This window comes from Benincasa hispida, chromosome 4, assembly GCF_009727055.1.
Source record: "Benincasa hispida cultivar B227 chromosome 4, ASM972705v1, whole genome shotgun sequence".
Lineage (NCBI taxonomy): Eukaryota > Viridiplantae > Streptophyta > Magnoliopsida > Cucurbitales > Cucurbitaceae > Benincasa > Benincasa hispida.
The window spans coordinates 510,703-582,791 of NC_052352.1; the positions used below are offsets into that span (position 1 = coordinate 510,703).

The 72,089-nt window shown below is 35.4% G+C and overlaps 2 protein-coding genes and 1 pseudogene across 2 annotated transcripts; 1 reads left to right on the forward strand and 2 right to left on the reverse strand.

Annotated features, from left to right (window-relative positions):
• The first annotated feature begins 22,695 nt into the window (after positions 1 to 22,695).
• Positions 22,696 to 24,550, forward strand: LOC120075686 (annotated as a pseudogene).
• A 219-nt stretch (positions 24,551 to 24,769) lies between these two features.
• Positions 24,770 to 28,116, reverse strand: LOC120075685 (hydroxyproline O-arabinosyltransferase 1-like). Its single transcript, XM_039029289.1, has 8 exons — positions 27,430 to 28,116; positions 27,013 to 27,080; positions 26,713 to 26,914; positions 26,510 to 26,607; positions 26,330 to 26,399; positions 25,470 to 25,541; positions 25,254 to 25,367; positions 24,770 to 25,019 (listed from the first exon to the last, which is right to left on the reverse strand). The coding sequence occupies exons 1-8, from the start codon at positions 27,829 to 27,831 to the stop codon at positions 24,960 to 24,962; spliced, it is 1,086 nt and encodes a 361-aa protein (XP_038885217.1). The 5' UTR covers positions 27,832 to 28,116; the 3' UTR covers positions 24,770 to 24,959.
• Positions 28,117 to 37,483: 9,367 nt separating this feature from the next.
• Positions 37,484 to 48,639, reverse strand: LOC120075449 (keratin, type II cytoskeletal 2 epidermal-like). The gene is made up of 5 exons (XM_039028848.1): positions 48,511 to 48,639; positions 45,848 to 45,949; positions 45,492 to 45,719; positions 45,372 to 45,410; positions 37,484 to 37,978 (listed from the first exon to the last, which is right to left on the reverse strand). The coding sequence occupies exons 1-5, from the start codon at positions 48,637 to 48,639 to the stop codon at positions 37,484 to 37,486; spliced, it is 993 nt and encodes a 330-aa protein (XP_038884776.1).
• Between the last annotated feature and the right edge of the window lie 23,450 nt (positions 48,640 to 72,089).

The window sequence follows — 72,089 nt, forward strand, 5'->3', positions numbered from 1 at the left end:
GTATTCATTTTCGTTGAATTAATTTGACCCAATTTGATATTATTATTTGGATCAATGTCCAACTAAGTCCAAAAATAGATTAAATTTGACCCAAATGTCAAATCAGACTCAAGGTCAGACCCATAGATCAACTAAGCCTAAGCCCACCTGTGAACTCTATAAATAAATAGAGAAGCACTCCTCATTTGGAGAGGTCAACATTCCAGAGAGCTTAGAGGGAATTCTCTGCAATCAGAAGATTCTTTGACTTCTAAAGCTGACCACGTTTGAAGACTGAAGTCTTTTGAAGATACAAGCTGAAGCTGACCATGCTTGAAGACTGAAGTCTTTTGAAGATACAAGCATTTTGAAGACTGAAGTCCTTTGTATCTTCAAGCATTCTAATCACACTTGAAGACTGAAGTCCTTTGAAGATACGAGCATTTGTATCTTCAAGCATTCTAATCACGCTTGAAGACTGAAGTCCTTTGAAGATACAAACATTTTGAAGGCTAAAGTTCTTTGAAGATATAAGCATTCTAAACATGCTTGAAGACTGAAGTCCTTTGAAGATACAAACATTCTTCTAAGACTCGAAGCTCAAGAATATCCACACGCTTTGCTTTTATACATCAAGCGTATGCATTCAACCGAGAGAGAATCAGAGAATCAAGCACTAGAGATCGAACCACATCGCATCAAATCAACATCAACGCCAACTCAAGTTCAACTCCACAAAACAAGTTTCTCCGGAAGCCTCGTGCGAACACTAATCCTCCAAGAAGATCAACAAGCCCGAAGGTCGATCATCCAAGAAGATCAACAAGCCCAAAGGTCGATCGTCCAAGAAAATCAACAAGCCTAAGGGCCAATCGTCCTAGAAGTTCATCAAGCCCAAAAGTTGATTATCCAAGAAGATCAACAAGCCCAGAGGCCGATCATAAAAAAAATCAACAAGCCCAAAGGCCGATCATCCAAGAAGATCAACAAACCCAAGGACGATCATCCAAGAAGATCATCAAGCCCAAAGGCCGTTCATCCAAGAAGATCAACAAGTCCAATGGCCGATCACCCAAGAGGATCAATAGGTCCAAAGGTCGATCATTCAAGAAGATCAATCAACTTAAAGATTATAGTTTATTTTGAAAGCATCAAAATACTATGTATCAGAGATTGTACTCACTTTCCACAAAAATAATACAAATACAAAGTTCAAGTTCCACGAAATAAATTTCTCTTGAAATCTCGTGCGAACAAATTGGCACGCTCAGTGGACATCTTTACCTCTATCTCTCTCATCATCTAAGTCAATAAATCTACAAATGGCACCAAAGAAAGTTGCTTCCAAAGCTACCATCGCAAGTAACACTTACATAAGCTCTGTCATCACGGAGGAAATCTGGGACCAACTGATGGAATCTCCTAAAGGCGGGATCGTCATAAGAGAAAATCCCTTGTTCGACAACTATGCTTCTGCTACTGATCTATCAGAGAAAGAATTACATTTTGATGTAGTGTCTGTCATGGTGACTGATGTCACAACTGAGTCGAACATGGTAGAGATGGAGATAAAGATAAATCTCCTAATGAATGCTGTAGAAGATCGAGATCATGAAATCGTTGCTTTAAGAGATGAAATACAGGCTCGAGAAATTACTAAGTCGAGTCAATCTCCAGCTACAAAAGCCAATGACAAAGGAAAGACTGTCTTACAGGAAGACCAGCCGCAACATTCTACCTCTGTCGCCGCCTTATCAATTCAACAGCTGTAGGATATGATTACAAACTCCATAAGGGCTCAGTACGGAGGACCATCACAGTCTTCCTTTATGTACTCCAAGCTATACATCAAGAGAATTGACAACCTGAGAATGCCAGTTGCGTATCAACTTTCCAGCAGTTCGATGGAAAGGACAATCCAAAACAACATGTTGCACACTTGATTGAAACCTGCGAAAATGCAAGAACCAGAGGAGACCAGTTAGTCAAGCAGTTCGTCCGTACCTTGAAAGGAAATAGATTCGATTGGTATACTGGTTTAGAGCCAAAAGTGATTGACAGTTGGGAACAACTAGAAATGGAGTTTCTGATCCGCTTCTACAGTACAAGGCACATTGTTAGCATGATGAAACTGACGAATACCAAACAGTGGAAGGGAGAGACAGTCATCGATTACATCAACCAATGGAGAACATTGGGTATGTATTGCAAAGATAGACTCACTAAATTATCTGCAGTGGAGATGTACACTCAAGGCATGTACTGAGAGCTTCTCTACATCCTACAAGTGATAAAACCTCGTACGTTTGAGAAGTTGGCAACATGCGCTCATGATATGGAGCTGAGCATCGCCAACAGGGAAACTAAAGATTTCCTAGTCCCTGAAGGGAAAAAAAATAAAAAAAATACAAGAATGAAGTCAAGGGCATTAAAAAGATCGTGGATAGTGCCACAAAAGAATCTATGGTTGTTCATGTGACCCTACTGAAATTTTCCTCTAGAGGGAAACAAACAAAATTTGAAAGAAGGCACAATGAGGGCGAGAAGTGTCATCCAACTCTTAAAGAAAGATAGGAGAAGGTTTATCCATTTCTGACTCTGATGTGGTAGATATATTGGAGAAACTGCTAGAGAAGCAACTTATTCAGTTGCCAGAATGCAAGCGGCCGGAACAAATAGAAAAAGTAGATGATCCTAACTACTGCAAGTATCATCGGGTCGTTAGTCACCCAGTTGAAAGGTGCTTCGTAGTCACCTAGTTGAAAGGTGCTTCGTGCTGAAGGAACGAATTCTAAAGTTGGCTCGTGAAAAGAAGATTGAGCTAGATTTGGATGAAGTAGCTTAGACAAATCACGCTATAGTAGCAACGACTTCAAGTGTTTTAACACTATATGTGTCCCACGCTCAAAGACAAAGCCTGATCCAGTTCGAAGCCTTCGAGCCAATAGTTGTTTGGTTCTAGCAAGAGATTCAAACAACAAATTCAAAAAAAAAAAAGATGAGCTCATTGAAGATGACAACAAATGGTGGATAGTTGTGGCTCGTCGAAAAAGAAGATAGCCAAACTCCACCCAAAAAGAACTGTGTTCCTATCGAAACTATAGAAGAAGGAACAAGACTCATAAAAAGAAAGGCAAAAAGATGATATGGAAGCCTAAGCCTGCTAAGAAAGAAGACAAGGATTTCCCTCAATTCCGACGGCCGACAACATTGGTAGAATTTCTCCCAAGAAGCTTTCTCAATAATTATCAAAAGAAAGTATCAAAAGTTATTGCATGTCACACTGTCGGCATAATGGAAGTTGACAACAATCATATAACTGCTGAAGAAGTCAATGACTCAGAAGAAATGAAGCAAAGAACTTCTGTCTTTGATCGTATTAAGCCTGTTGGATTTTATGTCCTAAAACTAATAGTTTGTAAATTAATAAACACATTCTGTTTTTTTTTTTTTGATAAAGTTGTTATTGAAATTTTAATCTTGAATTCAATAAACTAAGGTCCTGAGGTTATTTAATATAGTTTGAACTTTATGTAGTGACATAAATGTGGATCAAGTTCAAATATATAGCCAAAATGGTCTATAGTATATGAATAAGATTGAGCGTCTTATTCTGGAGACACTATGGATGTAGCCCACTTTGTAGTTAGTACAAACGATGTGATCCTGAAAGATATGTGAGTGAGGGCATCTTATGCAATGAGTTTGCATAAGACTAAACCATTAAATAGCCACTTTTTACATTCTAAATGTCGTTTTATGTATAAAACTGACTATTTCATTAATTGATGACCTAGGTAACTTAATCTTAATCTTGAGTTAATTATAAACTCCTGTTCACTCGGAATTATCCTTAGATCTGCATAGGTAAGAGCAGCTCATCATCGCTGGCCCAATAAGCTTCCCATTTCAGGAGTAAGATCGGGTGGATAGCTGGGAACATAGGATGCAAGACAAAATTCACTCCTACCCATTATAGGGATAGTAGATAGGTTGTTCCCTTTAGTACTGAATCCAGGTCTTGAATAAGGGGCCCCACCCTCTCCTTGGCCCGAGAGGGGTTCGGTTTATAGGTTGGACCTTAAACCAATTGTTCATTAGATGATCAATGGAACTTAAGGAACAAGATGTAGTCTTGGGGGTAAAACGGTTTTTATGACCCAGCCGAGATTACGAACAACCTGTGAAGGATTAACTTACTAATCATGGTTATATCAAATGGACACAAATATATCTATAGTGAGGGGAGTGCAACTACGGGACTATAGTAGAATGACTCGTTAATTAACGAATGTTAATTAGCTCTGTCTAAAGAGTTTAGCTAGCTAATCTCGGATCGTTGGAGCTCATGATCTATAGGTCCATTAGGTTCCCCTACTAGCTCATATGGAATAAACTTAGAATAATATGATAGAATGATTCGAATTGTTCAAATTAGGTGAAGAGAGAGAAACCGACAAGTATATATGATTATATGGTCGAGTTTTTCATTTAGAGATACAACTTTAATAATGTAATGTATTAAATATCAAGAATAGAATACGTCATATTTGGAAGCTCGAAAATAATGGAAATGGTCAAAGATGTAAAAAGTCAAAGAGTTGACTTTTTGACTTTGAAAAGTCAAACTTGACCGACCTTATATTCAAATGTGATTTGAATTTCGAGAAAATGAATGCGAATTCATACTCGGAGGTCAAATTAAGTCAACAACGAAAAATCATAAAAAGTCAAATGTTGACTTTTTGGTCAAAGTCAAACTTTGACCAAATGACTATTTTGCCCTTTGACTAAAGTTAGTGTGAAAATCAAACTTTTGTTGGATAATTCCACTAACAAATAGTGGGTTAGGTGTTGGCTTATAGTGGAGACATTAAGCCACTAAGATAGTGGATTATGGTGTTGGATTTTTATGGATTTGGTTCATGCAATTGTTGCATGACTTTTTTTTTTTTTTTTTTTTTATTTTTATTTATAAATTTGGCTTTTCAATTTAGTTAAAAGACTTTTTCCCATTTTGCAAAAATGGTTTTTAAATTTGGGTCTGAAAAAAAACTATTTTCTTTGAGAAAAATTCATAACCCAACCCAAAGATCCATCTTATTTTCCATCTCTTTTCTCTCTCTCGTTTTCTTCATCCACTGGGTCCCACAATCCGGTTCTGAGTCCAGAGGATAGTAGATCAACTCTAGTGGTGGTCCCGAAGAGTTCGGGTCGAGATTCAGCGAGGAGAAGCGGTTTTTGGGAGCTTCAAATGTAAGTTAATCATTGTTTTTTCCCCCCTTCAAATTGCATGTTTTTCCTATAAGTTAAAAGCAATTAGAGTGTAATTAGGTCCTAATTCTGCTGCGTATGTCTCGTGTTCCATCATGTGGTATCAGAGCATGCTAGAATTACGCTCAATTACTTTCGTGGGTGTTTTTTTCCTTTCTATTTAAGTGTTGAATGAAATGTGAACTAAAGTGGATTTATTATAATTTTGGCATTGTTTATCTTTAAATTTCTTGTGAAAATTTGTAATTGCCGCATGTTTATGAGCATTAATGTGTGAAAAGGGTCTGTAAATTTGATGGAGTCAATAGAGTTGAAATTAGGTTGTAATTTCTTGATTTCGGGAGAGAGGACATCATAAAAGGTTGAAGAATTCTACTCACAGACCCGGCCGCAACCCGGATCCGACCCGGTTCAGAGTAGCCCGCACGCGCCAGTTATCGATGAAGCGTCCGACTCGTTTTCGCGACCTGACCTGGTTCTGTCGCCCATTCCGTCCGACCCGGTTCGTAGCTGGCTCGCGACCCACGCTTTTCGTTCAATCAAATCCCCCCGCGTTTCGTTGACTACGCCAGCAAGCGTTGACCAGTCGGTCCAGATGGTCTAGACCGGTCTGTTTGACCTGGTTGAGCCGGTTTGACCGGTTCAACTTGGTTTTTGGAGTTTTTGAGCCGGTTCGAGAGTTTTTTGGTTGATCAAGATGGTTCAAAATGTTTGAAGCCGATTTCTGGAAGCTGGTTCCTGAATTTTGTAATAAATTAGTTATTTGTTTGTTTTTAATGTCAAAATCGATCCACTTTAGTGTTGTTTACCTATTATGCATGTGATGTATAATGTTGTTTGATTATGTGTGCATATAGTATGCTATATAGTTTTAAAACCCCATCATAGGAAAAACATGTGACATGCATTTGTTATATCTTATAAGTGTTATACAATATATACTATGCATGCTTAGTTTTAATATAAGTGTTATATTAAAGCATGTTTGATTGAAGGAAGCATGTTGTAGATGAATGCTCCAGGGTTATAATTGTTATAATTTATTTTATAATTGTTATAAAATAACCTAGACTTCTAAAATCCATAACAAAGATAAGATGCATGCTCATTTAGGGTTAACCATCGAGCAATCCCAATTTTCATAGAAAATAGGTCGATATCTGTAAAACCGAAGTTACAAGAAAACTCATCCGGCAAGATCTTGGCAAAAAGTCAGATAAGATGACTAAGGTTGAAGGTTTTTAAGTTGTTGATTCACAGAACACCTATTACCTGGAGATCGAGCCAGCGTCTGAGTTAGGTTAAAACGGTTTTATGAGTATGCGTGAGTGGTGTGAGGTAATAAAATTTGTTTATCACCTAGACATCGTAGGCTAAAAATCCAATATAAAAGTTATACTTGGATGAATCACCTAGACTTAGGATATGTTTAGTTAGTCGAAATGTATCGGTAAGTATTTTATACCCTAACCGTCTAGAACACTTCAGCTGGAGAGAAGTAATGTACTTTTAGCTCTAGCGTCCCTAAGAGTTCACACCGTGAGATTCATGCTTGGCTTTGGGCCGCTCTGTGAGCGGACTCCATTCAGAGAGTGTTTGCATGAGTCAATACCAAGGTGAATAGAGGAAGTTGTTCATAGTAAGTGGGAGAAGGAAGTGTGTCAACACATCCTACGGTCTCTTCCATTAGGTCGCACCGTGAGATTCCTATAATGCGCCTGCATGTCTGCCCTGGAGCGACCTTACCAATCGGAGGGCTGTATTATAGGATTCGGAACTCCGCGAACTCTAGAAATTGATAGGGTCTCTCAGATCCGTTTTCATTCCTGTCTTTCCAACTTTGGGAGCATAATGATTTCGATCTTTGAGGTTTGAAAATGGAGGGTCATACTTACGAGAATTACTAAGTGTTAGTAAATTCTTGACCAAAGTAGCGATAACTGAGTTATTATAGGAATAAGAGTTATTCTGGTGATAGTATCTAGTCAAGATAGTCTTAGTTCAACGGAGGAATAGTATCACCCCTCGGTGAAGGTTATTCTAAATCGTTGAAATATCGTTGCAAAATATAATAATGAAGGGTACATTATTAGTTTTTTTGCTAAACTTGATTGGATTTACAAGATTAATGTTTTTTTACTAAAAAGGATATGTTTTTCTTTTCAGCATGACTAGCTCTTTAGATCAACTCTTAGCTTCCGAGAAACTAAATGGTGATAATTACTCAACATGGAAAACAAATATGAATTCAAAACTAATAATAGATGACATGAGATTTGTCTTAACTGAGGAATGTCCTCAGGCCCCTGCCTCGAAAGAAGCACAAGGTAAATATGATTTACTAGTTGCTGAGACATGTTTAGTGGAGGATGATATCTCAACCTGGATATTGGATTCGGGAGCCACTAAACATATTTGCTTCTCTTTTCAGGAAACTAGTTCCTGAAAAAAGCTTGAAGAAGGCGAGATCACCCTCAAGGTTGGAACAGGAGAGGTTGTCTCGGTCGAAGCAGTGGGAGACTTGAAGTTGTTTTTCAACGATAGATATATCATACTTAAAGATGTTTTATATGCATGTCTTATGAAGAGGAATTTAAATAACGTTCCCTCTAAAAGTGTTTCAGAAACACCTTATGAGCCATGGAAAGGGCGTAAAGGCAGTTTACGTTACTTTAAGATTTGGGGATGCCTGACACACGTGTTGGTACAAAATCCTAAAAAATTGGAACGTCGTTCAAAACTATGCTTATTTGTAGGTTATCCAAGAGAAATAAAAGGTGGTCTATTTTATGTTCCTCAAGAGAATAAGGTATTTGTATCGACAAATGCCACATTCTTAGAGAAAGACCACATAAGAAGTCATTAACCTCGCAGTAGACTAGTATTGAATGAAATTTCCAAAAACGCTACAGATAGAGCTAGTTCATCTACTATAGTAGTAGATAAAACTAGTACATCTGGTCAGTCACATCCTTCTCAAGAGTTGAGAATGTCTCGACGTATTGGGAGGGTTGTTCATCAGCCTGACTGTTACTTGGGTTTAACAGATACACAAGTTGTCATACCTGATGATGGCATAGAGGATCCATCAACCTATAAACAGGCGATAAAAGATGTGGACTGTGATCAGTGGGTCAAAGCTATGGACCTCGAAATAGAGTTTATGTACTTCAATTCTGTTTGGAAACTTGTAGATCAACCAAATGATGTAAAATCAATCAGTTGTAAGTGGATCTACAAGAGACAATAAGACCAAGTCAGTAAAGTACAAACTTTTAAGGCTCGACTTGTGGTAAAGAGTTATACCCAGAGAGAGGGAGTGGACTATGAAGAAACTTTCTCTCCCGTTGCCATGCTTAAGTCGATTAGAACACTCTTATCTATTTCCATCTTTTATGACTATGAAATTTGGTAGATGGATGTCAAGACAGCCTTTCTAAATGGCGATCTTGAGAAGAGTATCTATATAGCTCAACTAGAGTGGTTTATTGCACAGGGCCAAGAACAAAAGATTTTAAGCTTCAAAAATCCATTTATGGGTTGAAACAAGCTTTTAGATCTTGGAATATAAGATTTGATACTGCGATCAAAACTTATGGCTTTGTACAGAATGTTGACGAGCCTTGTGTTTACAAGAAGATCGTCAATTCTACTATAGCGTTCTTAGTTTTATATGTTGACGATATTCTACTCATTAGGAATGAAGTAGGTTACCTAACTGACGTCAAGAAATGGCTAGCAATGTAGTTCCAAATGAAATATTTGGGAAATGCGCAGTATGTTCTCAAGATTCAGATTATTCGGAACCGCAAGAACAGAACACTAGCCATGTCTCAAGTAACCTATATAGACAAAATGTTGTGTAGGTATAAGATGCAGAATTCCAAAAGAGGTTTGTTACCTTACAGATATGGAATTTATTTGTCAAAGGATCAATGTCCTAAGACACCTCAAGAGGTTGAGGATATGAGACGCATTCCCTTTGCTTCTGCAGTAGGGAGCCTGATGTATGCAATATTATGTACTAGACCTGACATATGCTATGCGGTAGGGATAGTCAGTAGGTATCAGTCCAATCCTGGATATGATCATTGGACTGTCGTTAAAAATATCCTCAAGTATATTAGGAGAACAAGGAACTACATGCTCGTGTATGGTACTAAGGATTTGATCCTTACCGGATACACTGAATCTGATTTTCAAACCGATAAAGATGCTAGAAAGTCTACATCTGGATCAATGTTCACTCTTAACGGAGTAGTAGTAGTAGTGTGGACTCCATAATGGAAGCTGAATACGTAGCTGCTTGTGAAGCAGCAAAGGAAGCAGTATGGTTGAGTAAATTCTTGACAGATTGGGAAGTCGTTCCAAATATGCATCTGCCTATCACCCTATATTGTGATAATAGTGGTGTAGTTGCAAATTCAAGAGAACCAAGAAGCCACAAGTGCGACAAGCATATTGAGCGCAAATACCATCTGTTCCGGGAGATTGTACATCGTGGAGACGTTATAGTAACCCAGATATCTTCTGAGCAAAACATTGCCGATCCTTTTACAAAGGCCCTCACAGCTAAAGTGTTTAAAGGTAACCTACAGAGTCTAGGTCTACGAAGTTTGTAAACTAGGACAAGTGGGAGAACTTTTGGGTATATGCCCTAGTTTATTATATTCATATGTTTATTGTACTCATATGTTTCTCACTTAAATTCAACATTGTGATACTCCACTAGGAGTTTTAGTCCAAGTGGGAGTTTTTTGGATTTTATGTCCTAAAATTCGTAGTTTGTAAATTAATAAACATATTCTATTTTGTTGTTCGATAAAGTTGTTATTGAAATTGTAATCTTGAATCCAATAAACTAAGGTCCTGAGGCTATTTAATGTAGTTTGAACTTTATGTAGTGACATAAATGTGAATCAAGTTCAAATATATAACCAAAATTGTCTATAGTATATGAATAAGGTTGGGCGCCTTATTTTGGGGACACTATGGATGCGACCCACTTTGTAGTTAGTACAAACGATGTGATCCTGAATCGTTCATATAGAGATATGTGAGTGGGGGCATCCTATACAATGAGTTTGCATAAGACTGAACCATGAAATAATCACTTTTTACGTTCTAAATGTTGTTTTATGTATAAAACTGACTATTTCGTTAATTGATGACCTAGGTAACTTAATCTTAATCCTGAACTAATTATGAACTCCTGTTCACTCGGAATTATCCTTAAATCTGCATAGGTGAGAGCAGCTCATCATGCTGGCTCAATAAGCCTCCCATTTCAGGGGTAAGATCAGGTGGATAGCTAGGAACATAGGGTGCAAGACGGAATTCACTCCTACCCGTTATAAGGATAGTAGATAGACTGTTCCCTTTAGTACTGAATTCGGGTCTTGAACAAGGGGCCCCACCCTTTCTTTTGCCCAGAGAGATTCGGTTTATAGGTTAGACCTTAAACCAATTGTTCATTAGAGGATCAGTGGAACTTAAGGAACAAGATGTAGCCTTGGGGGTAAAACGATTTTTATAACCCAGCCAAGATTACAAACAACCTGTGAAGGGTTAACTTACTAATCATGGTTATATCAAATGGACACAAATATATCTATAGTGAGGGGAGTGCAACTACGAGACTATAGTGGAATGATCCGTTAGTTAAGAATGTTGATTAGCTCCGCCTAAAGAGTTTAGCTAGCTAATCTCGGATCTTTGGGGCCATGATCTATAGGTCCATTAGGTTCCCCTACTAGCTCATATGGAATAAGCTTAGAACAGTATGATAGAATGATTTGAATTGTTCGAATTAGGTGAAGAGAGAGAAACCGACAAGTATATGTGATATAGTGGTCAGGTTTTTTAGTTTAGAGATACAACTTTAATATTTAAATGTGATTTAAATATCAAGAATATGAATACGTTCATATCTGGAAGCTCGAAAATAATGGAAATGGTCAAAGATGTAAAAAGTCAAAGAGTTGACTTTTTGACTTTGAAAAGTCAATTTTGACCGACCTTATATTCAAATGTGATTTGAATTTTGAGAAAATAAATGCAGATTCATGCTCGGGAGGTCAAAATTAGTCAACAAGAAAAAATCATAAAAAATCAAAATGTTGACTTTTTGATCAAAGTTTGACTTTGACCAAATGACTATTTTGCCCTTTGACTAAAGTAGTAGGAAAATCCAAACTTTTGTTGGATAATTTCACTAACAAAATAGTGGGCTAGGTGTTGGCTTATAGTGGAAACATTAAGCCCACTAAGATAGTGGATTATAGGTGTTGGGTTTTTATGGATTTGGTTCATGCAATTGTTGCATGGTTTTTTTCTATAAATTGGGCTTTTCAAATTTAGTTAAAAGACTTTTGCCCATTTTTGCAAAAATGGTTTTTCAAATTTGGGCTGAAAAAAAAAAACTATTTTCTTTGAGAAAAATTCATAACCCAACCCAAAGATCCATCTTATTTTCCATCTTTTTTCTCTCTCTCGTTTTCTTCATCCACCGGGTCCCACAATCCGGTTCTGAGTCTAGAGGATAATAAATCAACTCTAATGGTGGTCCTAAAGAGTTCGAGTCGAGATTCAGCAAGGAGAAGCGGTTTTCGGGAGCTTCAAAGGTAAGTTAATTACTGTTTATTTTTCCCCTTCAAATTGCATGTTTTTCTTTTAAGTTAAAAACAATTATATTGTAATTAGGTCCTAATTCCATTGCGTATGTCTAGTGTTCCATCATGTAGTATCAGAGCATGCTAGAATTACGCTCAATTGCTTTTGGTGGGTGTTTTTTTCCTTTCTATTCAAGTGTTGAATGAAATGTGAACTAAAGTGGATTTATTATGATTTTGGCATTGTTTTTCTTTAAATTTCTTGTGGAAATTTGTAATTGCTTACATGTTTATGAGCATTAATGTGTGAAAAAGAGTCTATAAATTTGTTGGAGTCAATAGAATTGAAATTAGGCTATAATTTCTTGATTCCGGTTGAGAGGACAGTATTAAAGGTTGAAGAATTCTGCTCCCAGCCCCGACCGCAGCCCGGATCCGACTCGATTCGGAGTAGCCCGCACGTGCCAGTTGTCGATGAAGCGTCCGACCTGTTTTGCGACCCGATTCGGTTCTGCCGCCCGCTTTGCCCGATCCGGTTCGTAACTGGATCGCACATTCGTCTGATGCTCGCGACCCGCACGTTCCGTGGATCCGACCCGCCGCCTGCTCCGCGACCCGTGCTTTCCGTTCGAGCCAACCCGCCTGCATTTCGTTGACTGCGTCAGCGAGCGTTGACCAGCCGGTCCAGATGGTCTGGACCGATCCGTTTGACCTGGTTGAGCCGGTTTGACCGGTTCAACTTGGTTTTTGGAGTTTTTGGGTCGATTCGAGAGTTTTTTGGCCGGTTCAAGATGGTTCAAAAGTGTTTGAAGCCGATTCCGGGAAGCTGGTTGCTGAATTTTGTAATAAATTAGTTATTTGTTTGTTTTTAATGTCAAAATCGGTCCACTTTAGTGTTGTTTATCTATTATGCATGTGATGTATAATGTTGTTTGATTATGTATGAATATAGTATGCCATATAGTTTAAAACCCCACCATAGGAAAAGCATGTGACATGCATTTGTTATATCTTATAAGTGTTATAAAAATTATACTATGCATGCTTAGTTTTAATATAAGTGTTAAATTAAAGCATGTTTGATTGAAGGAAGCATGTTGTAGATGAATGCTCCAGGGTTATAATTGTTATAATTTATTTTATAATTGTTATAAAATAACTAGACTTTTAAAAATCTATAACAAAGATAAGTTGCATGCTCATTTAGGGTTAAACCATCGAACAATCCCAATTTTCATAGAAAATAGGTCGATATCTTATAAAACCGAAGTTATAAAAAAACTCACCCGGCAAAATCTTGGCAAAAAGTCAGAATAGAGGATTAAGGTTGAAGGTTTTTAAGTTGACGGTTCACAGAACACCTACGTCCCTTCACGCATAAAAAGGAAATTTACTGTTGACATAAGTACAAAAGGTTCCTTGATAGTGAAGCTAAAACTCATCATATTGACGAATCCTACAAGATGAAGAAATGATCAAATCCATGATGAAATAAGAGCTTCTGAAGTTCAAATGGAAGAAGCTCCTCATCGCAAGAGCCTAAAACTGCAGGATGCTCATGACCGCCATGAGCTTAAAATGTGAACGACCCCCTCCCAATATAAAGGATAGGTAGACAACTTAGAGAAATTTAAGTTCAGTTGCACATAAAAAAAAAACATTCTTTTTTAACTACGTTATGACTTGATTCCTATCATTATGAAGGGTACGTAGGTAGCTTGAAAGAAACTTCAAGTTCAGTCTAGTTAAAAAAATAAAACTTGAACTACATCATGATTTGATCCCTTTCTTTAAGGGTACGAAGACAAACTTAAAGAAATTTGAGTTCAGTTCATCAGAAAGGGTACCACAACCACCTAAGTATGATACTACAAGATTGATGTTGATCCTCCCCGTTAAAGAATGACACTCCAAATGCTCATCCCTATTGGGGGCAACACAACAGATTGAAGATGTTTATCCCAAGTAAAGAGCTAGCACAGTAAATAAAAGGTATGCACTTGGAATACGCTTCGCTTCCTCTTCAAAATCAAACTTGGATGCTCTTCCATCTTCATGTTCGGAGGCATCATTGATGCTCTTCAATCTTCAAGTTCAGAGGCTTCATCGATGCTCCTCCATCTTCAAGTTTAGTGATTTCATCGATGCTTCATCTTCATACTCAAGTTTGGAGGTTTTTCAATGCCATCTTCATGCTCAAAGTCGCGAAGATTCATTGATGCTTCATCAAACTCAAGTGAAAAGGATTCGCCGATGCTTCAAGCTCAAATGCAGAGGATTCATCGATTCTTCAATCTCAAGTGCAGAGGATTCACCGATGCTTTGTCAAACGCGAAGGTCTCGTCAATGCTTCTCCATCTTCAAGTTCAGAGGCTTCATCAATGCTGCTCCATCTTCAAGTTCAAGACCGGCGTGCATGGCCCCACTTCCATCTTCAAGTTCAAGATCGATGTGCATGGCTCTGCTTCCATCTTCAAGTTTAAGATTGGTGTGCATGGCTGCACTTCCATCTTCAAGTTCAAGATCGGTGTGCATGACTCCGCTCCATCTTAAAGTTCAAGGTCGGTGTGCATGGCTCCGCTCCATCTTCAAGTTCAAGATCGGTGTGCATGGCTCCGCTTCATCTTCAAGTTCATGGTCGATGTGCATGGCTCAGTTCCATCTTTAATGTCTCCATCTACAAAATCATGACACGGCTTTGCTTCATCTTCAAAGTCTGGCGTGGTTCGCTTCATCTTCAAAGTCGTGGCGTGGCTTCACTTCATCTCCAAACTGATGGTGCAGCTTCGCTTCATCTCTAAAATCATGAGGCGACTTCACTTCATCTCCAAAGTCTGACGTGGTTCGCTTCATTTTCAAAGTCGTGGTATGGATTCGCTTCATCTTCAAATTGATGGTGCGACTTCGCTTCATCTCCAAAGTCGTGGTGCAGCTTCGCTTTATCTCTAAAATATTGGCGCAACTTCGCTTTATCTTCAAAGTCTGGCGTGGTTCACTTCATCTCCAAAGTTGTGGTGTGTCTTTGCTTCATCTCCAAACTGATGCCGCGACTTTTCTTTATCTCCAAAGTCATGGTGCAGTTTTGTTTCCTCTCTAAAATGTTGGTACAACTTCACCCCTTCTCCAAAATATTGGTGCAGCTTCGCTACATCTCCAAAAATATTGGTATGGTTCCACCTCATATTCGAGATCAAGTTTGGTCTGCCTAGCTCTACCTCATATGCGAGGACAATTCTGGTCCGTCCGGCTCCACCTCATATGCAAGGACAATTCTGGTCCGTCCGACTCCTCCTTATATGCGAGATCGACTCCGGCCAACTTGACTCCGCTCAAAAGGTTGATGGCATATTCTCCCCATCTTCAAAGTTTGATAGCATATCCACCTCATCTTCAATACTCGATGACATTTTTGCCTTATATTCAAATTTTGATCAAGGAGTAACATAATAGGGTAAACCTTTCTGAGGTCATTCCTAGGTTGATCGAATGAGGGAGTTGTAAGTCTTTCCGAGGCCCCCCTTCATGACGATCAAAATGTACATAACCAAGGTAGACCTTTTCGAGATCATCTCTATGGTGATCGAATGAGGGAGTTGTAAGCCTTTGTGAGCCCTCCCTCCCTCCATGAAAATCAAGATACACGAAAGGCGCTACAAGGTAGACCTTTCCGGGATCATCCCCAGGGTGATCGAATGAGGGAGTTGTAAGCCTTTACGGGGCCCCTCCCATAAAGATCAGGATGCACAAACGATGCTACATGGTAGACCTTTCCAGGATCCTCCCTAGAATGATCGAATGGGAGAGTTGTAAGTTTTTGCGGGCCCCTCCTATGACGATCAGGATGTACGAACGGCGTTACAAGGCAGACCCTTTCGGGATCCTCCCTAGGGTGATCGAATGGGAGAGTCGTAAGCCTTTGCAGGGCCCCTTCCATGACGATCAGGATACACGAATGGCGCTACAAGGTAGACCTTTCCAGGATCCTCCCTAGGGTGATCGAATGGGAAAGTTATAAGCCTTTGCAGGGCCCCTCCCATGACGATCAGGATGTAGAACGACGCTACATGACAGACCTTTTCGAGATCCTCCCTAGGGTGATCGAATGGGAGAGTTGTAAGCCTTTGTGAGGCCCCTCCCATGATGATCATGATGCATGAACGACGCTACAAAGTAGACCTTTCCAGGATCCTCTCTAGGGTGAACGAATGGGAGAGTTGTAAGCCTTTGCGGGGCCCCTCTATGACGATCAGGATGCATGAACGACGCTAAAGGTAGACCTTTTCAGGACCGCCCCTAAGGTGATCAAAGAGGGGATTGTAAGCCTTTGCGGGCATGACGATTAGGAAGCACGAACACGAGGATGAACAGGGATACAATAGACAGACCATGCCAGGGTCATCCTTATATGCACCAAAAAGTCGGTCACGCTGCCAGACATTTCTACAATAAAAAACATAGAGAAAAAAATAGAGAAACCCACCCTTTAAACTACTGACGGGTCAGTGAGATTAAAAAAATTGTTTAACTCCTACAAAAAAAAAATAGTAAGGGGCAAGTTAGTAAAAAAGAATAAAAGAGAAAAAGAGAAAAAAACAAGAAAATAAAAAAATCTTTTGAAAAAAAGAAGAAATAAAAAAAAAACGTATGAAAAACAAAAGAAAAGTGTTAAAAAAAGGCAAACAAAAAAGAAAAAAAAGGAAGAGAAAAGAAAAAAAGAAAAAAATTTAAAAAAAAGGAAGAAAACATTGAAAGAAGAAGAGGAAAAGGAGAGAAAGGAAAGATTAGAAGAAGAGGTGGAGATGAGGATAATGGAGGGGCTTGGGGTCTTATTTATATAGGTTACTTAGGTTGCATAACAAATTAGGAAATTCAAATTAAATAAAGTTTTGATTTAAAATATTATATTCTTATTAGATTTCCTAATTTGATTATATCCTAATTTCAAATTAAAAAAAAATAAATTAAACAAATTCCCTATCTAATATGATTTGATTAGATTTTGTACTCAAATTTATTTTTAACTAAGATTTGGACATATTACAAATTTTATTCAAAATCAAATTTAAATTGTGGATAAAATCACAAATTAAATAAAATCTCAAATTAAAGATTGGTCATATTCCAAATTTTATCCCAAATCTAAATAATAGACTTTTATCCCAAAACCAAATTATTAAATATAAAATCTCAAATTAAAATTTGGACATATTCCAAATTTTATCCCAAATCTAAATCTAGACTTTTATCTCAAGTCAAATTATTAAGGATAATTTCAAATTAAAATTTGAGCATCTTCCAAATTTAGTTTCTTTATCTCTATTTCCAAATTGTTAGTTGAAAAATCTAAAATTCATCCCAAATTAAAATTTGGTCCTATTCCAAATTCAAGTATGAGTTTTTATCTTCAATCAAAATAAATTGCGGATAAGAAAAAAGATCTCAATTGATCTTTTATTAAAATTTGGGCATATCCCAAAATTTATCTTAAATCCAAATCAAATTGGGTTAAAATCTCAAATTAAAATTTGGCCATTTTCCAAATTTTATTCCAAAATCAAGTTGTTTTTTTTTTTGTTTTTTTTTTTTATCTTCAATTGAAATAAATTGTAGATAAGAAAAAAATCTCAATTAATCCTTTATTAAAATCTGGAAAAATGGTTTTTCCTAAAACCAAATTTTTAAGTTTTCATCTCCAAATTAAATTAAATTGGGATGAAACTTGAATTTTTATTTTAAATTCAAAATTTCTAAAAGTCAAATTAGATGGGGACAAAGCTCTAAATTTTTCCGTAAATTTGGCCATATTCTAAATTTTATTTCATATTCAAGTTAAACTTATGTACTAAATTCATAGTTTGACTGACACCTCAATTGAGGTCAAATTTAAGAATAAATATATTTGAATTTTGATTCTAACTTTATATTTTTCGAGATTCATCCACCCATATTGTGCATAAATCTCGGGACATTTGTTGAATGAGAAATTTTGGACAAATCACAAGTTGGCATGTCATTTACTAAATTAATTACGAAATTTCAAATCATTAAAGTTGGGCTCAATTAGGAGTTGACATATATCCGAATTGAGGTTAGACAAATTTCAATGACGTCACGTGGTTTTATCATTGAATTAGATAAGATTAATTTGACCAATTTGATATTATTTTTGTGTAAAAGTCCAACTAAGCCAAAAAAAATAGAAGGGATTTGATCCAAATGTCAAATCAAATCCGATTAATTGAGTCCAAAGGCCAAACCCATGGACCAATCAAGCCAAGTCCAACTAATTGGGCCCAAAAACCAGGCTCATGGATCAACCAAGACCAAGCCCACTTGTGAACTCTATAAATAGAGAACCTCAACAATTCTGCATTCCAGAGAGCTTAGAGCTTAGAGGGAATTCTCTACAATTAGAAGATTTTTTAACTCTTGAAGCTGACCACACTTGAAGACCGAATCTTTTGAAGATACAAACATTCTGAAAGCTGAAGTCCTTTGAAGATACAAGCATTTTGAAGATACAAGCATTCTAAACACGCTTTGAAGATACAAACATTCTTCTAAGACTCAAAGCTCAAGAATATCCACACGCCTCGCTTCTATACATAAAGCGTACGCATTCAACCGAGAGAGAATAAGAGGATCAAACACCAGAGATTGAACCACATTGCATCAAATCAACATTAACATCAACACCAACTCAAGTTCAGATCAACAAGCCCAAAGACTGATCGTCCAAGAAGATCAACAAGCCCAAAGGCCAAGATCAACAAGCCCAAAGGCTGATCGTCCAAGAAGATCAACAAGCCTAAAGACCGATCATCCTAAAATATCATCAAGCCCAAAAGGGATCAACAAGCACAAGGACGATCATCCAAGAAGATCAACAAGCGCAAGGACAATCATCCAAGAAGATCAACAAGCCCAAGGACGATCATTAAAGATCAACAAGCGCAAGGACAATCATCCAAGAAGATCAACAAGCCCAAGGACGATCATTAAGCCCAAAGGCCACCGATCGTTCAAGAAGATCAACAGGCCCAAAGGCCGATCGTTCAAGAAGATCAACCAGCTTAAAGATTATAGTTTATTTTGAAAGCATCAACAGAGATTGTACTCACTTTCCACGAAATTAATACAAATACAAAATTTAAGGTGATAAAATGACGAACAACTTAAATTTGAAAAGAAAAACTCTCGATTCAAATTAGTAAATCTAGACTGGAAACATAAAATATGTACCAAATGCAATATAAGTATGTTGGCAAACGTACTTAGACTTCTCCAACTCAAGATCGTAGAATGACGAAGAACTTGAGTTTGCCAAACATACTCAAACTCAAGATGGTAGAATGACAAACAACTTGAGTTTGCGAAGAAAACTTCCGAATCAAATTCATAAATGCAACATAAATAACTTCCAAATCAAATCAGTAGATACTAGAAACTAAGTGCAACATAAATATGTTGACAGATGTACTCAAACTTCCCCTCATGCTTCAAGCTCTGATACCAGTTTGTTACGAAATCGAAAATTGAAGAATACAAAAGAACGTAAAAAGAAATAGAGAAGATCGATATACTGATTTACGTGGTTCATTAACAATGTGCTAGCTACGACTACAGACAGAGAGAGAATAATATTATTAGCGAAAATGTTATACAAAATACATAGTCTGCTAAATAATTCCTATAGGGTTAGACAGTTTATATAGTGCACTTCTCTAAACCTGAAAATAATTAAATAATTAAATATATCAAATATCAATTCTAATTAGGTGTAGGATTCAAGGCATTCCAATAAATCTCCATTTTGACTTGAAATTTGATTAGGATTCAAGGCATTCCAACAAATCTCCACCTTGACTTGAAATCTCTTAAACCAATTCGGATTAGAATTCAAGGCATTCCAACCAGATCAATAATATACTTCATATCAAACATGAAAATATCTATGAATATATTGATATGTTCATAAATTGAAAGGTATATCCGTGGATATCTCTAACATCTCATATAAATTCTTGTAGGTCATAAAAAAATGACATTCATTTAATCCAATATGAATATGACTACTAATAACAATATTTATAACTGCATTTTAGAGTAAAAATAATTTATTTATTAATCTAAATAAATTTTATAAATTTCCTGACTATATTGATTTTGGTAAAATTGAAATCTTATTTTAATCCTTGCTTCATACTAGATATATCAATACATAGCATATTAATGGTGTCATTGACTTATTGGTAAGATAGACGATAATAAAGATCGACTTGGAAGCTACTTACAATGTTATAACTAATACATTTAATATGAAGTACAATTTTATAAGTAATATAATTCATATGTTAGAGATTTTTTTTAGTTTTCTTTTATATCAATTTTATAAGCAATATATTTAGGAGCTGTTTGGGGCACTGAGCTGAGATAAGAGCTCTAGAGTTCATATGTGTGTTAAGTTTATATATTTGTGAAGTTCATATGTATGTGTATGGGGTGTAAAGTTATTTGGTTTGAGTTCATATGTCTATGTTTGGAGTGCAAAGTTGAGTTCATATATTTGAGGTATCTAGTGCAATTTCTTAAACTCTAAATAATATGTTTTTATGATTACTATTTTTGTTTTGAACAAATTTTATTCAATAATTTTATCCATTTTTGTTTGAATAAAATATGGATTGCAATTTTTTCTTTTTTTTTTTTTGTTGTTGTTGCTATGTATTTTTATTCCGTCATCATCTTTTTTAAATGAATATCCCCTATCATCTTAGCAGCCAATGGAATGTCACCACATTTTTTCAATCATTCACTTTCAATTTCTTCAAATTTAGAGGATTACCAGAGAACAAATCTCCATTTTTCACTAATTCTCGCTAGAAAATATTCCAGGAATAAAATCTTCATTCTATGTTTTTTTTCTTTTTAATATGTTACATACTTTTCAACTATATATATATATTTTGTCTAAATATTCTTAACACTTTTTTTTATATATGAATTCAATTAAATAAAAATATATTTTACAATTTTTTTGTATAAATATTACACTTAATGTAGACAAAATACTATTATTTATATATTAAATGACTCTACAACATATTTTAATAGTCATCAATCTTATAATAGTTGGAAGTGGTTGTCAAAGTTGATTATCGAAGATGATTTTCGCCGGAGTTTATAGTCGGAGGTGGTTGTCGGAGCTTGAAGGTGGTATTGGAGTTGGTAGTCAAAGTTTGTCGTCAGAGGTGGTTTTCGGAGTCTAGAGTTGGTCTCACGAAGGTGGTTATTGGAGTTGATCATCGAAGATAATTTTCATCAGAGTTTGTAGTTGGAGGTGGTTATTGGAGCTTGAAATTGTTCGCATGAAGGTGGTATTAGAGTTGGTTGCCTGAGTTTGTCGTGTTGCCTGAGTTTATCGTCGGGGGTGTTTATCGAAGAGTTGGTCGTCGAAGTTGCTCGCTCGAAGGTGATTTTCGTTGGAGTTTGTAGTGGGAGGTGGTTGTCGAAGCCTACGAAAGTGGTTGTCGGAGTTTGTCATCGGAGTTTATTGTCGAAGCCTGAAATTGATCATCGGAGTTGGTCGTGTGAAAGTGGTCGTCGAAGTTGGGTCACCAAAGTTGACATTAGAGGTGGTTTTCGGAGTTGGTCGCACGAAGGTTGTGGGGAGACCAAAGTTGGTCATCGAAGTTGTCATCGGAGGTGGTTGTTGGAGCCCGAAGTTGATTGTCGGTGTTGTCAACGGAGGTGGTTGTCGGAGTCCAGAGTTGGTCGTCGGAGTTGTCATTAGAGGTAGATGTCGAAGCACAAAGTTGTTCGTTGAAGTTTTCATCAGAGGTGGATGTTGGAGTCCAGAGTTGTTTGCCGGAGTTTTCAATGGAGGTGATTATCAGAGCTCGATGTTAGTTCCTGGGATGTGATAGTGATAGTCGCCGACAGTGGCCGATGGATGGAGCCATCGATAAAATTGGAAGAACGAAAAATTGGGTGAATTGGGGTGAACCAACTCAACTCCACCAACATTTAAAGTCGGTGGGCCAAACTTGGTATATTATATCAACTCAACTGATCTCAAGGTGAGCCAAACACCCCTTAGTATGAAGTATATTATTGGGACAATTAACTTTAATAAAAAAAAATTAAAAAATTAGGCATGTGTTCCTAGATTTTGCTTTTTTGCAATCATGTTAAAAAAACTTCAATCTGAAAATTTAATTGTTATATGATGTCTATGAGATTGTTTTGTGATTACTATCTGATTTCTATATGATTACTATGTGAATGCTACATCTGTAATTACAAAAATGTTGAAGTCATTATGGTTTTGTTTATCATACAATTTTCCTATATTACTCATATATTGATTGTGACGGTGTACTTTATATTCGTTTAAACTTTTTCATGCTTTCAATTTAAATTTATATTTTTTTCTGCTCTAAACTTAGTTTAAGTCTATGAAAAATTCATGCAATTTTAAAAAACAATATGCTAGTATTTAAGAATGGTTTCACAATAAACTAATCCATTCGAAAAATTAGAAGATAAAAGAAATTTGATTGTATGATAAAAGATACCAGATAATAGATATTTAAAAATAATCTTATTCAAAAGATAAAATTTAGAATAGAAAACATATTTTACGAAGACCATAACCTTTAAAATAAATGCACTTGACATTTTTTTTAAAATAATAATAATAATTATTTTTAAATAGTGATTTATTAAATTTTTTTAACAAATAAAAAATAATCTAAAGAAAATCAAATTCTGTAAATGATTTTCAAAACCAAATAACACAGCTTGTCATAAGGGTATCCAAAATGTGCTGATAACAATGTATGAGAATAATAAAATTTCAAACTAATTTTAATAGATTTAATTCAACTAAAAAAGGGCCTAATTTTTAGGAAGAGGATGAGAAATACGTATGACATAAAGAATTAGAATAAAAGATTTAGCGTAGAACACGCAGATTTGAAATTTCTGTTGCGAGTAATGGGCGAACTGTCATGGTCTTTGCTCATTTGAATCAGTTTACACTTCCTTTTCTTTTAATCACATCCCACCACCATTTTCATCCCCACTAAACTCAAAACTCCATCAATTTCTCTTCTTCCCTTCAGCCATGATATACAAAGTAGCACAGCCCTCACAGTACCTAGCCATAACCGGCACTGGAATCGACATCAAACTTGCAAAAAAAGCATGGCTTCTTCCTGGCCAGTCCTGCACCGTCTTCGATCTCTCTCCGGTCAACTACACCTTCGAGCGCCGAGAAGCTCCCTTTTGTTCTCCCTGCTGTCTTCACCATTGGTCCACGTTCCAAAGATATGGAGACTGGAGAGCCTCTTGAAATATGCGAAGCTGATTTCTCCTCATGACAAGCTCTCCAACCATGTCAATGAACTTGTACAAGGTGTCATTGAAGGAGAGACCAGAGTGCTTGCGGCTTCCATGACCATGGAGGACATTTTCAAAGGCACAAAAGAGTTTAAACAGGAGGTGTTTGGAAAGGTGCAGTTGGAACTTGACCAATTTGGTCTTCTGATTTATAATGCTAATGTCAAACAGTTGGTGGATGTGAGTGGTCATGAATACTTCTCCTACTTGGGGCAGAAGACGCAGCATGAGGCTGCCAATCAGGCCAAAGTGGATGTCGCTGACGCCAAGATGAAGGGAGCGAGTGGGGCGAAAGCCAGTGAAGGGCAGACGCTTCAAAATGCTGCTAAAATCGATGCTGAGACGAAGATCATATCGACCCAGAGACAGGGGGAGGGGATGAAGGAGGAGATAAAAGGTGAGGACAGAGGTGAAGGTGTTTGAGAACGCAAGGGAAGCGGAAGTGGTGGAGGCCAATGCAGAGCTGGCGAAGAAGAAATCATTATGGGCTAAGGGATCACAGATGGCGGAAGTGGAAGCAGCAAAAGCAGTCTCACTGAGAGAGGCAGAGTTACAGGAGGAGGTGGAGAAGATGAATGCATTGACCATGACTGAGAAGCTGAAGGCTGAATTGTTGAGCAAAAGCCAGCGTTGAGTACGAAACTAAGGTGAGTCCTAACTCCTAAACATGAAATCTAACTACTGAAATTCAAATGTGAATGAAAATTGATCAACAAGAACAGCCTGGTTTGGCATCAAAAGGTACAAGAGGCAAACTGAGAATTGTACGACAAACAAAAGAAGGCAGAAGCTGAGCTGTTCCAGAAACAGAAACAAGCGGAGGCACAAAAGGCATTGGCTGACGCTGAATTTTACGCTTGCCAACAAACTGCTGACGGGGACTTATATGCGAAGAAGAAAGAGGTGGAGGGACTGATGGCACTGGCACAGGCCCAAGCACTGTATCTGTGCTCCTTGCTAGATGCATTGGGTGGCAACTACATTGCTCTCAGAGATTACCTAATGATCAATGGATGGATGTTTCAAGAAATTGCCAACATTAATGCCAGTGGTATTCAGGGGCTTCAAACAAAGATTAGCTTGTGGACGAATGGGAGCGAAGGACAGGGTTTGGAAGGAGGAGCTGGTAATATGGCTATGAAAGAGGTGTCTGGCATTTATAAAATGTTGCCTCCATTGTTTCAAACAGTTCATGAGCAAACTGGAATGCTTCCTCCGCCATGGATGGAATCCATGCCTGACGCCAAACGGAATTGAAAGCATAAGGAGGATAATGGTTTTGATCTTTTCGTCTCTATAATTTTTCTTTTCTATACCACGACTTGGCTGTTCCCTAGTTATCAGGATTTTTAATGAACCTTAATTTCTGCTTAGATATTCTACATATTTCAATTCCATAAAGTGCTTGATTAATGAGTTTCGCCATTGAATTTGGAACAAATATTCAACATTCATGATGTATTGACATAGGTATTAGCTTTCTAATATTCATGATGAGATGATTGAAGAGAATGCTAGATATTTATTTTTGCCCTAAAACCAAACAATGTTTCACATTTAATACATTTGCCTATGCCTTTGCCAATCTGATACAAGATAATCAATACATATTCAAAAACGTATTTATATTGTGTGAGAATTGAATTAAGTACCGGATCTCCATGCTTTTCAACCACGCGTAACAGAACTTTCTTAAGATCCCCAGTTAGGAATGTTTGCTGTGGCTTCATTTACCATTTTCACAAGTGTCACCTGCAAATGCATTTATGGATATGTTGTCTCAGTTATCACAAAAATTTTAGTCCGTATGAAATTTGTCAAATTCATTATGAACTACTAGATCATAATTCGTTTTCTGTACCAAGTTAATCATAGTAACTGTATATCTGACAAGCAAAGGACAAAGAACATTCCACATGCACATGACAAAAAACATTCCACATCATGAACATGCAATAGTTATATGACACAAGTTAGGACACATACCACGCTTTCGGGGACGCCAGGTGGTGGCAGGGAAAGGTTTCTGGGAGGAACGACATTATCATATGATCTTTTATCAAACCTCCATTCTCCCATCTTACCGTAAGTCAGTTCTCCCTGTATTCCAGAGATATAACAAGTAGCCATAGACAAAGGTAAGCCATGCTGTAGAATACATGAGAGGGACTGATATACACATAACCAACATTTGCTTGTTACCTTCATATTGTAGTCACATCCGTAAGTATAATGGATTATGAACTTCTTGCCGACTTCTGTATCCCATGGGGGCTGTGAAGTGCAAACGTCCAATAAGTTAATTAATAGAGAAAATCAGAATATCAATAGCTATGGAAAACAAACGGTCAAGTCCTCAAATTTCATAAGTTCATGTGTTTCCTACGTCACATCCTACCATGCCTATGAAATTAGATGAAATCTCATGTGGTTTGGTAAAAAGTAAACATAAGATAACAAGTTTTTCACAAGGATTTCAAATTGTGTACCGAATTCAAGCTGATAATGTTTTCATAAATGGCCGTCTCTGTTGCTCTATTAATACCAGTGAAGTTTTTCAAAAATAGCCGGATACACTTTATCTTTTTGGACTTGCATTCATTTAAAAGTATTTAATCTTATTTTGCTATTCAGTTGTTTGGCCGTAGTATAGAGTGTTAAAATGATAGCCACCCCATCAATAATCTATGAGAGAATGAAAAATTTTATGGTGCTCCCAAATGGAAGTCATTGATTAAGGGATGCAATATTTTATGATGTGATTGAGAATTAGAACAAAACCAAGAACAAGTCGAGAGTCCTATACTGCATTGGTTTATCTTGAAGATTTCACTTAAATTATTGTTGTATTTTGTATTTTTTTTCCAAATATATATATTCAAAAAGATTATAACTAGAACGAGATCATGAATGTCATCTATCACTGGCTTGGTGTTGTATTTCCAGAATGAAAAACAATCTGAAGATATCAAACAGCAATGAGAATGTATGCAAGTGCTATGTTGTATATAGAAAGATAATCTGACCAAAAAGATAAAGAAATAGAGATTTTCTCTTAAAACCTGAATCATGAAGTCCTTATACAGGATGTTGCTAACGCCATGTAGAGCGGAAGCAACAGCATAAGCATACCTACAGTTACAATATAAGGAGAAGACGAATTGAAAATGAAAGAAAAGAAGTCAAAAGACCATACGAAGTGAAAAAAAGGATTAAAATGAACCTCAAAGAAGAAAGCTTACATTTCAAGAACCCAACCAAAAGCCTTATCTGTCTCAGGATCCTTCTTCATTGCCAAAGAAACATTCATCCAAGTGGGAGCAATTTTCTTGAGAGACTCCTAGCAAAATTTATTCGAAAGAGAAGAGAAACGTAAGAATAAAACAGAATGGAGAGAGATGAGAAGAATCCCGATGTTATCACTTAGAAGCATGGTGCTGCATACCCTTCCAACAATAACAGGTGAATTCCCTATCGGATCAATGTTAGTGATCGGACCCTTGTCCTCAGGGAAGAACTTCCGAAGTTGACTCTCATACCTCTTGGGTTCGATGTAAAAGAATGGAAATGCAGCCCCAAGCCCATCCTTAGACAAATTTGGTATAGGCTTGACAATAATATGATCCGGCTCTGACATTAGTATATAACTGCAAAACATAATTTCAGATAAACATATTCAGGCTAGACTCAAAGTAAAACACTGTTGATCCCTTAATCAATTAGAACAGAAAAAAGTTCCTCCTACTCTTCCTTGATGTCCGCTTGTTGAAGCCATTGCACAAATGCCCAGGGTCTGTTGAGGACTATGTAGCCCTGTAACAGTTCCAAACCACAAATGAGCAGCTAATAGAAGGCAACTTCAGCTACATGAAAATGGAAGCCAGAGAGGGTAGTAAAACCAAAACAGAAATTTCGGAATTCAATTAGAGACGTTTTCCGTTTGGCATCATTTCATTACCATCACAGAAATTCAATTCGAGCCTTTGCTTTCCTAAGGCGAATTCCTTCAAACAGGTGCAGTGCATAAATAAAAATCACAAAATCACAAACAAACACTTCCCCTGGATTCTCAAAGCATATAAAAGAGCACCAGAGGCAAAAACATGTACACGTTCAAAAGTCAACCCCATAAATAACAGAAATCAAGCAAAGCAAAGAGTACCTGATCCATCCCCGCGGGCAGAGGCTGAGCAACGAAGGTGGGAATCTCGTCCATATACTTGTCGGGCTTCCCAGAATGCAAGATCCTAGTGAAACCGCCCATTTCAGAATTAGGTCCGTCCTTGAACTTCTTGAACCAGTAGTACATGATCCGACACTGCCAAGTGTTGTACACCGAATCCGAGGCAGTAACTGCCGTATGGAAGAGTCGCTTGGAGGAAGAAGTTTTTGATCTATCTATGGGCATCTTAATCACAGGGTCAACAGTAATGGAAGATGAAGATCTTGATGGACCAGGAAGTTCTTGCTTGAGAGGGGCATTAGCAGAGATGATAATGTTGTAGGTAATTAGAGCTACCGAGAAACTTACCAGAACCAAGAAGAACAAATTCCCACAACCCATTTTAGGCTTCGTCTCCAACTTGCTGGAATTCTGCTCAAATGAATTTGCCCATCAAACTCCCCGTGGAAGCGGAGACAGAGTAAAGGGAGGAATTACAAATTTGAGAAAAGTCGTCGCGCCCAGAAGGGAGTTTGTTGAAGAAATTGGCTGACTAAAGTGGAGAGGTGGATTATTTTTCTGGTGGAATTATATAATAATAAGATGAAATTTTGGATCTTTGATCAGGCGGCGGCTAGGATTGCAGCAAGTAAACATGGAGGCAGCCCAGTTCAGATCTTTGGGCAAATGCAATTCCATTATTTGCCTTTTTTCCCCTCTCAAAATGAGGACAATTTGGGTATCTTCAAATGGTATATTGGTGAAAATTGAGTTTTAAAAAGAAAAATGGCTTTTGAAAATACCAGGTTAAGTTGGGAAGTAAATTCTCCTTTATATACTCCCATCATGGACGTTAGATTTGGATCCCAAGGGGTACCCATATTTTAGAGGAAGTGGAGAGACCCACTAATGTGTCACGTGTGTCGCCGGTCAGACGTGGCAAGGCGAGCGTGTGTGATTAATTTTTTTGGAAAAAAATATTATTAATATTTATTTTTTATTTTATTATTATTTTTTCAACGCTCCACGTGTCGCGATGAGAGCAGTCAAGTCTTCAGCGCACACGTTCAGTGGCTCCACGCAATTTGTAGATGTGCATGTTTTGTGACCGAATGTTGTTTGTCTTTTCCTGTTGGATCTCTGCACCTATAAAATGCACAAGCCTTCAACCATATAAAATCATCTCATTCATTTCCTCACAAATACTCTCAACTCTCTCAACCATCTTTTCCAGTTTTACATTTTTTTTTTATCGTTTTCCAAGCAAATCAGTCTAAACGGTGTAAGTTTTCGGTCAATGATGATGCATTTCCGATCGAGACCTTTTTTGGGGTTGTTTTATCTTGGGGACGACGTGTCAATACCGTTGACCTGTTTGCACACCTTGGCAGATCCACAAAACGTCTTGAAGAGAGCGAGATCTGTGATTCAGCTCGTAACGAGTTTTTGTATTGCAGGTTCCATATTTCTAATGACCGCCGGTTCTTGACTATTCGTTGCTGTCGAGTTTCATCGTCAGAGGGTGACCGGTTCCAACATTTTTAAGACGTTTCATCTGTCAATTCTGTAATGACCCTCACAAGCAATAATAATATTATGACATCCAACCTCAGCCATCCATTCTGATTCGAAGGAGTGAACTTCGAACGGTGGAAACAGAAGATGTTGTTTTTCCTTACGGTCAAATAAAAGAAGCTACTGATTGGGAAGAGAAAGATTTTTTATGTAAAAATTTTATATTAAATAGTTTGACTGATGATCTTTGTGATTACTACAACACAATGAAGATAGCAAAGGAAGTCGGGGATGCCCTTCAAAAGAAATACACACCGAGGAGGCCAGGTCGAAAAAATATGCTGTCAGTTGTTACCTTAAGTTCTAGATGACGGATTACAAATCTAGCGGTCCAATCATATGAACTGCAAAATATTGCACATGAAATAATAACTGAAGGTATGCCTCTAGATTTAGTTCATTCTGATTTATGTGAATTTGATGGCATTTTGACTAGGAACAACGTCTTTTTAAATGCTCCACATGTCGCGATGAGTGCAGTCAAGTCTTCAGCGTGCACGTTCAGTGGCTCCACACAATTTGCAGATCTTCATGTTCTGTGACCAAGTGTTGTTTGCGTCTTTTCCTGTTGGCTCTTTGCACCTATAAAAGTCACAAGCCTTCAACCATCTAAAATCATCTCATTCATTCCTTCACAAATACTCTCTACTCTCTCAACCATCTTTTCCACTTTTACATTTTTTGAGTTTTGATCGTTTTCAAAGAAAATCAGTCTGAACGGTGTAAGTTTTCAGTCAATGACGATGCATTTTCGATTGAGACCTTTTTTGGGGTTGTTTTATCTTAGGGACGACGTAGCAATACCGTTGACCTGCTTGCACACCTTGGCAGAGCCATGAAACGTCTTAAAGAAAGCGAGATCCGTGACTCATCCCGTAAGGGAATGGACGGCCGAGGTCGGATGTCATAATGTCGTTATTGCTTGTGAGGGCCATTACTGAATTGGCAGATGAAACGTCTTAAAAATGTTGGAACCAGCCACCCTCTGTAATGGCCTTTACTGTCAAATAAAAAAACTACTGATTGGGAAGAGAAATATTTTTTATGTCAATTTTTTTTATTAAATAGTTTGACTGATAATCTTTATGACTACTATAACACAATGAAGATAGCAAAGGAAGTCTGAGACGCCCTTAAAAAAAATACGCACTGAGGGGGCCAGGTAAAAAAAATATATTGTCAGCTGTTACCTCAAATTCCATATGACGGATGACAAATCTGGAGGCCCAGTCACATGAACTGCAGAAGATTGCCCATGAAATAATAACTGAAGTTATACCTCTAGATTCAATTCATTCTGATTTATTTGAATTTGATAGCATTTTGACTAGGAAAAGTAAATGATATTTTATTACCTTTATTGATGATTGCTCTGATTTTACTTTTGTATATTTGCTGAAAAACAAAAGTGATGCTTTTGATGTCTTCAAATTGTTTATAACTGAAGTAGAAAATTAGTTTAATAAAAAGGTTAAAAGACTTCGTTGTGATAGGGGAACTGAGTACGACTCAGACAACTTTAATGAGTTCTTCAACTCTCATAGAATACTACACGAAAAGACTGCATCTTACTCTCTTGAAATGAACAGAAAAGCCGAAAGAAAAAAATTGAACTTTAATTGAGCTAGTAGTTGCTATTTTACTTAGTTCAGGAGCTGTGTCTTATTGGTGGGGTGAAATCATCCTTACCGTGTGTTATGTCCTCAATAGAATACCAAAGTCTAAAAACACAACTCCACCTTACGAAGTCCTTAAGAATAAGAATCAAACCTATCATATTTTAGAACATGGGGTTGTCTAGTGTTTGTAAGGATTCCAGACCCTAAAAGAAAAAAGCTAGCTAGTAGAGCCTATGAATGCATCTTTATAGGTTATGCCATAAATAGTAAAGCCTATAGGTTCTATGATCTAGTAAAACGAGTGATCATTGAGTCAAATGATGCCGACTTCTTTGAGGATAGTTTTCCTTTTAAATTGAGAAATAGTGGAGGCTCAGGATCCAGTAGTCTAACCCTAGTTAGAAACTCTACCTCTATAGAGGAAGCTGACCCAGAACCTAGAAGAAGCAAAAAAACTAGAACCGCCAAGGATTTTGGGGATGACTTCCAGATCTATAATGTAAAAGAAGATTATAAGACTTAAAAGCTGTCTTGTCCTCTGTAGATGCCAACTTATGGCAAGACGCCATAAATGATGAGATGGACTCTTTTGAGTCAAATAGAACTTGACACTTAGTAGACACACCTCCAGGTTGTAAGACAATAGGGTGCAAATGGATCTTAAGGAAGAAACTTAAACTTGATGGAATAGTTGACAAGTTTAAAGCCAGGTTAGTGGCAAAGGGCTTTAGACAAAGAGAAAACATAGACTTCTTTGACACATTCTCCCCTGTCACTAGAATTACCCCAATCCATGTTTTGTTCTCTCTCGCTGCCCTTTATAACCTCGAGTACATCAGATGGATGTAAAGTTCGCCTTCTGATGCGTGGAAAATGGAGTAAATAAATATGCATTCATCTTATGAAATGCATTCGTTCTCCATGCGTCGCTGGTCATGCGTTAGACTAAGGGATATGCAATATGTTCTAAGAATCTATGCGATGACCATGCGTTCCTGCCACAAGTTTTCTTATTCTCTCGCCAAGTATAACGAGATCGCAAGTTTCTTGGGGTGATCCGAGGTTGAACTCAGGGACTTGTAGCTAAATGTTATGAAGTAATGTATTTGAGAAGAAGAATAAAAGAATAATGAAGTTTAAGGACTATGCGCTACTCCTACTCCTAACTAAACAGATTAAGCAATGGAAGTATGACTATGAAAGTTGGTAGAGACACGACAATTGTTAATGCGTAATAAGATGCATGGAAAAATAAATAAAATGGTGGAGGGGATGACTTCACCGCATCAATAAGCTTGATCGCAAGGGTAACCCTAGCCAGCACAAGTTATGCGATCATGCTATACACAATTATCTAAGACGCATGCGATGAATATGCAAAAATGTCGATAGGACTTATGTCCAAGTCTCTATTCTTGCTTATGCGAGCTAATTTACATAAAACAAGGTGACCGCATACCACCATATCCTTGTTTTAGGGCGCATGCACTATGTAATAGCAAATAAAACTTATTCCTAAGCCTCTACTCTTGCTCATGCAATCCAATCTGACTCTCTCAAGTCTAGATCTGGTTTTTAGACTACTCTCTCAAGTATGTCCAGATGATGAATGATGCACTCATAAGACAAGATGATCACGTTAAACATGGTTGACATAAGATTATTCCTATCTCTAGGAACATTGCTTACTTTTCTCAGTGAGTTCCACTACTTACCCTCTCAGGCAGTTAGTCGCCGCTGATTAACTCATAGATAAGCATTTTGACTACTCATAGATAAGCGATGCTACAGCCTCACACTAAGCAAAGAGGATTTGCTCACTATACTCGCGCAGTGGTTTGCTACAGCTTCATATGTCTATGCCGCATGATTAAGTATGTGATACTCTAGCAATCTTACTTAGTCATTGCAATGAAAGTAAAGGATGATAAAGAAGAGGTAAATGAAGATGGAATCGAAGGAAATAAAAAGATGCATTGATCACAAAATGTATTGATGTCTTAAGCCAAAATTTAATACAATACAAAGATAGAAGAGAGATGGAGGGCAGATGTAAGCAATGTCTTGCTTCTATTAGATGTGTGTCAAGGCTGCCGGTGGTGCCATGGATGGGCGGTAGAGTAGTCTCTCTTTGAGATCTATCTTCGATGAAGCTCCGGTCGTCACTCGGAATGGTTGGAGGAGTGAAGAACTCTCAAAGAATGTCTTCTCACGCTTTTGTCTGTGATCACAAGGATCTACTCAAGGCAGAAGCTCGGATGATTTGAAGTTGGGCTCTAAGGTTTTATTTATAGGGCTCAATCGCTGACAATGTTAATGGCCCTGCTCTGAATTTTTGCTACTAACGACGTGATGGACCTGCTCTGAATCTCTACTACTAAAGGCGTGGTAGGTGAAATGTCAACATCATCTTTTGATACTCCCAAGGTATGCGTTCATACTTAGTTTCCGAAGTACCATCGCATTCCACCACCTTGCGTTCATCCCTCTATTATGATTATTACTCTATAGTCGCAACCTCTATGCGATGAACGTATGCGGTTAATGACCGCAACATCCATGCGACGAACGTATGTGATTGCCTTTGCGATGGTGGGATTCACCGCATGCGATCGATTCCTGCGATAGCTACAAAAATAGACATTTGGACGTAAAATAACGCATAATATTGGGTTAACTGAGATTTTCAATGTTGATCGACGTAAGCTCATTTTTCACATGACTTCTTAGTATAATCATCTCATATTCTACTTGTTAGCCTTCATAATTCTAAATAAAAGGCTTATAATAACTTGCATTTCTACCAGTTATCACCTTCCTAAACGGTGAACTTGAAAAAGAGATTTAGATAGAACAACCTAAGGGTTTTGTAGTCCATGGTCAAGAAAATAAGGTTTGTAAACTAGATAAATCTCCCTATGGTCTGAAATAAGCTCCTAAGCAATGACATGAAAAGTTTGATAACCTAATTCTATCTAAAGATTTCAAGATTAATGAAAGTGACAAGTGCATCTACTATAAGGTTGAAAATAATCTTTGCACCATCCGATTTCTGTATGTAGATGATTTGTTAATTTTTGAGTCGAACTTGATGTGAAATCTACATTGAGTGCAAACTTCGACATAAGACTTAGGAGAAGCGAGTGTAATCTTAGGCATAAAAGTGACTAGGTCTGAAAACGAAATTTCTTTAGACTAATCTCACTATGTAGAAAAGATTCTAAAGAAGTACAATTACTTTGAATGTAAACCAGTATGTACTCCTTATGACCCTAGTGTTAAGTTGTTCAAGAATACTAGTGATGATGTTAATCAATCTGAGTATGCGAGCATAATAGGCAGTCTTAGATATGCTGCTGACTGCACTAGGCCTGATATAGCTTATGCTGTAGGATTACGTTGTACGTTTACAAACAGACCTAGTATAGAGCATTGGAATGCTATAGAAACGGTTATAAGGTACTTGAAGAAAACATAGAATCTAATATTACACTATTAGAAGTTCACTGCTGTCTTAGAAGGATTCGACGATGCTGACTGGAACTCCCTCTCGGATGATTCAAAGGCTATAAGTGGCTATATCTTCAATATAGCAGGCAAAAAAACTGTCTCTTGGAAGTCCAAGAAACAAACTATTTTAGCCCAATCTATGATAGAGTCAGAAATGATAGCACTAGCAACAGCTAGTGATGAAGCAGGTTGGCTTAGAAGTCGACTATAAGAGATTCCTCTATAGGAAAAGCTGATGCCAGCCATATTGATCCATTGCAATAGTACTACAACAATCGCAAAAGTTCAAAATCGGTATTTCAACATAAAGAGACGACAAATACGTCGTAAGGACAGTACCATTAGAGAGTTTCTCACTATTGGTGTAGTTAGAGTAGATCATATACGGATTAGTAAAAATTTGATAGATCCTTTGACGAAAGAACTAGCTAGAAAAAAAGTTTTCAAAACCTCAGAAAGGATGAGACTAATGCTTATAGAAAAATGAGTCACTGTGAGGAAAACCCAACCTGTAGACTGGAGATCCCAAGAAACAGGTTCAACGGGTAATAATTGATCACATGTGATAAATAGTGAATCATGCTAAAACAAACACAAAGTTCCCTTCCTATAACTTGGAGTCTGAGCATGATATCCTGAAGCATAAGAGAGGTTGAACTCAGTTTTTAATGAGATCTATACTTGATGTAAAGTGGGGTACCTAGCTACAGGAGTACACTTGATAGATTCACTTGTGTGAATGTGAAAGTGTAACTTGGAGTCTTAGCATGATATCCTGAAGCGTAAGAGAGGTTGAACTCAGTTCTCAATGAGATCTATACTTGATGTAAAGTGGGGTACCTAGCTACAGAAGTACTCTTGATAGATTCATATGTGAATGTGGAAGTGGGGGCCGCTTCCTATGGAATTTTTGGGCAAACTCTCTAGAGCATTCACTAAACCGGGATACACGTGCTAGGCCTTAAAGCATGGACTTTCGAACTACACCCTAATTATACTGTGTGTGAGATGTTGTTAGAGATAGGGTTCAAAACCAAGGGTTACTATAGTATATTTTGAATCATCTACACTACGTAAAGGTTCAAGTCATAAGACACCTTTACTTATGCATTGTATTGTATAAACTGAAACTACTTGATGAAAAATGCGTTTCTTATTTTCAAGTGGGGTATTGTTGGTAAAAATTGAGTTTTAAAAAGAAAAATGGCTTTTGAGAATCCTACATCAGTTAAGTTGGGAAGTGAATTCTTCTTCATATACTCCCATCTTGAATCTTGAGTTTGGGCCCGAGGTACCTATATTTTAGAGGGAGTGAGGAGATAAACCAATGTGGGTACAATAGATATCCCACATGCACGTGCCTCTGCTGTCCGTCTGGTCGAACGGACGTGACATGACATGGCGAAGCGAGGCATGCGAGTGTGTGATTATTTTTTAGAAAATTATTATTATTAATTATTAATTATTTTATTATTATTTTTTAAACGCTCCACATGTCCCGATGAGCACAGTCAAGTCTTCAGCATGTAAGTTCAGTGACTCCACGCAATTTGCGGATTTGCACGTTTTGTGGCCAAGCGTTGTTTGTGTCTTTTCCTGTTGGCTTTCTGCACGTATAAAAGGCACAAGCCTTCAACCATCTAAAATCATCTCATTCATTCCTTCACAAATACTCTATATTCTCTCAACCCTCTTTTCCAGTTTTACATTTTTTTTGTTTTCAGATCGTTTTCTGAGCAAATCAGTATGAATGGTGTTTCCGAGCAAATCAGTATGAACGGTGTGAGTTTTTGGTCGGTGACAGTGCATTTCCGATCGAGACCTTTTTTGGGACTGTTTTATCTTGGGGACGATGTGCCAATATCGTTGACCTACTTGCACACCTGGGCAGAGCCATGAAACGTCTTAAAGAGAGCGAGATCTGTGACTCAACCTGTAACGAGTTTTTGTTTTGTAGGTTCCACATTTCTGATGACTGTCGGTTCCTGATTGTTCGATGCTGTCAAGTTTTACAGTTGGAGGGTGCCAGTTCCAACAAGGTAGATAGATGTCGAATATCCGATACGAGCATATGTGAGAGGATAGTTTTATGAGTTAGTTATACATCATAAATTATCCTTAATTGTATCAAGTATGTGATGTGTGTGTTTTAATTTACATTAGGTCTTTATTTGACTAATTGTGCTAGTTTTTTTTTTTTTTTTTTTTTTTTTTTTTTTTTTTTTTTTTTTTTTTTTTTTTTTTTTTTTTGGAAAAAGTATACCACCACTAGATGCCTCATTAAAGATGAAGGGGAGAATTCCATCTAGAAAAATATCTTTCAAGTTCAAAGCTGCGTTGTCCTCCTCTCTAGGAAAATGATAAAAAATATCTAGGGGCTCTTTGAGGTGTTGAGTTGAGATAAAATGTCTAGAGTTTATATATCTGTGTTTGGGGTGTAGAGTTATTTGGTCTGAGTTCATATGTCTATGTTTGGGGTGCAGAGTTGAGTTCATATATCTGGGTATCTAATGCAGTTTTTTGAACTTTAAATAATATGCTTTTATGATTACTATTTTTGTTTTGGAATTTTTATTCAATAATTCTACTCATCTTTGTTTGAATAAAATATGAATTGCAATTTTTTTCTTTTAATTTTTAAAATTTTTCTTTCTTTCTTTCTTTTTTTGGCAATGAATAACAATTAACCCATTCACTACTATAGAATTGGGCTTTAATGTTGATTTAAAACTTACATTATAGGGGTACGATATCGGTTCAACCGACATCAAAGATCGTGTTATAAAAGGTCTTTAATGTTGGTTTTAAACCGACATTATAAATGACCAAGATTACAATGCCAACTATCTTCAATGTCAGTTTTCAACCGATATTGAATACTATTTTCAATGTTGGTTTTCAACCGACATTGAACATCATCTTCAATGTCGATTTTTCACCTACTTTTTGTCAGTAATTGTCCGATATTAAATGTTTGTCTTTTTATCATTAAATTATATATATATATATTTTATATATTATATTATATAATTTCAATAAACAAAAATTAACTAATTCACAACAAAAAAAACAATAAATTGTTTAACTAAGTAACCTATTAACAAGTTACATTGATATTGATACATAGAGCTCAAAAGTCTAAAGTCTGAGAGAGTTGGCTGTCTACTTTGGAGAGTTTGAATTAGTCCAAACCTTTAACCAACAATCTTTCACAAGTCTTATATTTTTCAAATACCAAAATTATAGTTTTCCATCTAAAGAAGAAAAAAAAAAAAGAAAAAATGTCTCCATTTGAGATCTAAAGAAGAAAAAAAAAATCCCACAAAGCTCAAATACATAATGTGTTGAATCTAGAGTTCCCTAAGAAAAAACATAAAGAGAGATCTACGACTACGACTACAACTACTACGACTACGACTACGACAACTACGACTACGACTACTACTACTACTACTACGACGACCACCACTACTACTACGACGACCACCACTACTACTACTACTATGACCACCACTACTACTACTACTACGACCACCACTACTACTACTACTACGACCACCACTATTACTACTACTACTACCACCACTACTACTACCACCACCACTACTACGACGACGACGACTACGACGACTACGACTACTACGACGACGACTACTACGACGACTACTACTACTACTACTACCACCACTACTACCACTACCACGACTACTACCACGACTACTACCACGACGACTACGACTACGACTATGACGACTACGACTACTACGACTACGACTACTACTACGACTACTACTACGACTACTACTACCACGCCACCTACCACCACCACCTACTACCACCACCACCTAATAATAATAATAATAATAATAATAATATAATTTTTGTAGATCTTTGAAAAGTAAGTGATGGTATCAGAAAGTTTGGTGACGGAAATAATAAGGATTAATAAACATTCTAATTCATTAATTTTGGCAAAAACTAAAGCATGCTCATATAATATAAGAGAGTTTGAAGTCATACATTTGTAGAACTCTTCAAGATCTTGATTCTCAGCTGTTGTCTTCTCCAAAACTTGCCGTGTACCACCTTAAGAACTTCCCCCACTATCTTCTTGGATCTTTAGAAAGAGTTATGGGACTCAAGAATAGCTTGAACAACAGGAAATTAGGAGTGAAGCTCACTGCTACAAAACCACTTGAAGAACTTTTCTTCAGCTCGAATTTTTTTTTTGAAAAAACTCTTTGAATGCATGCCTTAATTTTACTCCAATCTTCTTTATTTATTGCAGGTTAACATGCAAAGAAGATAGCTACATGAGATGCAGTTCATGCTTGGAATTATTGAAGAAAATATGAATGGTTTTTATGTGAGCTAGTTGAAGAAGATAATGGAAAAACCCATTTTTCCATTTTGTGTAAGTTTTTGTAATTTTTCAATTTTCAAATAAATGACTTCAAATTCTATTTGATTTTAAAATTGAAAAAAATATTAATTATATAAAATTAATTTCATAAATTAATTTTCTAATAAAATTAATAAATATTTATTTAAATAATTCAATTAATTCCAATTAATTTAATATCAAATATTAAATTAATTTTTACACAAATCCACCTTCATATATTTAAATCATATTAAATATAAATTCTCCTATTTCATTTAATTCTAATTTGAACGTTTCAAATTAACTTATCATGCTACTCTAAACCTTATCCATTTACGAACTAGTAGGGAGACCTCGCGGACCTACAGATCATGAGCTCCAACGATCTGAGATTAATTGGTTAAACTCATTATACCGAATTAACCCCCATTCATTAACTAATAGGTCACTCCGCTAAAGCCCATAGTTGAACTCCCCTCACTGTAAATATATTATGTCCACTTGATATTAGTAAGTCGATCCTTCACAGTTGTTCGTAATCACAGCTGGGTCAAGATCATCATTTTACCCCTGTCAATACATCTTGTTCTTTAAGTTCCTATTTACCCTCTAATGAACAATTTTTTATTTTATTTTATTTATAATACCTATGAATCAAGTCATTTCTCTATCATGAGAAGGTGGGGCCTCGATTGTTCAAGACCTGGAATCAGTACTTAAGAGAATAATCTATCTGTTAACCCTAAATCAGATAGGAGCGAATTTCATCTTATAGGGCTATGTCTCCAGCTATTTATCCGATCTTATCCCAAAATGGAAGGTTTATTGAACAATGCTGTTGGACTACTCCTACCCATGCAGAACAAAGGATAATCCTGAACAAACAGGAGTTCATAGCTAGCTTAGGATTAAGATTGAGTTAACCTAGGTTACTCAATAATGAAATAGTTAGTTTTAATAGTAAATGATCGTTATAAAGAAAAGTGACTATTTTCGTGGTCCAGTCTATATGCAAACTCATTGCATAGGATGCCCCCACTCACATGTCACATGTCTCAACATGAATGATATGTGGACCACATCATTTGTAGTACTTTACAACTTCTTGTAACAACTACAGAGTAGGCCACATTCAATAGTGTTACCAAGATAGACACCCAATTTCATCCATATACTTATTAGACCATTTAGGCTATATACTGTTAACTTGATCCCGTTTATGTCATCACATAAAGTTGAAGTATTCAAACTATAGCCATGAATATGTTTATTGGATTTTTATAATAGAATGCAAAATCAACAACTTTATTGAATAAGTCACTCAATAATATTTTATTGATAAATAGAATGTTTAACACGAACTGCGAGTTCTAGGACATTCCCAACAATTGAGTTGAGAGAATCTTTGTTTTTCAAGATCGTGAAGAAGAGAAACTCGGTTACCTGGATGTGAATTAGTGAAAACGATGGAAAATTTTCAGTAGCATAATGACGCTACCACAACAAAACAAAAAATTTACCTTGAACCTGTTCAAAGAAATACACTCCCAATAATATTCCACAACCACTTCTTCTCAACAAAACTATCAAAATTCCTGAAAAGGAATATTCAACACTTAATAAAACAAATCTAACAAAACTTGTTAAAAACTAACCAACTATATTCAATGACAACTCAAGCAAACTAAAAAAAGACCTATTATAAGTTCTCAACTCAAACAACTAATTAAGAACCGACTTAAATTTGAAACAGTTGAGCCCATACATACAACTACCTCTCAAAATAACCACAAGATTACCACAAGATGAGCCCATAAACACGCCAAAATATTTAACTCTCAAATCCTTCTATACATGTACATGCCATACCAAAACCTATATACATATAAAAGTCCAAATAAGCGAGCTTGCAAATGTGTTGGAGCTGTGGCAAACATAAGACATGTTTTTCTAGATAAATCATACTTCAAGGCATTAGGGAGGAAAACTCGTAAAACTCATAATATTAAATCATGTTCATCATGCCTTAGAACAAAGAGTTCATGCCATGGAAAATTATGCTTTGGATTGCAAAAGAATTTATTTATTTATTTTTTTTTGAAAAGGAAACATGTAAAAGAATTGATTTACAATAATATTTTGTCACTCGAAGTCAAAGGTGAGAACTACTTGGATCGTAGGCTTTTTCTAGCCTCGTTTGTCTTGAAATGAATTTAACCCACGTATCAACACAATTTTCATTCCTAGTCATCTAGCTTATTCTAAACTTTTTAATTCTTCATATCCCACACTTCCATAAATGTGAAGCCCAATTCAAGTTAAAGGTATCCTAAGATGTTGAATATGATTAAATGTGGAAATTTCAAGCCAAAAGTGTGGTTAATCAAGTTTTTTTTGTTTTTTTTTTTAAAAAGCAGTAAAACTACAGCAATACAGTTTTTTGACAGTAACCATTCTATGTGCTGCTTGTTTCACATTTTAGTATATTGCTTTGAGTTATTTTCTTTCCCAACTATACCTATTTGTTCAAATAACAAATACTCTTAAAGAAATGATTAGTATATGTTCCATACCAACCAAAAATAGTAGCTATAAGCCCAATTAACAGCATATGAAAACAACTATTTCTTCACGATTTTTCTCTCTTTGCTGCTAAAATTGAAGGAAATCTAAATATAGATCATTTGAGCAGCAGAAGTGGATCGTTCCAAATCTCCATTTAGAATGAACACAAACAATTATAGTCTTAAACGGAAACGAACTAATTAGGCATAAATAGAAATTACAGCATGCTACAAGAAGATATAAGGGATAGAATATGCGTACATTTGACTCTTCTTCAAATATCCCTCGATCGTTTAGCAAATTGTTCAGTCAGCATGAATACGAACACAACGAACGAAACAGCCAACAACATGAACAATTGGATGCATCTCAAATCTAATCGAGTCCAACTCGATCCTCAAACTAAATTAGAACACCACCACAAATGTTACCTTGGTATTCTCGGTGTGAGAATCCATGAGTTGTGGGCTTTGTATGATCTTGGATTGAGGAAGACAGGAGGTATACGATCGAGTAAGTGGGAGATGAAGATTGTCTATCGTATAGACGATGTACTCGATCGTTTAGAAGATGAAACCTATTGTATAGACTTTGCTACTCGATCGTGTAGCAACGATCAAGCGAGTAACTATTGTATAGTTAACTCGTAGCTAGATCGTGTATGCTCTCAACGCTATCGCTTAGTAAAAACACTTTTTACTTGATAGCCTTTTTCGTTAGATTTTTTTCGAATGAATCAACTCTCTAATTTTGGAAAACAATTTTCCTTTTTATCTCACGATTACCATAAAACTTCCAGTAACCTCCCACTCAATTCGATTATTAAAGAAAAAAAATTAGTTATCATATAATTAATATATTATAAATAAATATGATAACCAACTTATCATATTATATTTATAACCTATAGTTTTAATATTTCATAATATAAAACATATAAACCATAGTTCTTTTCCTATTTTATGGTATTTAATATAAATCATATTTATATGAATTCCTCCAATTAATGTATCTAATACATCATATCAATTATATCACATATAATTGAATTTCCTCTTGTTAATTTGAACACTTCAAACTAACCTAAAATCTGATTCTCAACTTGAACCTATCAGCTACCAAGGGGACCTTATGGCCTTGTAGCTTGAAGCTCCAACGATATGTGAATAATTAACTAAACTCTTTAGTCACGAGATTCACCATCCATTAACTGTTGGTCACTCCACTAAAGACCGACAGCTGCATTCTTCACACTACAGATATATTTTTGTATCCATATGACCAATCAACAGTGCGATGACCCTTCACAAATCGCTCGTAAGTACAGCTAGGCCAATTTACCGTTTTTCCCCTGTAGTTACATCTAACTCCTTCAGTACCACTGATTTCTCTAATGAACAATAAGTCATAGTCTAACTATGACTAAGTCCTTTCTTCCAAAGAGAAGGTGTGACTACTATGTTCAAGACTCGAAATCGGCCCTTAAGGGAGCAATTTATCTACTTATCCCTACTTCGGGGAAGGAGTGAATTCCATCTTGTGTAGCTGAGTTTCCAACTCCCCAATCAGATGATTCCCCAAAAAAGTAGGCTTGTTGAGTTGGCAATCCTGTCACTCTCCCCTATACTAATCAAAGGACTGCCCTCATGAGCAGGAGTTCCCAACTCACACAGGATTAAGGTCATGTAACCTATGATCATCCTAGTGAGATGTAAGTCTCAATTATCAACGACATTATATAAAGAGACTAATCATCTCATGGTCCGGTCTTATACAAACTCTTTGTATAGGATACCCCACTCGCATGTCTCCACATGAGTGATTAGGATCAGATCATTTGTAGCACTTTACAATACTTGTAACATCTACAAAGTGGGTCGTATCTATAGTGTCACCAAGATAAAGTATCCCTCATTTATCCTTATACTACAGACCATTTAGGTTATTACTTAAGACATGATCCACTTGTATGTCTCACATACATGCTTAAGTTACATAAAATAACCACAGATCTTAGTTTATTGGATTGAGTAAATGCTTATAAAATAACACTTATTTTATTAGTAATAATGTGTACAAAATGTTTACAGACTACAAGACTACCAGGAGAATTAGGACACCAATCCCAACACTGAAATGAATTTCTACTCGCTTAGTTATGAATGATCCCATTAAAGGGAACCTTGAGCAGAAGCGGGATCGTCCCAGTTCCCATTTTTCACAAAATGAAATTTTTATAGAAAAGAAAAACAAATTATGCATTTACATAAATTACAACATGCTTAATTAAAAAAAAAAACAGGGTTTTAGAAACCCTTCAGATCTTCAAGAATCCCTCGAACTAGAAATTGGCACTAGCACGATGGCGACCTTGGTATTTTCAGGTAAATAACCTAGGAGTGGTAGACTTTGGCTATTTTGGAATGAGGGAAGGGATTGAAATAAGATAGAAGGATCAAGAATTTTGATTGTTCTCTGAGAAAAACTCACACACATAACGTTTCTGTCTTGCTTTATGAAGAAGGAGACTCTATCTTATCATAAGCCAAAAAATCATCAATCACCCACGTAAAAAAATAGGGGAGGGAGTTGACAACTCCCTAATTCAATTAAATTAATTTTAATAAATAAAATAATAAAATTAATTTATTAAAAAATTATTATATATATAAATATGATAACTAACTTATCATATAATAGATATATTAAACTATATGTTATATCAAATATAACGTATAACCTATAGTTTTAATATTGTATCATAAACAATATAACTTATAGTTTCTTTTCTCTCATATAACATTTAATGTTAATTACATTTATATTAAATTTAACAAATATGAATCCAATTCATACAATTAATATTTGAATCTTATTCAAATATTTATTTCTTCTCATAAATGCTATAATGTATCAAATACATTACAATAATTACATCATATGTAAATAAAAAAACTTAATTATATTATATATAATTAAATCCATCAATTAATTTGAATAATTTAAATTAATCCAAAAACTGATTCTCATTTAATCCTATTAAGCTACCAAAGGGACCTCATGGACCTGTAGCTTAAAGCTCAAATAGTACATGAATAATTAATCAAATTCTATAATTAAATTATTTACCATTCGTTAAAAGACCGACGACTGCGCTCTTCGCACTGCAGATATATTTCTATGTCCATTGGATATAACCAATTAACAGTACGATGAACCTTCCCAAATTGCTCGTAAATTCAATTGGACTAACATTACCGTTTTGCCCCTATAGTTACATCGAACTCCTTAAGTACCACTAATTCCTTTAATGAGCAATAGATCATAGTCCAACTGTGACTAGACCCCTTTTAGGTCAAGACAGGGTGTGGCGCCACATTTTTCAAGTCCCGGAATCAGCTCTTAAGGGAGCAATTTATCTACTTATCCTGACCTCGGGGAATGAGTGAATTCCTTCTTGTGCTGTATTCCTAGCTCCTCAATCAGATGAATCCCCAAAATGGTAGGCTTATTGAGTCGGCAATCTGGCCACTCTCACCCATACAAATCAAAGGACCGCCTTCATATGTAGGAGTTCACAACTCCCTTAGGATTTAGGTCATGATTCAGGTCATGTTATCTATGGTCATCCTAGTGAAATGAAAGTTTCTATTATGAACGACGTTATATAATGAGACTAAACATTTCGTGGTCTGGTCTTATACAAACTTCTTTTGTATAGAATATCGCTGCTCACATGTCTATACATGAATGATCAGGATCAGATCATTTGTAGCATTTTACAACAATTGTAATACCTATAGAGCAGGCTATACTCGTAGTGTCACCAGGATAAAGTACCAAATCTTATTCATTTACTACCGACCATTTAGGTTATCACTTAAACATGATCCACCTGTATGTCTCTACATACATGTTTAAGCTACAAATTAACCTTGGATGTTAGTTTATTGGTTTGTGGTTAATGTAACTAAAATATGAAACAAAATACCATATATTTTATTAAATAAACAACCCTACGAAATTTAGGGCATCAACCCCAACAAGTTATACCATACTCTTCAATTCTAAGATGAATGTTAAAAGAGACTCACCAAGGATTTGGTTTTATGATTTATCTTTCCTCCAAATCATCAAAAATTCTACCAACAGTCCAAACTTCCAGCTGTTCGTTACTCTGTTTTCAGCACAATTCAAATTCCAGTTTCAACAAATTCAAACCAAACTATTCCAAACATCTTGAATAGAACTCATAGAGCAATAATCCGCTGAAACTTACCCAAAAGAACCTGAAGGACTCTCTGATGATAAGCAGGTTCTGCTTCAACCTTCAAAATACAAGATGAAACAAGACCATTTATTTCAATCTTTGACTGCTAAAATAGATCTAAACAAAATCAAAGAACCACCATAAATCCTGATAAGATTATACCCGCCATGGCAATGAGTCGCTGGAGAGTTGGCTTTTGTTTTTGAGCTTCAACAGCAGCCATGGCTGTTGCAGCTTCCTTTCCCATTGTTGCCATATTTGACTTTAGATCTTGCAATTTCGCTTCAGCAGCTTCCAACTTCATAGTAATCTCAGCATTGCCTGGTGTTGCTCTCACTCTTGCCTGACGCTTGAAAACCTCAATAGTCTGTCTAGGTAGAACATAAAGTGCTACTTAATTATATATTCAATAGAATTGGAATCTTACCAAAGTACATCACATCCTCAGCCAAATAAAAAACAAAGCCAAAAGATCTTACAGCATTGACGAATTACCTGAGCTTCAACTTCTTGTCGCATTCTGTCATAGCGTTGAGCAAGATGTCGAGCGTCCTCCAAAGGAGCACCCATAACCATTGCTCTCAATGGCTCTGCTACCTGTTAATTGGAATATGCAAGAACACTTGAATCATTATCGTTCTTAGATGTTAATGTGAATTATGTATCATTTAAAGAAGAGTTATAACTCAAAATGGGTGGGAAAGTCCCTCATATTCGGGTTGCTCATCATTTCAACTCAGAAAGGGCATAGTCCTTAACTACCTAAATTATTGAAGAGTTCAAACCATGAATATGATATACAAATTCTTAACCTGAATGAATTATACATAAGTTCACAGCCCTTGTACTTATTCTACTACAGTACTAAAACATGAACTGATCATGAACGAGAAAGAATGTGGATTAAATTACATCAAGTTACGAACTCAAGTGCAACTCAAAATATCCATTGAACCAACTTAAGTGAGATTGAGGTTAACTTACTAGTGGACTTTTTAAAATCTCAACAAAGAAAACAAATTAATCCATTTTTACTTTCTGCACAATATTTTGGGGTAGGATTGTTTGAGTTTTGGCTTTCTGTACAACATTTTAACTTCATGAACTTTCTTCATGCAAACACCACTAAACCAAGATTATGCCAGCTTCAATTGTAAAGTAGGAAATGTGTGTATAAGGAAGGAACACCTGCAACTTCTCTAAATGTGGGAAGATCCCATTAAAATTGAATTTTCATTTCAATTAACTTTAATTAATTCTAAAATTAATTAAAACTTAAATTAATTAATTCACAATTAATTAAATCCAAAATTTTCAAAAACCAATTTCTCAAATTGAATTGAAATTGAAAATTAATTTGATTTTTAATTAATTAAACATATTTAATTAATTAAATAATAATTTAATATCAAATATTAAATTAATCACACATCTAATTTTAAACATGAATCATATTTATGTAATTAATATTTAAATCAATATTTAAATATTATTAACTCTCCAATTTCGTTTAATTTCGATAATTTAAATATTATTAACTCTCCAATTTCGTTTAATTTCGATAAATTCAACTTAAATAATTATATTGAATATAAATGTGCAAACCTTAATTTTTGAATTTGAACTTATTCAAATTCAAACCCTAATTTCAATTTGACAATTCAAATTGATATCATTTCAAATTTACTCAATTCATTAATTCAAAGTGTTCATGTTTTACGAGCTAGTAGAGAGATCTTATGGACCTACAGATCATGAGCTCCAACGATTTAAGATTAATTGGCCAAAACTCTTTAGACCAAATTAATCAGTATTCATTAACTATCAAGTCACACCACTATAGCTTGATAGTTGCACTCCCCTCACTATAAATATATTTGTGTCCACTTGATTTAATCATAATCAGTAAGTCGATCATTCATAGGTTGTTCGTAATAACGGCCGGGTCAATATGCTATTTTACCCCTGATATTAAATCTTGCTTCTTAAGTTCCACTGATCCTCTAATGAACAATTGGTTTGTGATCCAATCACTAAACCGGATCCCCCTCAGGCCAATCAGAGGGTGGGGCCCCTTGTTTAAGGCCTATATTCAATACTTAAGAGAACAACCTTTCTTTTATTTCTAAATCGGGTAGGCGTGAATTCCTTCTTGCACCCTATATCCCCAACTATCTACCCAGTCTTACCCCTGAAATGGGAGGCTTATTGAGCCGACGCTGTTGAGCCAACCCTCACCTATGCAAATCTAAGGATAATCCCGAATAAATAGGAGTTCATAGTTAGCTCAAAATTAAGATCGAGTTACCTAAGTCATCTAAGCGAAATAGCCAGTCTTAAACAGTAAACAACATTATAAAGTAAGAATGACTTATTTCTTAGTCCGATCTTACGCAAACTTATTGCATAGGATGTCCCCACTCCTCATGTCAATACTTGAAGGGATCAAGATCACTTCGTTTGTAGTAACTTACAACAAATTGTAACAATTACAGAGTAGGCCGTATCCGATAGTGTTACCAGACTAAGGTACCCAACTTTATTCGTATACTATAGACTGGTTTGGCTATTTACTCAAACTTGATCCATATTTATGTCTACATAAAGTTCAAGTATTCATATAATAGCCATGGATCATAGTTTATTGGATTTAGAATTTATAAGTGCAATTTATAGATTCAATAACAACTTTATTGAAGTAATGTTAAATAACATCTTTATTGATAATAGAATATGTATAACTGTACAAACTGCGAGTTTTAGGACATACAACCCAACAAGATTCCAATAAAAAAGGAAGAGGAGAAGGAAGAAGAGGGAGTGGATTGTATTACCTTTAATGGTTTTGTTGATGTGTTTGACAGTGTAAGAATCTAGGGTTTGCCTCGGAGCCTTGGGTTTGACCATCAAAAGGGAGCCCTGGAATTAGAAGAGAAGAAGCGAAATCGAGTGAAGTTTCATAGAAATTAATGGAAGGAAGAAGTAAAAGGATAAGGACAAGAGTGAATTAGGTCGAGGAAGTTGTCGCCGAAGTTTACCTGTAAGGTGGTTGGTGGAAGTGAACAAAGGAAAATGTCCGACGGAAGAGTGGATTTGGTGGACGAGTGATGACATGGAGGCCGGATCGACGACGAATAGAGGTTGGATCCACAACAGACCTGCACGATCGATGACAAACAGAGGCCAGGTCGATTAACAGAGGTCAAATATATAGATAGAGACCGGATTGATGAACCATACTCGATGAGCGAAGGCTGGATCTGCACGGCGAACGGATTTGTACCCATGATTGACGATCGATGGACCAAGGCAGACTCTTCACCCACAATCGATAGATGAATGGCAAGAGTTTAAAGGAGGGAAGTGAGAAAGAAGAGAGTGAGGAAAGAGAGAGTGAGAAAAGAGAGAGTAAGAAATGAGAGGGTTTGGAGGATTTGGAGGAGGGAAGTGAGAAAGGAGAGAGTAAAAAATTATTGGAGAAATTGAATGAAAGAGGGAGGATATTGTTCTTTTAAAAAAAATAATTGTATATCTACAATGTTGGTTTAAAACCAAAATTAAAGTATGTCTTTAAGGTCAATTTAAAACCGACATTAAAGATTCATTTTTTTTTAATTTTTAAAACCAACATTATACATCCGTTTTTAGTTTTTTCACCTGACGTAAAAGGCCCAATTTCTTGTAGTGATTACATTTCTTTTAGAAATATGGTTAAAAAGACGAGAAACTAAAGCGAAATCAAAACTTTTGATTCTAGCTAATTTTTCTCCATTGATTTCAGTATCATCTTCTTCTTTTTTTTCTTCTTCCTATCGTTACTCTATATTTTTACTATGTCATGATTTTTTTAATTAAATCCCCCATCGTCATAACAGCCAATAGAATGTCACCACATTTCTTCAATAGTTTCACTTTCATTTCCTCTAAATTTGGAGAATCATCAGAGAACAAATCTCTATTTTTCACTAATTCTTGCTGAAAAATGTTCCAGAATTTTTTTTTTCATTTTATGGTTTTTTTGTTATATATTATGTACTTTTCAATTACATACATATTTTTCATCTAAATATTCTTAAAACTCAGATATGTGAATCCATTACATATAAAAATTGCACTTAATGTAGACAAAATAATATTTTTATATAATCAACAACCCTACAACATACTTTAACAATCATCAGTCTTATAGTAATCGGAAGTGGTTGTTGAAGTTGATTATCGAAGATGATTTTTGCTGGAGTTTGTAGTCGAAGATGGTTGTTGGAGCCTTAAGTTGGTCACATGAAGGTGTATTGGAGTTGGTTGTCAAAGTTTGTCATCGAAGGTGGTTTTCGAATCCCGAAGCTGGTTGGGTGAAAGTGGTCGTCGAAGTTGATCATTGAAGATGATTTTTGCTGGAGATTGTAGTCAGAGGTGACTATCGAAGCCTAAAGTTAGTCGCATGAAGGTGGTATTAGAGTTGGTTGTCAGAGTTTGTCGTCGAAGGTGGTTGTCGAAGCCTCGAGTTGGTCATAAGAATTGTTTGCTCAAAGGTGATCATTGAAGGTGATTTTCATTGGAGCTTGTAGTCGGAGGTGGTTGTCGAGGCCTACGAATGTGGTTGTCTTGTTGTGTTGTATGTCCTAAAAACTCACATTTTGTAATGTTAAACATTTTCAATTATCAATAAAGATGTTATTTGACATTTATTCAATAAAGTTATTGTTGAATATGTAAATTGCACTAGTAAAGACTAAATCCAATAAACTAAAATCCATGGCTATTACATGAATACTTGAACTTTATGCAGAGACATAAAAATGGATCAAGTTTGAGTAAATAGCCAAAATGGTCTATAGTATATGAATAATGTTGGACACCTTATTCTGGTAATACTATTGGATGCGGTCTGCTCTGTAGATAGTACAAACGATGTGATCCTGAATCATTTGTATTGACATGAGGAGTGGGGGCATCCTATGTAATGAGTTTGCATAAGATCGGACCAAGGAATAAGTCACTCTTACTTTATAACATTGTTTACTATTTAAGACTAATTGTTTCAAATAGATGACCTAGGTAACTCGACCTTAATCCCGAGCTAACTATGAACTCCTGTTTATTTGAGATTATCCTTAGATTTGCATAGGTGAGGGTTAACTCAACAATGCTGGTTCATTAAGCCTCCCATTTTAGGGGTAAGATCGGGTAGATAGCTAGGAACATAGAGTACAAGACGAAATCACACCTACTTGATTTAGGATTAAGAGAAAGGTTGTTTGCTTAAGTGCTGAATCCAGATCTTGATCAAGGGGCCTACCTTCTCATTGGCTTGAGAGGGATTCGGTTTAGTGATTAGATCACAAACCAATTATTATTAGAGAACCAGTGGAACTTAAGGAGCAAGATATAATTTTAGGGGTAAAACAATTTTTGACTCGACTGTTATTACGAACAACCTATGAAAAGGCAACGTACTGATTATAGTTAAATCATGTGGACAAAAATATATATATAGTGAGGAGAGTGCAACTATCGAGTTATAGTGGTGTGACTCAGTAGTTGACGAATATTGATTAATTCGGTATAAAGAGTTTAGCCAATTAGTCTCAATTCATTGGAGCTCATGATCTGTAGGTTCATAAGGTGCCACTACTAGCTTGTAAAACATGAACACCTTGGATTACTGAATTGAATGATTTTGAAATGTTCAAAATTAAAAATTAAGTTTTCAAATTGGTTTTAATTTGAAATGTTCAAATTGAATTTAGGGTTTCAATTTGAAGTGTTCAAATTACAAATTAGGGTTTGAATAATTATATTCAATATAATTAAACGTTTAATTTATCGAAATTGAACCTAATTAGAGAAGTTAAAATATTTAAATATTGCTTTAAATATTGAATTACATGAATTGGATTCATGTTCAAATTAGGTGTTTGATTAATTTAATATTTGATATTAAATTATTATTTAATTAATTAAAGTTGTTTAATTAATTAAAATCAAATTAAATTTTCAATTTCAATTTAGTTTTTTTTTTTTTAGAAATTGAATTTCAAAATTGACTTAATTTTGAACTAATAAAAAAATTGAAAATGGAATTTTTTGATAGTGGAAATTTTCAACTTTTGGAAATTAGAAGTGGACTCTTTGAATCCCAACATCTAGCCCATTAGTAATGTAAAATTTGAGGTGTCAATCAACATTATGGCTGGCATGTATCATATACATAAACACTCAATTTTGGATTGGAAGAGATGATGATGCTTTATCAATTCCAGATTTGTTGCAAAAAAGTTTCTGCTCAAACCCTTTCCATCTCCCTTCACCATTGACTTCAATCTTGAGTTCCACTAATCAAATCCAAGGCTGAGAATAGTAGAGAAGACACTCTTGGTGGTCTACTACTGATTTGAAGCTCAATTTTGTGGAGAGCAGCTCGGATTTGAAAGATTCATCAAAGGTATAAGTTCTGAAAACCCTCTTCTTTGATGAAACCGTTGTTTGCATGCTTTTAGAACTCAAATTAAGTGTAATTAGAGTGCTTATTGATTCTGATTACTTCGTTGTATACTTGTACATTCCATCAATTGATATCAGAGTATGATTTAAGCACTCAATTAGTGTTAATTTGAGTTTGGTGGGTGAATTTCTATGCATGCATATTTTGAGACTAATATGATGTTTTAATCAATTTTGGCATTAGATTATTATTTGATTCAGTTGGTAAATTTGTAATTGGCTTTTGTTTGATAAGCTTATATGTGTGCTCTAGAGTCTGTAATTTTATTGGAGTTAATATAGTTGAATTTAGGTGTAATCGAAGATAGAAACAAGCATCACTAGCTACAGAAACTAGAAATTCAGCTACTGTCCTTGCAACGTCACGACATCGTTCATAGAGCGTCATGAAGTTGTTCATCAGGGACCCTGAGGCATTGCAATGCAGGGATGCAGCGTCGTGACACTGCTCATCCCAGTCCAGCAATGTGCGCGTTCGTGAGCCAGTTTGCGCGGGTGAATTCTGGTTCGACCAGTTTGGTTCTCTCCTGGTCCGGTTCAGCCTCAGTTGGAATCTTAGAGGTCCGGTTCGAACGGTTTGGGTCTGGTTCAGGTCGGGTCGACGATCCAGATTAGATTTGGAGCTATTTTTTAGTTGTTTTTGTAATAATTTGTAATAATTAAATTATTATTGCTTGCTTGGGATGCCAAAGTTGAACCATATCAGTATGATTTAAATAGTTATGCATGTGATGTATGTTATATTTAATTTAAAACATGTATGTGCATAATGTATCCCATGTAGATTTAAAATCCTACCATAGGAAGCATGTTTAATGCATTAGATATATGTTATAAAGAGTTATAGTATATAATATGCATATTTAGGATTTCTAAAGTTTAATATAAGTGTTATATTAAATTTTGAATGCCTTTGATAAATGTTATGAATGAAAAACATGTCTATTATTTTATAATTTTTTTATAAAATTGGATTAGACATTAAAATCAATGATAAAGAGAAGTTGCATACTCACGTAGGTTAACCACCTATTTTAATAGTTAAAATAGGTCATTGTCTTATAAAACACAGATACAAACTCAACCGGTATATAATCCTATCAAAGGCTAGAGGTATTTAAGTTGTCTACGAAACACCTCCTACTTGAGGATTATGGCCGAATAATTGAGTGTTGCTAACCGATTTTATGAGCAATGTATGAACGGTGCGAGGTAATAAAATCAGTTTATCACCTAGACATCGTAGGTTAAATCCATTTATAAATATTATACTTGGATAAACCACATAGACTTAGGTTGTTCATTTAGTTAGAATAAAATTAAGTAAAAGGATACCCAAACAATTAGTAGAATGTTTCAGTGGGAGATTAAATAGCATATATGATATGTTAAGAACACTTCTGGGAGATTAATAACGTATATGATATATTATTCTTAGCTCTCACGTCCCTAAGAGTTCAAATCGTGGCATTCATGCTCTGCTTCGTGTCATCCTAGGAGTGACCTCCATTCGGAAAGTGTTTGCATGGGTCAAGATCAAGGTGAATATGGGAAGTAGTTCATCATAAAATTAAATATATGTGATATATTGATTTTAGCTCTCAAGTCCCTAAAAGTTCACACTATGAGATTCATGCTTGGCTTCGTGTCACCCTAGAAGTGACCTCCATTCGGAAAGTGTTTGCACATATCAAGATCAATGTGGATTGTGGAAGTAGTTCATAGTAGTGGGTGAAGGATATATGTCAACGTGTCCTGCAGTTTTTTTCATTGGTTTGGACTATGAGATTCCTATGTTGCGCCTACTTGTTGACTTTAGGCAACCTTGCTAGTCATTTAATGACGCCTATCCCCTCGGAGGGCTGTCACATGGGATTCGGAACAACTCAAAATCTAGAAATGGCTAGGATTTCTTGGGTCTATTCTGAACCTTGACTCTCCAATTCGGTAGCATCATTAGTGCCGGCCTCTGAAATCTGAAAATGGAGGGTTACACTTATAGAGTTACTAAGTGTTAGTAATTTATGATTGAAAATGGTAATTAAATGACTATAGGAATAAGAGTTATTCTGGAGATAGTATTTAGTCAAGAATGTCTTTCTTTAGTAAAGGAGTATTTGACTGCCCCTCAGTAGCACTTATTATGACTCACTATAGTATCTTACAAATAAGTAATGGTTTTTTGTGTACATTATTATTTTTTCTAAAATTAAATTTGGTTTAATTGTAGTTTACTAATTAGAATTTGTTTAAAATTTCAGCATGTCAATTTCTTCGAAATTACGCGCTTCCGGTTTAGTTAACGATTTTAATTAATCAACATGCAAATCAAACATACTAGCAAACGATGATTTGAAATTTTTTTTAACAGAGGAATGTCCTCTATCTCCTAATTCACTTTTAAATAAAAAAGTTTTGAACTTTACAGATGAGGATATGAAAGTAGCATGACAAAGTAAATATGATTTGCTTGTCATTGAGACACGCTTAGTGGAGAATGATAAAAAGACCTGGATAGTAGATTCAGGTGATGCTCATCATTTCTGTACTTTCAATCAGGAAACTAGTTCTTGGAGACAACTTACAGAAGGCAAAGCAACCTTTAAGGTAGAGATCGGGGAGGTTTGTTCAAAACCATAAGATTTGATTGTAGTGTCAAACCTCAAATTCCAGGATCGAGAAGCTTGTTTTAACCCATAAATAGATCTATTAAGCTTGCAAACCTTTTATCGTTGACCCTATTCTATAAATCCTTCTAGTTGGGACATATAGATACTCTCCTCAAGATAGCCATTTAGAAAGGTTGTCTTGACATCCATTTTCTAGATTTCATAATCATAAAATGCGACAATGGATAAGATTATCCTAATAGACTTGATCATGGTAATCGGAGAGAAGGTTTCTTCATAGTCTACCCATTCTCTTTGGATAAACCCTTTTGCCACAAGCCTAACTTTATAGGTCTATACCTTACCAGCTTGGTCTATGAGATTCCAGACTGGATTGAAGTATATTGACTCCATTTCAAGGTCCATGGCTTTAATCTACTGGTTCTTATCCACATCTTCCATAGCTTGTTTAAAAGTTAATGGGTCCTCTTAGGCATCATCTGGTATGACGACTTGAGTTTCAGTAAACTTATGTACCGATCAAGCTGTTGCACAATCCTCCCACTACATCGACGCATTCTCAACTCTTGAGAAGGATATGAAGTACCAGTTTCATCAACAACTTCTATTGATAGACCTGCTCGATCAACAACTCTTGTTGATCTATCTGTAGTTTCTCTAGTCATTTCATTTATTACTGGCCCACTACGAGGTTGATGATCTTTAATGTGTCTTTCTCCAGGAATTTTGCATTTGTTGATACAAATACTTTATCTTCCTGAGGATCATAAAAGAAACCACATTTTGTTTCTCTAGGATAGCCTATAAATAGGCATACTTTTGAACGATGTTTCAGTTTCTTTGGATTCTGTACCAACAATGTGCTGGGTATCCCCAGATTATGAAGTGATGTAAACTATCTTTACGTCCTCTTCATAACTCGTAAGGTGTTTCAGAAACACTTTTCGAGGGAGCCATGTTCAATATATATACTGCAGTATCTACTGCATGACCCCAAAAAGAACTTGACAACTGAGCATAACTCATCATCGAATGAACCATGTCCAACAAGGTTTTATGTCTCCTCTATTCAACACTATTTTTTGAGTTGTGTTCAGGTAATGTGAGTTGAGACTGAATTCTGTGTTCTATCAAATAGTTCTGGAATTTTAAGTCCATGTACTCATCACCTCGATCTAATCAAAGTGTTTTACTCTTTTTATCTACTTGATTCTCAACCTCTGCCTTATATTCCTTGAACTTTTCAAGTGATTTGGACTTATGATGCATTAGGTAAATATGCCCATATCTTAAATAATCATCTATAAAAATGATGAAATATTCATACCCTCTTTAGCTTTAACATTCATTGGACCGCAAAGGTCTGAATGTACCAGCTCTAAGGGTTTTTTGGCTCTAAGACCTTTTTCAAAAAAAGATCTTTTAGTCATTTTATCCTCAAGATAAGATTCACATGGTGGTAATGAACTGTCTTCTAACTGATTTAGATGACCGTTCTTAACCAATCTCAATCTTGTTTATGTGACCAAGTCTCAAGTGCCAAAGATAGACGTTTGGAGAAATCTTTCGTTTCTTATTTCGAGTTTCAGCTGTTTTAAACATCTCTATGTTCAAAACGACTTTTACCTCAATTGGTTTTAACATATATATTACGTTATGTATATTATAACATATAGTTTAATATTTATATATATATTAAGTTAGTTAATATATATTTATTTAAAAAAATCAAATTTTGAATTTGAATTTATTAAAAATAAAGTGGAGGAAGTTATAACTCCCTCACCACTTATTCTCTCCCAAAACTCATGTAACAAATTAGAGGAGAGAAAAAAACTTTCTCTCTCATCTGGTTTTGAAAGGATTTTTTTTTTCTCTAAAAAATATTTTCTTCTTCCTTTACACCAATATTAGATGCACGCCCACAATTCTGCACGATTCTCGTCCTTGAGAATAATAGGAAAGACCCATTGGTGGTGTCTGTTCCTGTTCATTGAGTTCATGGATGCCGAGTTCGTGAGATCGGGAGAAGACAATTCGAATTGGAGAAGAACGTGAGAAATTGGTCTTAAAAAATGAGTGATTTCTTAATCCCTCTTCTCCATTTTCACTATAGTAGCATGCTTGAATTAATAATGTTTATCAATGGTTTTCGTTACTCTGTATTTTGTATGTTCTATGAAATAAATTTATAGATTGTTGCATCCATTGCTTCCACTATGGGGAATTCCAATCTCTTCGTCTCTTAAGCTTTGAGAATCCTTTCTCAGATGAATCACGATACCCAACTATAAGTAGATCAGAACTCCAAGTGACGTAACTCTCTCCTTCTTAGAAATACGATCGATACAATCACAATACTGTAACACAATGTTGCTCTAAAAAAGACAAAACAACCAACCAAAACCGAAGGACTAAATGTTCTTTAAATATGTACAGCAAAAACACATACGAGTAACCCTAACTTTCTTAGCAGTCGCACGCTGAAAAAGAAAAAGAGATCGACAAATAATATTGTAGAAGGAAACAACCGACAAGGAAAGTATTTTGCATGATCAACATTTCTGTAGAACATTCCTTTCCTAGAAACCACCCATGCAATAACATCTTTGATAACATCTGTGAACCTAAAAACAAATATTGCCAACCTCATAATATCTAACAAGATTTTATTTGTTATTTAAAAAAATTATATAAATGAAAATCTCATTCTATCTAAAAATAATAATAATTGACGTTAGAGAAATTTTTAAAAGTTAAAAAAAAATAAAAAAATCTACTACTAAAATAAAATGGGGATATGGAAAAAAATAAAAAAACACAATAAAACTCTATATAATGTTAAAAGGAAAAAAATCACTTAAGTCACGTCATATATATATATGTGTATGTATGTCGATAATTCCAAATTAAATCATCAAGTAAAAATATTCTCTCTTTTCTTGGTATTCACGATGAAGTGAGGAAATTAGAGTGATGATAACTTTTTTTTAATAAAAAAATTGATTTTATCTAAGAATAATTCAGGTAAAAAATATTGTTTTTTTATACAAAATCTGGATTTAGATTTTATCTATAATGTCATGCATCTAAAAAAAAATTATGGATGAAAATCTCATTTGTCTAAGAAAAGCTAAAGAAATAATAAAAAGACAAATTTTTATACCATTTTATCTAAAAAAATCATTTCCAATAATTTTATAATTTGTATCTATATTTATTTTGAATGAAAATAAGATTTGAAATCTAAATTTTTCTATAAAGAGCTAAATTAAATCTCTTTCGATTAAATAACTCTTCACAATTTTCCTTTTTTTGATTTTTCTTTTTTAATTTAATCTATTTTAACTCTCTCTCTCTATAATTTTTTCTGTTTTATTTTTGTAGAAATTTTATTTGTAGTAATATGGTTTTTTTTTTTCTTAATAGCAACATCGTTCCCATTATTTTTTTTTCTTCCTTAAGCTTTTTTTTAGAAGTAGGCATTATCTCAAGCTTCAAGTATTTCTCTTCTAAATCTAAAAGGAGATACCACATTTGTCTCTCTCTGTTTTTTTTAATCATATGTCATCTTCTTCTTTTTTATCTAACATATATCATCCTCTTCAATGATGATGGAATATTATTTTAATTTTTTTATATGCTTTTGTAGCTCTTCTTTTATTCTATATGTATAGTCTTTCTCACATATTGAAGAAGTAGAAAAGAAGACAATGCTTTTGAAGTTCAAGAAATTTGTTAAAGGTTCAAGACTTTATAGATCGATAAAGTGACAAAGAAGATAACGATCGACTATTTTATGCTTCTGTAGTTTTTTTTTTTTTTTCACTTTTTAATTTTCTTAAATACACACCAATGACTTGGTTTACAATTATTTATTATTTTTACATGCTTTTGTAATTTATTTTTTCTCTTTCCAAATTTGTTGTAAATATACAACAATTCATCTATATATAATTTTGAAATAAATAAATAGAAACAGATTTTTATTCCTAATAAAACTGATGAGCTTTTATTTTAAAGTTTTATTATAAATGCAAATATGATTTGTTTGTTTGTTCTCTTACTATCAAAGATTTGAATCAAGAGATCAAAAAAATCAATTTGAAAACTAAAAAAAAAAGTATAAAAAATATATACTAATTCAAATATGTTTTGAGCAATATGAATTTTTATTAATACAAATTAAAAATGAATATTAGGTAGAAGACTTTAATTTTAACTTATACATGTATATTTTATTACAATGTTATGAAACACGTGCAATGCACGTAGTTTCAACTAGTATATATTAAATAAATCAAATTTACGGTTGAATGGATGGGAGTTGTAACTCCCTCTCCATCCATCACTCTCAAATAATGTATTTTGGCAGAGGAGTTGTTGTTGGTGGAGTGAGTGTTTTTGAAACACAGAAGAACTTCCTGCAAAAAGTTTTTACTCTAAAAAGAAAAATCTCCCCTCTCTCAAGTTTTCTTCCATCTCTCCCAAAACACAAAAGATCCCACAATTTGTGTTTCTTGTCCTGAGAATAGCAAGGAAGTCCTGTTGGTGGTGTCCTCTATTTGTGATCTATTATGTTTGTGGGAAGAACTTTCTGTACGTTGAGTTTGATGGAGATCTGGTTCCTGTTGTTCCATTTTGTGGAGAGGAGTTGGCGAGAAAAAAAGTCTTCAAAGGTAAGTTCTTTCCTTATCCCTTCTCCTCTCAAAAGCATACTTATATTACTTTTGTTTTTCTCTGTAATTCTCTAAATTTTGAGTTTTTGAAAATCGATTTACATTGACACTGCGTTCACACACTTCCGCTAATGAATTCAATTTATGCACCTTGTTCTTTCTATTTTCTTGAGAAAAAAATAGATGGCAATCAATAAAAAATTAGATGGCAATCAATAGACAATCAAATGACTACCAGAAACTACAAAATAATTGAGAAAAATAAATTAGACAATCAGATGATAATTAGTATGATAGAATGAATAAATGCATAGCGGAAGAAAAAATGGATCTATAGTACTCTAAGTAGGTTAATTACAAAGGATAAGCATGCAATTAAATAAAGTAAAAGGAAGGGAAGAAGAAATACAACCTCTGTAATCCTAAAGCTTTTCCAAATTAGCACCAATCTCCTTATGAACGGTTTGTAGACCACCACGAGAGTCTTCCCGACTATTCTTAGGCCTTAGAACGAGATGGTGAGATCCGGTGAATGACTAATTTGGAGAGAAAAAAGCTAGGTATTTGAGAGAAAACATTTATGAGATTATCACATAATTCTCATAAATTTCCACTTTGGCCAAATATTCTAAAAAGCAAGAAACTCTTCCTTTTAAAGACAATTACATACAAACATGCAACTTTGAGTTTGATGAGAATTTAACACTAAAAAATCCACTAACTCAAAGTGGAATTTAGTGGGACAAGTGTCTTCAAATGAAGACAACACTTAGCCATGCACAAGTTGACATTTTACACTCACAAATGTTGGATCTTTCCACTAACTTGGTCAAATATCAAAGTTCGACTCTCAAAGTCCAAAGTTAACAAATTTGACTTTTTGACTTTCAAAAGTCAAAAGTCAACAATTTGACTTTTATTGCGTTTTTAACCTAGTTAACAATTTGACTTTTAATGCAATTTCGTCCAATTCCATTTAATTTCAAAATTAATTCTAATAATCAATTTTAAAATTAAATTAATATTAAATAATTAATTAATTTAATTTAATATTAAATCCAACAATAATCCTAATAAATATGAATCTATTCATAATTTTGATATTTAAATTTTATTTAAATATCTCCTATTTTTTCTCTCTTTATATTTAATTCGCAATTAAACATTAGGTTAAATATATCATATATATTTACCGCTTTGCTCCAAAAATTGAATTTGAACACTTCAAATTTGTTCGTCACACTGTTCTAAGGATTATTTCGATATGAGCTAGTAAGGGGACCTCATGGACTTACAGATCATGGGCTCCAACGATCCGCAATTAACCACTAAACTCTGTAACATAATTAACTACCATTCATTAACTACTGGGTCACTTCACTAAAACCCAATAGTTGCACTCCCCTAGATATATTATGTCCACTCGATATAACCATGATTAGTAAGTCAACCCTTGTTCGTAATAACGGCTGGGTCAAAAGCTATTTTACCCTCGAGATTACATATTGCTCCTTAAGTCCTACTAATCCTCTAATGAACAATTGGTTTGTGATTCAGTCACTAAACCGAGTCCCTCTCGGGTCAATGAGAGAGTAGAACTCCTTGTTCAAGACTCAAAGTCAGCACTTAGAGAACAACCTCTCTACTATCCCTAAAAGCAAATATGAGTGAATTCCGTCTTGCACCCTATGTCTCCAGCTATCTACCCGATCTTAGCCTTAAAATGGGAGGCTTATTGAGCCGATGTTATTGAGTCAACCCTCACACATGAAAATCTAAGGATAATCCCGAATAAACAGGAGTTCATAGTTAACTCAGGATTAAGGTCAAGTTATCTAGGTCATCGCTTTGAAATAATTAGTCTTAAACAGTAAATAGCGTTATAAAGTAAGAATGACTTAATTTTTGGTCCGATATTATGTAAACTCATTGCATAGGACGTCTTCGCTCCTCATGTCAATACATGCATGAATCAGGATCACTTCGTTTGTAGCACTTTACAACAAATTGTAACAACTATAGATTGGGCCACATCCGATAGTGTTACCAGAATAAGGTACCCAACCTTATTCGTATACTATAGACCATTTTGGCTATTTACTGAACTTGATTCACTCTTATGTCTCCACATAAAGTTTATGTATTTAAATAATAGCCATGGATCTTTAGTTTATTGGATTTAGATTTTAAAGTGCAATTTACATATTCAACAACAATTTTATTGAATAAATGTCTATAAATCTTTATTGATAATAGAATATATTTAACATTACAAACTGCGAGTTTTTAGACATACAATCCAACACAGTAGACAATCAAACGACTTATAGAAACTACTAAATAATTGAGAAAAAATATAAGGCAATCAGATAGCAATCAATAGACAATCAAATGACTTCAAAAAACTGCTAAACAATTGAAAACAAAATATAAGGCAATCAGATGGTAATTAGTAGACAATCAAATAACTTCCAAAAGTACTAAATAATTGAGAAAAAAAATAAAACGCAATCAGATAGCAATAAGTAAACAATCAAATGACTTCCAGAAAGTACTAAATAATCGAGAAAAAAATATACATAAATCAGATGGTAATAAATAGACAATCAAATGGCATGGGACATGGGTCTCATAACAAATTATCACATAAAAACAAATTCACGAACTTCTTTGTTCCTGAGTTATCAATTTTCCTAAATAATACACAAGAAAGCGGAATATTACAGTGAATTTATACTCGAAGTCTAAATAAAAACTACAATATAAGATCTCCTTTTCATCTTTTGAAGTCTATTAATTGAAGCTACCAAAGCAATAGACAAACAAGCTTAATGGCAGCTCTTAATTCACATATTGAAACCCTAGCTTGTGAAAAGCTAATTTCACTAGAAGCACGTCGAACTTCTAGCTAATTTATAACTTGTAAAAATACAAGTTATTGTTATCTCAAAGTTGGAATAGTTAGGATTGAAATGATGTACATTCATTCATAATAAAGGAAAAATGCATGAAATTGCATATATGTGATAAACTCATGCAAAAGTACCCTTTAAGTAGAAATTGCATCACTAACACACTTTAATGCAGAAATCAGGAGAATTTACTAAGTGTTACAGACAAAGCAAGCGCAAGGAGCATGCGTCTAGCTAGTCCAATGCATGGTAGATACATTTGGTACGTGCAATTGACGTCAAATCACAACTTGTAAGCATGGGCAACTGACAGGTGGCGTCTGAATAAGACAGAATTGTAGGCGACTAACTTAGAATATGAAATTTAATGCAGTCATATCACCAAGTGGCTGAGTTGATTGTGTATATAAGGAGAAGTTACCTACAAAAGTGAGAGTTAGACACTTAGAAAGTTTAGAGCTTAGAAAATCTGTAAATTCTTCATCTCTGCCGATTGCAAGAAAGAAAAAGGAAGAACGATTGTCATTTCCCACCGTTGGTAACGAAGTATTGCCAGAGAAAAGCTCGAAAGAGACATCTCCTTCTTCCCTTCTATGTAGTTGTTAATAACAAGCACAAAAACGAGCCAAAGGACCAAGAGATTGAACCCTGTGGCTTGACTTTTCTCCCCTACATAGCATTTTCATTTATTGTCTTACCTATGTAACAAAACATATTTTCTTTAATTCAATCTCCATTTCAACCATTTCCACATTTCCATCTGTTGAATTACTAAGTTGTTTATGTGTGTAGAGTTTACTTGCATGATATTTGTATAAAGTATATTGCTTGAATCTACCTGATTAGTCGATTGAAGTAAAAGCATTTAGTTACTCGAGAGTAAGTATTTGTGGAACTCATTAAGCTAGGGCGTTGAGTAATTTTAGAGATAAAGTTATTCATGTTTTGTCTGCTCATTTTGACTAACGCATACATCTTAGAGATAAGATAAATATGGCATTTATATCGAGAGGTGTTGAGCATAAACTAGAGAATAGACTCTAAACGCATCGTGCACATACACTTAAATTCTAGCTGACATCTCTACCATCTCCACCTCATTTTCACTGTGCTTACATAGGCTTGTTGTTATAACTAAGGAATCAACGCATACCATTTAAGGCCTGATCCATTCATCCATGTATCCTCTTCCCCTTTATATGAACTCCTACTTCCTTTTGCAGGCATACTAAGTTAGTTTAGTGTACATAACCAACACATACATTTAATTCGAAAACCACTGCAAACATATTAGTAGCCCATCTTACATTAGTCTACACTAGATTCCCTACATTCGACCTTGGGCTTACCAGGACACTTATGTTACATGTGTACTTGTGTCTAGCTTAAGAAAACTTGTATGCAACTAACAAAGTGTGCTTGAAATTAATTTATCATCTGTCTGACACATATCATTATCTTCATGCCAAGAAATAGATAATTCATTTTTCCACAATCATTGTCAAAATCAAACATCTTTAAAAGCACAATGCAACACTATTGCAATAGAAGAATCTTTTAGAATCTTAACAATAAATTTAAGTACATGCCGGAAATGAACTAAAGCTAAACAGACTCCAAGTAATTGAGCATCATATGTCAAGAAAAAAACATATAAAATATATTTTTTCTCTAAAAATCTAAAAATAATTTTGGTAGAAATTGCATCTCATTTTTCTTTGCAAGTTGAAGCAAGAATAGCAGCCCTAAGGTAAATCGAAAGAGGAAGAAAACGAAGGAGAATGAAGAAGAAATCAAAACAAAAAGAGAAATTGGGCGTGGGTGAAATTGGGAAGAAGGAATGGAAGTAGTGAGCCCTAAATTTAGGTAAAAATGAAGGAATGGATGGAAAACTAATTTAAAATCATAGGGGTATAATTATCTTTTTCTTTTCAATCCATAAGTGAAATTGGCTGGGTTAAAGATTTTGTCAGTTTTTCATAACCTATAAACATGGGCTGTAAACCTAATTTTTTAAAGAAAAAACTATATTCATTACAACTAATCTTACTTTCCGTAGCATCTACTTAGCATTAAGGTCATTTAAGCTATTAAGAGAAAAGGCATGCTTCAGATATATATATTTTTAAAACCGCGCTAAATTGAAAAAGCATTCTTATGTTATGGAAAGAGATTTACGCCCATCTTTTCCCTAAATTTTTAGCTTCCTCCAAACTTCAATTTCACATATTCCTCAAAAAGTATTTTTTCTCTCTCCTACACAAATCAATTTTTGTGTTCTATTTCCTTCCTCCCAAAATTTCAGATGTTCTCTCAAATTTTAGTTTCATTCTTAACTTTCTCCTTCTCCTTCGTTTTCTTCTATTCTTCTTCTTCTTCTTCTTATATTGTTCTTCTATTTGAGTCCGTTATGATGCAACACCAAATGCCGTATGATACAACACTGAGTGTGAAGAACGGAGCACGTTTCAGTCCTGTATCATACAGGTATGAACTGAACAACAAAGCAGAGATGTCAAGCATATCCAAGCTTTAAAACTAGATCCAAAATGGCGAATAGAAATCTACATCGTGAATGAGTGGTGGATGATGAACTCAGGGCGCCAGATTTGGTGGAATGAGGGAGGATGACAGATTTGAATCGTGAGATCTCACAAATGTAGGTAGTGGACAAGCAGATTCGGATGGTGACTATGGCAGATATGAACGTAAGCATCTCGGCAGTGAATGACGAACGGAGAAAAGGTAAAAAAAAAAAAAAAAAAAAAAAAAAAAAAAATTTGAGGATAACATGAGCAAAACAGTTTAGGTGCTGCGAGGAGGTAGTGGAGACTTCCATGAAAGTCGAAGGTAAAAAAAAAATCCTTAAACATAATAGGGCTATGATACCTAGAACAAGGTTAGCATTTGAGCCTAATTTATTGAATCAACTTCTTCTCTGAGGTACATGAATCAGTGGGCTTTGGATGTTCTTGGTGTTTGTGGGTATTTATGTTCTTCATTTGATACCTAAATAAATTCTAATTTGGATTTAAGCATACTATATTATTGAGAAGAGTAATTAGTTGAACGTACGAATCCTCTCTATATTTAGTATATGAAGTACAAAATCCTAGAAATTATAAGTAAATATGCATTCTTATTCACTATATTACTTCCCTTGGAGTTTTCTGATGGTTTCTTTTTGTGTTTGATGAAAAATGTATTCATTATACTAGAGGAATGACTCTTAGCTTCATTATTGTTGGGCTTTATTTCCTAAAACTCATGGTTAGTAAACAATAAAATTTATCCTGAAACTCAATAAATTGTTATTGAATGTATTGCTTATTAGAAATCCAATAAACCTAAAAGTCCCTTGACTATTACATGAGTACTTGAACTTTATGTAGAGACATAAAAGTAGACCAGGTTTGAGTAAATAGTAAAAAATGATCTATAAGTATATGAATAAGGTTGGGTGTCTTATTATGGTAACACTATTGGACGCAGCCTACTCTGTAGTTGTTACAAAGAGTTGTAAAGTGTTACAAACGAAGTGATTCTAATTCGTACATGTTATGACATAAGGAGTGGAAGCATCCTATGCAAATGAGTTTTGTACAAGATCGGACCACGAAATCAATCACTCTTACTTTATAACATTGTTTACTGTTTAAGACTGACTATTTCAAAGCGATGACTTAGATAACTTGACCTTAATCCTGAGCTAACTATGAACTCCTGTTTATTTGGGATTATACTTTGATCTGCAAACAGTGAGAGTAGTCCAACAACACTGCTCAATAAGCCTCCCATTTTGGGAATAAGACTGGATGAATAGCTGGGGATGTAGCCTTGCAAGATGGAATTCACTCCTACCCGATTAGGGTTAGCAGAGAGGTTGTTCCCTTTAAGTGCTGATTCTAGGTCTTGAACAAGGGATTCACTCTTTCATTGGCCCAAGAGGGACTCGATTTGTTGATTGGATCACAAATCAATTGGATCAATGGGACTTAACAAACAAGAGGTAATTTCGGGGGTAAAACAGAGATTTGACCTAGCCGTTATTACGAACAACCTGTGAGGGGTTAACTTACTAATCATGGTTATATCGAGTGGATGTAATATATCCACATTGAGGGGGTTCCATTGAGGAGGTTCAATTATTGGCTTTAGTGGAGTGATCTATTAGTTAACAAATGTGGGTTAATTCGATCTAATTAGTTTAGCCAATTAATCTCGGATCATTGGAACCCATGATCTGTAGGTCCGCGAGGTCCCCCTACTAGCTCGTAAATGGATTAGCTTTAGAGTAGCGTAATAAGTTAATTTGAAATGTTCAAATTAGACTTAAACGAAATTGGGGAATTAATATTTAAATATGATTTAAATATATGAAGGTGGATTTGTGTAAAATTAATTTAATATTTGATATTAAATTAATTAGAATGATTTAAATTGTTTAAATAATTATTTATTAATTTTATTAAGAAAATTAATTTATGAAATTAATTTTGTAAAATTAATAATATTTTCAATTTTAGAAAATAAATTGATTTATGAAATCAATTTGAAAAGTTGAAAAAGAAGAAAAACACATAACCCACAATCTTTAATCTTCAATTACTCCAAGCATGAGCTGCATCTCATGCAACCATCTTCATTACATGATTGTCTGCAATATATTGAGTAGATTGGAGTGAATTTGGAGCATGCAATCGGTAGAATTTTTGTTGAAAAATTCGTGTGAAGAAAGTGTTCTTCAAGTGGGCTGCTGTTGTGAGTTACTCTCCAAATTCCCTTAATTCAAGCTTATTTTGAGTCTCACAACACAATCTAGATCACCAAGAGAATAGTAGGGAAGATCTTGGGGTGGTTTATAACGAGATCTGGAGAGATTTGCAGCTGGAAATTGAGATTTCAAGAGTTCCATAAAGGTATGACTTGAAACCCATTTATTTTTGCAATAGCATGCTTTAATTTTTGCCAAAATTAATGAATTAGAGTGCTTATTGACCCTTGTTGCTTCTGCTGCGTGATGATACAATCCAACAGTTGGTATCAAAGCATCATATAAGTATTCAATTCGGTTTAATTTTGGTGTGATTGGTGTTTTTCATGAGTTATATGAAACTGCTGCACTGATATGGTTTTTTGAGTTTTGAATTTCTCTTTGATTTCTTGTTTAAATTTGAAATTGGCTCTTGTTTGATGAGCTTATGTTCCCAAGAGTCTGTAATTTTTTTTGGAGTCATTAGAGTTGAATTAAGATGTAATTGAAGAAACAAGTGAAGAAGGCCGAGTTGCAAATTCCAGTTTTTCAGCCTCTACTCAAATATCGTCATTGAGGTTCAGTGCTAAACGATTGCTTAGCTATGGGAGCTAGATGATGTGAAGAAAAGCTAGACGATCTTGTAGCTAATGGCAGTGATGCGTTGAAGTGCTATACGATGATGCTAAACGATCGTGTAGCTTCGCGTGGGAGCTAAACGATGCGTTGAAGTGCTATGCGATAGCACTACATGATCGTTTACCTTTGTGCGGTAGCTAAACAATGGGTTGAAACGCTATGAAATAGCGCTACATGATCGTGTAGCTATGCACGCGCTAAACGATCAACAAGAGGCTCTATGTGATGGCACTCAGCAGTCGTGTAGTATTTGTCTGGCGCTAGATGATGGAGCTGCACGATAGTGTTAAACAGTAAGCGATCGTGTAGCATTGTCCAGCACTAAACAATGGCACTATATGATAGATGCAAGACACTACACGATCGTGTAGCTTGGTCTGGCGCTATGTATTGGGGGTGATGCTCTAAATTCCTAAGGTAAGGTTTACAAAAGTTAAAACTTCTCATTTTCAATTCTCAAACATGGATTCAAGTTTCTAGCTCAAAATACACTATGGCAAATGTTTATTGGCTTGATGATGTATGTGTTTTAGGACACGAGTTTTGTGTTGGGGATGATGCCCTAAAGTCTTGTGTCCTGTAGTTTGTAAACACATTTTGTACAAACACTTATGATGTATAATCAATGATATTTTCTTCACTACTTGACTTTCCACATTTCATGTTTTATTTGCTTTACAACAAACCAATAAAGTAAAATCCCTGGTGGTCATTATGTAACTTAGGCATGTATGTGGTGACATATAAATGGATCATGTCTTAATTGATAACCAAAATGGTCTGTGGTATATGGATATAGGAGGGAAACCTTATCCTGGTAATGCTACAAATGCGGCCTGCTTTGTAGAATAGTTACAAGTGTTGTGACTTGCTACAGATGGTCTGATTCTGATCATTCGTGTGGGGACATGCGAGCGGGGGCGTCTTTTACAAAGAGTTTGTATAAGACCTGACCACGAAATGTTAATGTCTCATTATATAACGTCGTTCATGACAGAGACTTCACTTCACTAGGATGACCATAGGTAACATGACCTCAATCCTGAGTGAGTTGGGAACTTCTGCCATTGAGGGCGGTCCTTTGATTTGCATGGGTGCGAGTGGCCAGTTCGCTGACTCAGCTACACAAGATGGAATTCACTCCTTCCCTGAAGCAGAGGTAAGTAGATAGATTGCTCCCTTAAGGGCTGATCCACTTGAACGATGTGGCGCCACACAATTTCTCATAGCCCGAGTGGTGTTCACACATATTAGGACTATGTTGTATTGTTCATTAAAAGGATCAGTGGTACTTAAGAAATAAGATGTAACTATAGGGGCAAAACAGTAAATTAGCCCAACTGTACTTACGAGCATTTGTGAAGGGTTATCGTACTGATGATTGGTTATATCCAATGGACACAGAAATATATCTGTGGTAAGAAGAGTTCAGTTGTCGATCTTTGGTGGAATGTTTGATAGTTAATGGATGGTGGATCTCGTGGCTAAAGAGTTTAGTCAGCTATCCACGTACCATTGGAGCTTCGAGCACAGGTTCATTAGGTCCCCTAGGTCAGCTTGGATCAAGTCGAGAACCAGTGGGTTTAATTTGAAATGTTTAATTGACTAAGTGAAAGTTCGGATTATATATGATATAATTGGTGGTTAATTATATATGATATAATTGGCAAATGTATGAGATACATTATTTTGGAGGAAATTAGATATAAATATGATTTATATCAAGTAAAGGAGAAAATACTATAGTAGGATATGTGGTATCAAACTATAGGATAAAAATATAATATGATTATATTTATTAATTAATTAGTTGGTTATTTATAAGATAATTATGCCAAGTTTCACGTTCGGACGCGGGTTAGTGGACAACATTGGTTATGGTAACCGATAAGTTAAAATGAAAAATATTTTCATTTTTTAATCGTTCAATCGATAGTCCGTCATTCATCCAAAATTTTTCGTGAAGCACGCGTTGGTGAAAGAAAATGATCGCTCGAGAGCCTATACGATAGTCGCTTCTCCGCCTAAACGATCGTCCACTTCGCGCTAAATGATCGCATACTCTCGCTTACACGGTCGGATAGCTTCGCTAAACGATCGTATAGTGTGCCGATTTAACTAAACAATTGTATACCTTTTCTTAAACTATCGTTCAGTAAAATCTACACGATCGTGTAGCTCCTTCTAGATGATAAGCACTTCTGCTATGCGATAACATTGTTTTCTCTCCCACTTGCTTATCGACTACACGACTCGTGTTTTCTCCGTCCTCTACCAAATTCACCAAAGCCCACCCTTTGAGTTTTCACTCCTAGAATACCCGGGGCTCATTAGTGGTCATGTCATCCCCGTTGCGGTCGTCAGTTTGCGTTGATCGTGCTGCTACAGTCGACGTTCCCGCCGGGTGTTAGTAGATCACTTGGAGGGTGCTTGCTGCGTTGGAGTTCCGAAGATTGAAGATTGTCTTCAACTGGTATGGAGCTCTGTCCCTTTGTTAATTTGTTGTTCGTAGCATGCCGATAATTAGATTTGTTTGCATAACTTTATGTGTTGAATGTATATTATTGTATTTCGGTCACAGTGAGATCGGAGTGATCCAAACGCGCTCATGGAACTCTATGGTATGAGATCCTTCAATTGGTATTAGAGCCAGGTTCTGATACTCCGATTCCATCTGTTGTAACGAAATAAGATTTACATTCATGGTGGGTTCATTTCTACGTTGTTTAATTGTTAAATCTGTTGTGGATGTGCCAGATTAATGGATGTTTTCGGGATGATTAGCCTCGGTTTGATTTAGATCCTTTTACATTTGCAATTATTTGTAAAGTGTAACAACCCAAATATGTACGCATACACTACAGGAAATTAAATGTCAAATGTTAAGAGGATGAAATTTTATTTAAAGGGGTGGTAAATGTAATACCCTAACCCTAATTTAGAAGCAAGAAAATAAATAAAATATATAATTAAGAAGAAAAAATATATAAACTTAATAGGAAAATCGGGTGGAAATTTAGAATTGGAAAAAAATAAGAAATTTATTAATTATCCAAAAATAATGAATAAGGGGGCAGAATCAGGGAGGATTAATTAGAAGTTGAACGCTAGCTAATTCAGGAGACAAAGGGCAATAGATAACTTTTTGTTTGGGCACTGCTCATTGGAAGAATTGGAGGTGAATTAATTGCTCATATACTCTTAAAATTTGAAAGAGTTAAAAAGGGAAAATGGAATCCACAAGCAGTGAAGGCAACCCACGTGTGAAAACTAGCGAGATTGAAGAGAAAATTAGAGAGCGGGATTGGAGAGAAAATTGGAGAGAGCGAGAGTAGAGAGAGCGAGATTCTTAGTGAGATAGTGGGAGAGAGCGGGCGCCACTACAGCGAGAGCGAAAGAGCCAACCAGCGAGATCGAGAGCGAGAGCGAGAGTCACGAGAGCCAAACCAGCGAGAAAGCTGGAGAGAGCGAGATTCTGAGAACAAAGAGAGCGAGATTTGGAAGAAAGCATAGATTATGCGTTGAATTTGGCCACGATCTTATAGATTATACATGGAGAATCCTAAAATCGAATACAAACAAAGGTAGATAACGTAAGGGCAAACGTTAGCCAAAATTAGGTGTCTTATTAAGAGAAATTCTTAAACCTAAGTAATTTTAAAGAAGCCATTTGTAGGATGAGTTGTCACACAGAGAAGAGCTGGAAACGACTATAAATAGGAGGCTTTGGGCTGGAAGTTAAACTCATTCTAAACAAAACTCAGTAGTAAAAATCGTGTGAAAAGGGTGAAGTAATTCTATTAGTTTGAAGGAGAAAACGCGAGGGAAGTGCTGCCCAAATTTCCTTCTAATTTAAGAGGGAAAACTCTACTGATTAAACCATAAGGAATAATAAGGAATAACTAGGATCGCAGTCAAGGTAAGTAGTTTATCTCTCCCTCTCTTTAAGTGTTTCATGGTAGTGTACCTTTAATATGCTGCATAATTATGTTATTGTTATATTGTATTACATGTTTAAAATATGTTTATCGACAAGGGACCTCATGCATTATGTTTGTTCATAAGATTAAATTTTAATTAGATAAAGATTATGCTTCTAGGGCTAGCAGGACATGTATGGTTGCACCCCTCTAGACCCAATTCTATGTCAAGTTTATGCTAGGGACTAACAGGGTATGTATGGTTGCACCCCTCTAATCCAATCTTATGTTTATGTTAATGGTTGATGTTGGATGCGACTCTGGCCCTACTAACTGCATGACCCACTAATCATCAGATGGCTTAGTTTTTGCCTAAGTCCTCATCTTCCTATCAGAGCGGAGAAATTTATGTTAGAAGCATAACCGACCACCATATGTTATTATATGTTTTCGGTCCCAATCATATGTTTTTAGAACATGTTGCATGTGAAATTAATGCATTTGGTCACTATCCTAGGTGAGAACTACGTTACTGGGTATTATTATACTCATCCTATTTTTTACAGGACTTTGTAGTAAGGACTATCAGGGGCAATGTCTTCGGAGCTTAAGGTGTGTTTCAACTGCGGCTAGATGGGTCACTATGCAAAGGCTTGCCCAAAGCTCATCAACCAAGTATCAAAATGCCCAGACACCAAGC

What these genes read in the sequence shown, in the direction of transcription:
- LOC120075685 (XM_039029289.1), bottom strand. Translation starts at nt 27,831, where the DNA reads ATGGGTTGTGGGAATTTGTTCTTCTTGGTTCTGGTAAGTTTCTCGGTA. An exon ending in CAAGCGGACATCAAGGAAGA is followed by an intron (nt 26,915 to 27,012) that starts GTAGGAGGAACT and finishes TATGTTTTGCAG; the next exon opens with TTATATACTAATGTCAGAGC. An exon ending in CTGGCGTCCCCGAAAGCGTG is followed by an intron (nt 25,020 to 25,253) that starts GTATGTGTCCTA and finishes ATGCATTTGCAG; the next exon opens with GTGACACTTGTGAAAATGGT.
- LOC120075449 (XM_039028848.1), bottom strand. Translation starts at nt 48,639, where the DNA reads ATGGGTACAAATCCGTTCGCCGTGCAGATCCAGCCTTCGCTCATCGAG. An exon ending in GACAAGAAGTTGAAGCTCAG is followed by an intron (nt 45,720 to 45,847) that starts GTAATTCGTCAA and finishes CTACCTAGACAG; the next exon opens with ACTATTGAGGTTTTCAAGCG. An exon ending in TAATCTTATCAGGATTTATG is followed by an intron (nt 45,411 to 45,491) that starts GTGGTTCTTTGA and finishes TGTATTTTGAAG; the next exon opens with GTTGAAGCAGAACCTGCTTA.